General features: G+C 42.1%; 3 protein-coding genes, 2 long non-coding RNA genes and 1 other non-coding gene across 6 annotated transcripts; 4 read left to right on the top strand and 2 right to left on the bottom strand.

Annotated features, from left to right (window-relative positions):
- Nucleotides 1–3598: 3598 nt before the first annotated feature.
- On the bottom strand, nucleotides 3599–5702 carry LOC131011750 (uncharacterized). Its single transcript, XM_057939616.1, has 3 exons — nucleotides 4736–5702; nucleotides 3771–4585; nucleotides 3599–3613 (listed from the first exon to the last, which is right to left on the bottom strand). Exons 1-3 carry the CDS (start codon nucleotides 5700–5702, stop codon nucleotides 3599–3601), a joined length of 1797 nt encoding a protein of 598 aa, XP_057795599.1.
- Nucleotides 5703–6165: 463 nt separating this feature from the next.
- LOC131007396 (small nucleolar RNA R71) lies at nucleotides 6166–6271 on the top strand. The gene has a single exon (XR_009096098.1). It is a non-coding gene; the product is annotated as a small nucleolar RNA R71 (small nucleolar RNA).
- A 26298-nt stretch (nucleotides 6272–32569) lies between these two features.
- Nucleotides 32570–34656, bottom strand: LOC131007155 (putative UDP-glucose flavonoid 3-O-glucosyltransferase 3). Its single transcript, XM_057934315.1, has 2 exons — nucleotides 34036–34656; nucleotides 32570–33759 (listed from the first exon to the last, which is right to left on the bottom strand). Exons 1-2 carry the CDS (start codon nucleotides 34454–34456, stop codon nucleotides 32750–32752), a joined length of 1431 nt encoding a protein of 476 aa, XP_057790298.1. The 5' UTR covers nucleotides 34457–34656; the 3' UTR covers nucleotides 32570–32749.
- Nucleotides 34657–36765: 2109 nt separating this feature from the next.
- LOC131006456 (uncharacterized) lies at nucleotides 36766–39840 on the top strand. Its single transcript, XR_009095531.1, has 3 exons — nucleotides 36766–37563; nucleotides 38939–38999; nucleotides 39577–39840. It is a non-coding gene; the product is annotated as an uncharacterized LOC131006456 (long non-coding RNA).
- A 2302-nt stretch (nucleotides 39841–42142) lies between these two features.
- Nucleotides 42143–42838, top strand: LOC131011605 (uncharacterized). Its single transcript, XM_057939403.1, has one exon. The coding sequence runs from the start codon at nucleotides 42143–42145 to the stop codon at nucleotides 42836–42838; it is 696 nt and encodes a 231-aa protein (XP_057795386.1).
- Nucleotides 42839–47030: 4192 nt separating this feature from the next.
- LOC131007144 (uncharacterized) lies at nucleotides 47031–49686 on the top strand. The gene is made up of 3 exons (XR_009095928.1): nucleotides 47031–47407; nucleotides 48783–48843; nucleotides 49423–49686. It is a non-coding gene; the product is annotated as an uncharacterized LOC131007144 (long non-coding RNA).
- The last annotated feature ends 22403 nt before the right edge of the window (nucleotides 49687–72089 follow it).

Here is a 72089-nt window from a genome sequence, read left to right as displayed (position 1 = left end):
GATGGGTCGACCGAGAAGGCGACAATGGAGTTGTGATCTATCGGCAGTGAAGTTCAAAGTGCAAAGGAACTCTAGAGTTAGCGGCTCGAGACCGGGATGAGACGTTTTAGCATACTTGAGGAGGCCAAGCTGCTGAAGATATGTCTCAATTTGCTTATCCACCTTCAAAGTTCGCAACAAGGGCCACTGCAAGAAGCGGGGTTGGCTAATTATCTTGTTCTTGAGTTCCTTATACCTCGTACCTTCCCATGCTTCAAAGATAGCGAAGGGGGCGCCATACAGATGCCGACTATCCTCCCGTGGTGTAGGAGGACGAGGAATGGGCGAAGAGTTGCCCCGCGCTTCGGTGTCGGGGTCAGAGGTGCCAATTGCCCGGCGCTTAGCACGGCGAGACATAACGTCGGCTGGCAGAGCCGTAGAATGCTACAGGCGGCGGTGGCAGGCAGGCGGCGGCGGCCGTAGCAGGGCGGCGGTGGCCGTTGGGCAGCGGTGGAGGGCTCAGCAGCGGCGGCTGCGGAGGTGCGAGGAGGATGGTGGCTGTTGACGCTAGAAGGCGGTCGGTGGTGGTGAATAATAGTGGGAGGGTGGTGGTTGGGGTGGGGTGGCGGTGGTGGGCTGCGGTGGTTGGCTCAGCAGCGGCGGTTGCGGAGGTGCGAGGAGGATGGTGGCTGGTGGTGGGCTGAGGTGGGGAGTGAGGGTTGTAGTGATGGTGGCGGCGGTTGTGGCGGTGGCCGGAGTGGTGGTGACGGCGGTGGGCTGAAAGGTGGATGCGAGTGGGTATGGTGGGGAGTGAGGGGAGGTGCGGCTGGGGGGGTGGGGAGGGAAAAAGTGGGCTAGGGTTTAAAAGGGGCTGGGCTGACGGGCCGGGCCGAGTCGGGCTGATTGGGCTGGGAGATGGCGGCGGCCGCCTACGAGGCGGCGGTGGCCGTGTGCGGCGATGGCCGGGTAGGCGGTGACGCCCACTAGGGTGATCGCAGGAGGTAGCGGGCGGGCGCCGTAGGTGGGCGGGCGCCGTATACGGCGGGCGCCGGCAGGCGGCGGTGGCCGCCCCTGTGCGTTCAGAATTTCGCCCAACTTCTTAGTATCCCAACAAAAACCTGTACCACAATAAAAACAAGTCACAAACGCAGTAGAGCTCCCACAAAACGCGAATTACACAATTCCTAAAAAGATAACAAAAAGAAAAGAAAACAAAGGAAGGGGAAAGAAGTGGGTTGCCTCCCACAAAAGCGCTCTAGTTATGGTCGAGAGCTCGACAAAAGGTAGGTCGGTTAAGAATCCGGATCATGAAGCACTTGTCTTTCTACCACAACGGAAGAATGATCATGCTCCAAGTAGGGCTTCACCCTATGTCCATTGACCGTAAATTGCTCATCTGTGCCTTCCTTGGTTAACACCACAACTCCGTGATTGAGCACTTCTTTGATGATGAACGGGCCAGTCCAACGGGACTTGAGTTTTCCGGGAAAGAGTTTCAACCGAGAGTTGAACAACAGTACTTTCATGCCCGGGTGGAAATCCTTTTGCACGATACGACGGTCATGTATTTTCTTCACTTTGTCTTTGTAGATGCGCGCATTCTCATATGCTTCATTGCGCAACTCGTCAAGTTCTTCCATTTGTAAGGCTCGGTGCTTCCCTGCGGATCGAAGGTCCAAGTTCGCGGCCTTGATAGCCCAATAAGCGCGATGCTCGATCTCGACCGGCAAATGGCAGGCTTTGCCATACACAAGACGGTAGGGACTCATCCCAAGAACTCCTTTGAATGCGGTCCGATATGCCCATAGGGCATCCGAGAGCTTGATGGACCAATCTTTGCGCGATGGTTGCACGGTCTTTTCAAGTATGCCCTTGATTTGCCGGTTGCTAGTTTCTGCTTGCCCCGAAGTCTGCGGATGATAAGGAGTTGCAACCTTATGGGTGATGCCATTTTTTCTCATAAGCTTCTCAAACAATTTGTTGCAGAAGTGTTTTCCCCCATCACTAATGATAGCACGGGGGAAACCAAAACGGCACAAAATGTTCTCCTGCACAAACTTGAGGACAACATTAGCATCACAGGTCCTCGTGGGGATTGCCTCAACCCACTTGGACACATAATCAACCGCCAATAAAATATATTCAAATCCATAAGAAACGGGAAATGGCCCCATGAAATCGATGCCCCATACGTCGAAAATTTCCACAACTAAAATGTTGGTTAGGGGCATCTCATTCCTACGACCAATGTTTCCCACCCGTTGACAACGGTCACAAGCAAGATAAAATGAATGAGCATCCTTAAAGAGGGTTGGCCAATACAAACCAGATTGGAGAACTTTGTGGGCTGTCTTTTGTCCGCCGAAATGGCCTCCACAATGAGCGTCATGACACCACTGTAAAACTCGTTGTTGCTCTTCATTGGGCACACACCTTCGTATCACTTCATCCTTTCCCAACTTGAACAAGTAGGGGTCTTCCCAATAGTATTGCCTGCAAAGAGATAGAAAACGCTTCCTCTCTTGGGAAGTGAGGTTAGGTCGGAGTTCTCCACAATCAAGATAATTGACAATATCTGCAAACCACGGGACTGAAGCCAATGCGTATGCATGCTCAAATGGGAAAGACTCATGAATAGCGGCATCGTGTGACTCTACCTCATTTTGTTCAAGTCTAGACAAGTGATCGGCCACAGAGTTTTCACTTCCTTTCCTATCCTTAATCTCAACATCAAATTCTTGCAACAATAAAATCCAGCGGATAAGACGTGGCTTAGCTTGGGATTTAGTCAACAAATATCTAAGAGCGGCATGATCACTATGTACAATTACTTTAGACCCGATAATATAAGCACGAAACTTATCTAAAGCAAAAACCACAGCAAGCAACTCTTTTTCAGTGGTGGTGTAATTCACTTGTGCACTATTGAGAGTCAAACTAGCATAGTAAATCACACGCAACATCTTATCAACACGTTGACCAAGAACCGCACCCACGGCGGAATTAGAAGCATCACACATGATTTCAAAAGGCATTGCCCAATCGGGTGCAACCACGACTGGAGCTGTGCTCAACTTGGACTTTAGCAACTCAAAAGCATGCATACAAGAATCATTGAAATCAAAAGGCACATCTTGGGCAAGTAAACGGCATAAAGGCTGACTAATCTTAGAAAAATCCTTAATGAAACGCCGGTAAAACCCGGCATGACCTAGGAAACTTCTAATCCCTTTTACATCAATAGGTGGAGGCAACTTTTGAATGACCTCTACCTTGGCTTTATCAACCTCTATGCCATTTTTAGACACGACGTGGCCAAGAACAATGCCACTAGTCACCATGAAGTGACTCTTCTCCCAACTTAAAGTCAACCCACTCATTATGCACCTTTGCAACACCAAATCGATTTTCGCCAAGCAATCATTAAAAGAGCAACCAAACACGGAAAAATCATCCATAAAGATCTCAACAAAATCACCTATCATTTCCGCGAAGATCGACATCATGCACCGTTGGAAAGTTCCCGGTGCATTGCACAAGCCGAACGGCATCCTCTTCCACGCAAAGGTGCCGAAGGGAGTGGTAAACGCCGTCTTGTCTTGGTCCTCTGGTGCAATGGCTATTTGGTAATACCCTGAAAGTCCATCAAGAAAACAATAAAAATTATGACCCGCTAAATGATCAAGCATTTGATCAATAAAGGGGAGGGGAAAGTGGTCCTTTTTGGTGGCTGCATTCAATTTCCTGTAGTCGATGCACATGCGCCATCCCGTCACGGGGCGGGTTGGCACCAACTCTTGATCGTCGTTAAGGATGACAGTGATCCCTTCCGCCAATAGTTTAAGGATTTCCTTGCGAACCACCTCCATGAGGACCGGATTCAATCTCCTTTGGCCATCTCTCTTGGGCCTCGCCCCTTCCTCAAGGTGGATCCTGTGCATGCAAGTAGCAGGGCTAATGCCTTTGATATCAGCAAGGCCCCATCCGAAAGCTGCTTTGTTCTTCCGCAAAACCTCCATCAATGCCAACTCTTGCTCATGCGTAAGCTCGGCAGATATGATTACGGGCTTCTCCGCCTCTCCTTCCAAGTATACATACTTGAGATTCTTGGGGAGCTCCTTGAGCTCCAAGGTTGACTTCATCTTCGTGGCATAGTCCATCACCACGGCCTCATCAATGGGGAGCTTAGCTCTGCGGGCCCGCTCTCTTTCTTCGTCCTCACGGGCAAACTCCTCCATGTCCGCAGACCCTGCAAAAACCTCAACAACCTCTTGCTCCTGCACAAAGAACATCTCGGCCAAGCCATCAATAGCATCAATGTAAGAACATTCATTAGTGAGTGAGGAAGATGGCATAGCACGATTATGATGCACAGAGAAAGACACTGACTCTCCTAACACAGTCATTTTAATTGTGCCATTTTTAACATCTATCAGTGTGTTAGTAGTTGCCATGAATGGTCTTCCTAGCAAAAGGGTATGTTCTTTGCCATTTTCGTGTACCTCTCCTATTTCCAAGACAACAAAATCCACAGGTACAATCAACCCACCCACTCGAACAAGGATATCCTCAACTACCCCATGAGGATACCTTACCGACCTATCGGCTAATTGCAAGCACATACGAGTGGGTTTCAAATTTCCTAACTCTAATTGCTTGAAAATAGAGTAAGGCATTAGATTTATTCCAGCCCCCAAATCTAGCATCCCCGAGGCCTCCTTACCATTCCCCAAAGCAATATTAATCACAAAGCTACCTGGATCTCGTTGCTTGGTCGGTAAGGGCTGTTGCATTATGGAGTTTGCAACCTCGGACACCAAAATCTTCTCGTTGTCCTCGAACCTCCTCTTCTTGGAGGCCAACTCTTTAAAGAACTTCAAGTAAGCTGGGACATTCCTGATCACGTCTAGCAATGGCAAGTTCACGTTGACCTTTGCCAACATGTTGTAGAAATCGGTGAACTGTTGGTCCAGCTTTTCATTCTTCAACCGGCTTGGGTAGGGGACCGGTGGCTTATATGGCTTGACAGCCTTGTGGAGCTTCACTTCGGGCTCCTTCTCTTTCTCCTTGTCCTCCTCTCTTGGCTGCAGCGGCTCCTTTACTTGTTTTTCCATGCGGGCTTCCTTGGGTGGTTCTTCCACGGGGGCTTCCACCTTGTTGTTCACCACTTTCCCACTGCGTAAAACAGTCACTGCTTGAGCTTGGTGAGGCTGCAATCCTTGTCCATGGAGCTTCCCTGGTTGTTGCTGCTGCTGCATCTGGTTCAATGTCCCGGAGAGCTGCCCAACGGTTGTCTCGAGACGCTTGATTGTAGCCGACTGGGACTCCATGCTCTGCTTGGTCATCTCCATAAAAGATTGCATGGTGTCCTCGAGAGTCGGCTTCTGCGGTTGGGCTTGCTTCTGAAACTGTTGGGGAGCAGTCTGAAATTGCTGCTGCTGCTGCTGAAAATTCCCCTGCTGCATAGGGAGTTGTTGGTACTGCTGATACTGCGGGGGCTGCTGCTGGTAAGCTTGAGGGTAGTTCTGCTGCTGAGGAAAGGGGAACTGCTGCTGAGGTGGGTAAAACTGCTGCTGATTCTGATACCCAAATTGCTGAGGAGGGCGGCGGAATTGATTGCCTTGATTTGGTCCCGACCCTTGGCCAGGCGCTTGGTTCCTCCATCCAGAATTCTGCTGAGTTCTCCACCCCGAGTTGGGATTCTGTTGCCCTTGATTAAACATGGGCCTCTGTTCAAATTGAGGTCTCCCCTGGTATCCCTGGGCAGCATAGACCTCTGCTTCCCCTTCAGGTGTGAATTCCCCCATTCGGTGGCACTCGTTGGTTCCGTGGCTAAAATCGCCACATATGCCACATCCTTCTGCTGGCGGTGCCTGAGCTGGCGGTGCTTGAACTGGCGGTGATTGAACGGGTGGAGGCTCCACCTGGTTCATTCTTAGATGTTGCACTTGCCTCATCAAGTCCGCTACTTGCTTCTGCAGTTCATTGTTTGGGGCTACAGCATGGGCTTCGACCCTCCTTCCTCTGACTGATTTTTGTTGAGAACTCGCGGCAAGAGTGTTGAAGATCTCCTTGAGCTCATCAGCTGTCTTTCGGGCAATGTTGCCCCCTGCTGTGCTGTCCACCATGAACTGTGCCGTCTGAATCAATCCGTCATAGAAGAACTGCATCAACATGACGGGTGCTAACTGGTGCTGTGGGCACTGGCGGAGGAGCTCTTGGAATCTCTCCCAAGCCTCGTGGAGGGGCTCGTCAGCTCCTTGCAGGAAGTTCATTATCTGACTCCTAATCTCCTGAGTCTTGTGGTTGGGGTAGTACTTGAGCATGAACTTCTCGCACGCCTCTCCCCATGTAGTGATGGAGTTCGGCGGCAAGGACAATAACCACGTTCTCGCCCGGTCCTTGAGTGCATAGGGTAGGCACTTGAGTCTCAACTGATCTTCGGTGAGGTCCAACAGAGGGAAGGTCTGCACTTGAGTGCAGAAATCACGGACGAACTGTAGGGCGTCCTCGCTCGGCATCCCATAAAAGAGCGGCAGCAGGTTTGAATCGTTGGGCTTCAGATTATAATTCCGGACCGCCGTGGGAAGCACTATAGCTGAAGTGCTAGTAGTCCCAATAATTGGCCTGGAAAAATCTCCCATGTACTGGACATTCTGTTCCGCCATGACTTCTCGGTCAGGATTGGGCCGAGCTTCTTCTTCTCCTTCAGAGTGCAAGGACAGCGTATCTTCAACGGCCTCCAGGATGGGGTTGGAAGCAGTTCTCTGTGATTCCACAAGGTTTCTCGAACTGGACTCGGACTCCTCCTCCAGGCTTGAAAGGACCTCACGAGGTCGGTGAATGTTGTCAAAGTAAGGCACTAGCTTTCTCTTCAAGCTACGACGACCTTGCATACACAACACTAGCAAACCAAATCAAACGCACCGGAGGGAGAAAATAACCAAGTCAAAAGAAAGAAACAAAATAACACGAAAAATAATGCAACACAATCAAATGCCTAAAGCCTTCCCCGGCAACGGCGCCAAAATTTGACTCAACCCAAAACACCTAAGAGATTGACTCGCAATCGTACGAGGTCGTCCTAGTGTAATAAGCTCACCCAAGTCGTCTCTCAAGGAAGGCTAAGCAGGGCTTTAATTGTATTACTCACAAGAAACGGAAAGGAAACCTAAACACTCTAATCGGGTAGTTGGGTCTAGCTCTATCTCGCACTCTAATCACCAAGACATAAACGGAAGAAAGCAATAAACATTAACTAATGCAGTAGACATGTAACAACTAAGAACATAGAGATTAAACATTAAGCCTATCAACTAGGGTTTAAATCTAGTACTCTAAACAAAACGATCATAAACTCATAACAACAATTAATTGCTTCCTAGGCATGAAAACTAAAGCAAGCATCAGATTCAAATTCAAAGATAGCTTTAATCACCATAAGAGAGATTCCTAAGCATTCACAATTAAGAGAAATCTGTAGGCAACACAACGAACCAACGAAGCTCATAAATTATCAAGATTCAACCACATCAAGGGAAATAATCTAAGATCATCACATTCTTCAAAAGCATAAGCGAATAAAGAGACAACCAAAAGATTAAAATAAACTTAAGAGAATCAAGCGAGTTCTTACAAAACGTAGCGATCAAGTAAACTAATCTGATGGAAAGTTGATTGACATAAACGGTGATCCAATGAATCCCAAAAGCATATGTTAATGTTTGAATCTCTAAAAACCAAGGAGAAAGTGTGGAAATCGCCCTAGAGGCTGCTGGAATCAGAATACTCGCCAAAAACCCTAAAAATGGATTTTAAACCCATTGAAACGTAACTGCCGAAAAACGTGGGCGGCGGCCGCCTGGGAGGCGGCGGCCGCCGCCCTACGGCGCCGCCGCCTACCCCCTTCGCAGCTCTTTTCCAATCAGCAACAGGCGGGCGCCGCCAGGCGGCGGGCGGCGCCGAGGCGGCGGCCGCCGTGAGGCGGCGGTGGCTGCTCCAATGCTCTTCAAAACGGCCTCCAAAACTTCTAAAACTCGCCCGAGAACCAGATAACCTGCAAGTGACACCCAAGAGCACAAAAGATGAACGAGCAAGTAAAAGAAGATACTTTAAGGCACAGAGCATGCTCGAAAAAGTGCTGAAACATACAAAACGAACACTCAGAAATGAGGTAAACAGGCACCCAATCAAGCTTTGGGTCCTTCGATGTTAGCTCGAGTTCCCTTTGGAACCCATATCTGCTTCAGAATTGGTCTGGCTGATCTCTTGCGCTTTGTTGAATGTCTAATTGACGTCGTTGGTGCTTCAGGTGGCACATGAGCATTCTTCTGTTGAGAAATCCTTTTGAAGGCCTCACTCTTGTAGCAGTTCTGTCTGATGAGTGGTTGAGGTCTTCTTTGCTCGGCGAAGTATCTTCCCTGAGATACTCGAGTCTTTGCAGACTTTTGGAGACTTGGCTGATGTCCAGTAGCTTGTTGTCGTGGATGGCTCTTGGTTCGTCTGGACTCAGCATTGCTTGGTCTCCATGGATGTTGTTCCTTTTGAAATTGAACTGATGTCAGTCTCTGACTGATGTGGCCTTTCTTCCCCCTGGATTGATGAGGAAGATTCTTCTTGACTCCTGGTGTTCCTTCCCGGATCTTTGACTGAAATTTGCTTTCCAGTCTTCTCAGTTGAATGATCTGGTTGGGGGCCTCCTTAGCTCGCCTGTAGCTTCGTGGAGGTGGAACATTTGATCTAGCCATCAGTCTGCGCTTGCGAACTTCATGATATCCTTTCCTTTGTCAGTTGCAACCTTTCCTCCGATGTTGTTGACCAGGCCTTTCGATGGAAAGTTGCTCATCATGGGAGACTGCATCATGCAGTTCTTGACCGTTTCTTCCAGCTTGTGATTGAGCCTCTTGATCTCATGAGATGCTCTCTCAGATTCTGAATTGGAGATTCTGAGCTCTTCTTCCAGTCGGCTGTTCTCCATGATTAGCTGATCAAGACAAGTTTCATCCGGAAAGTAGATGATTGTCTGATTCTTAGCTCATTCATCATTGATCTCCTTGTCCATTTTCTGATTCTGCTTGAGGAGATCTTCGAACATTTTCCTCAGCTGACAGTGATCAGTCATGAGCTGATCAAACTCGTCAGTTTCATCGGATGAGCTACCTCCAGATTCTGAGTGGTCTCCTGAAAGCATCAGGAAGTTATCAATATAAGGAGTTTTTGAGTGAGAGTTTACCTCTGAGCCATTCATTCCATTGTCGTAGCTGTTGTCAGCCACGCTTTCTGATTCATTGGCCATCAGGGCTCGGCTCTCATCGTCTGAGCTGGAACTGTCGAAATCAGATGATTCTGATGTGTCTTTGGAAGAGTCAGCATCGTCAGCAATCATCGCTTTCTTCTTCGAAAAGCTACGATCTTTCTTAGCTTTCAGTTCTCTGCGCTCAGCTGGAGTCAGATCAGGGCATTCATGTCGAAAGTGCCCTTTCTTTCTACATCCAAAACATTCCATATCTTTGATGTCGTAAGCGGCTGACTTCCTTTCTCCGCTTCGATCTGTGGAATGTCTGGAGTTGCCTTCTCTTTCTTTTTCTTTGTAGTGCTCCTTGTGGAACCTTCTGTACTTCCGGAACTTGGACTCCATCTTGTTGAATCTTTCAGTCAACAAAGCATATTGACTGAAGAAGTCCTCTGGGTTGAGTTCCGTTGGCTCATTGATCTGCTTCTTGCCTTCTCTTGTTGAGGCCTTCAGTGCAACTCCTCTTGAGGTTGATGGACCATCTTCGTCTGATCCTCCAGCCTTCTTGTTACCAAGATTTCTCAGAAGGTCGAACTCATTTGCCATGAGACCGGAGAAAAGCTTGTTTGTCGGGAGCTGACTGAATCCTGGCTTATGCTGATGAGCGACTGAGTAGATCTGCCATTCTCCACGTGGCAGTGCTCGAAGAATCTTCAGGTTGATTTCTCGTTGAGTGTATTTGTCATTGGAAATGGATTGAACTTCATTCAAGATAAGATTGAATCTTTGTTCCATTTCCTCGACAGATTCATTCTTGAGCATGTGGAAGGAGTCGAACTTCTGGCAAGCTATTGATAGCTTATTCTCCTTGATTTCCTCGGAACCTACGCACATTCTTTCCAGAATGTCCCACATCTCCTTTGCAGTTCCGCACTTGATGATCTTCATGACATGCTTGTCGAGAACGGTGCCGGAGATGATGCTTTTGACGAGGTTGTCTAACTCATCTTGCTTCCTTTCTTCTGTGGTGAAGTCTGCCTTTGACTTGGGCTGGACCTCATCATAAGGATCCTGATGGAGATCAGCAGGAACCCTTTTGATAACTTCGGTGATGGTGATCGGTCCGCTGGTGATGACTTCCCACATTCGGCAATGTTGGGCGGTGAGGAAGCTTTCAAGCCGAAACTTCCATATGTCGTGTTTTTCAATACTAAACATAGGTAGAGAAGATAATCTGCTGTGGTTAGTCTCCATCAAAAAAGAGAGAACAGATAACAGCAGATAGAGCAGATAGCAAGCACAAAAAGAAAGAGTAAAACTTTTTCGAGACCTTTAAGAAAAAGGATCTAGTTCAAATAGAACCTAGTCATATACAGATAGTTCTTGCGAACAACCTGCTCTGATACCAATTGTTAGGTCCTGTGGGTCTCGAATAGGTGTATGGGGGGGAATACACCTATAGGCTATTTTTGCACAATCTACTGACCTCAATCAGAGTGATCTCAGTCATAGATCAAAACGAAACTTTGCACGCAAACAAGGACTCCTGTTTTACTGAAATCAGTTTTGACCAACAGGGTTGACGACTGATACTGAAAGCTCTTCAGTAATGAGTTATCAGTTAAGTTGCTGGAACTTAACTGATGCAAGTAAGGGCTTCAGTCGTGTTTGCTAGGATAGAGATGATATCACTCTTCCTGACTATCAGAGGATAGTTCAGTTAGATCGATATCATACGCAGCGAAAATTAAACTTAGTTTCGTAATAGCCTCGGTGGAGCAGGTTGTTGGTTTAAGGTTTCTCTTTGCTGTTAGTCAGTGTTCAGTTTTATCAAATGAAATAACACAATTAAGAATGTAAAACTGAAAGCTGTAAACAACACAAAGACTTTTACGTGGTTCGGAAAAACCCTTTCCTACATCCACGGTTGGTTGATCAGACCAACAATCCACTCCGCAAGTGCTTCACTGGTGCACTGCAAACCGTACCCGTGTGCTTGCCTGGTGCACACAACCGTGAACTGAAGAAAACCCTTCTTCAGCACCCACACAACCTCGCGTAGGATTTCCCTGCTAAGCACACCTCGTGCTCAGACTTTTCACTCAGAGTTCAGAGTACCTTCCTGAACTCCGAACCACTCAAACACTCTTATGGGGGGGAAGTTTGAACGAGTGCCAACTATACTTACAAAGAACAAGTTCTTTGAAGCAAGTTTGACCTTTGGCTTCTGGGTAAACAGATATATGCCTAGGATCTAAGAGAATGTATGTAATCAGCAGTGACTGATTTTGTCTTTGGAATTCTCTTCTTCGATTCAAGCTTTGGGGCGGTTAACCTTTAGACTGAGTAGCAATTTTGGCAGAGCTTCAGCTTATGTCGTTGAATCGGTGAAGGTTGAAGTGATCCTCGAGCGCTATTTGTAGGAGAACTCTTGAATAGATCCGTTGGCGTAAATCGTCCTCAAGATTTCTTCCGTTGGAGAGCAATTCGAATTTGGGCTGAGGCTTCAATCTTCGAAGTTCCCTGTCTGTGTGGAAACGGCTCTCTTTGATGGACAGGAGATGTGACGTCTCTGAAAAGTAACCACCAGATAGGAATGACCTCTGCAAGATAAGATATTCTCAGATCTCTGCATTTAATGTGGCTGTACTTGTGCGTATGTGGCTTCCTCAGAACGTTGGAAGATCAGTCCTAGGAAGAATGTTCAACTGATACTTGACTTTAGTATCAGTCCTTTGCGCGCATTAAATAATCATTCTTCAACTGATTCTTCAACTGATACTTCAGTTTGAAGGAATATTAAATTGAATTAATGCTCCGTTTGCCCGATGATCGTTTCTTGGTTATCATTAATTTATCATACAACGATTAATCCTAACATGCTCCTATGTAATTAACATCTGCACATAGATGTTAGAAATACTTACTTGTGAAGCGGATGCAGAGATCGTTGATGATCGTGTCGAAAGACTCCAGTTCTGATCTTCTCGACTGTATCCCGCTCAACTTTCACCGTTGGATGGACAACGAGCTATGAAAGTTCCCAAGCTAGAAATCTCTACACGTTTTCCTGCGCTCCACACAGCTCTCAAAACCCTAATTTTATCAGTGTATTTTTCCTGAGAGCTGATAGTTGTATTTATAAAATACAGAAGAAGAGAGGAGGCGCCAGTTTCTGTGTGTAGGCGATTTCTAGCCCTACATGGGCTAGGAGACAGTGGGCCAGTCCAGGGACCAGATACAAGGAATAAAGATGGGCCTCAAATAAATTAATTTATCTATGGTCAGCCCAGACCATAATTAATTTATAAATATCAGTTCATTCCACTAGAGAACCGATATTGACTTACCCCTTTATTGCCGGCATTTGAGTCGGGACTTGTATTTAGACTTATTAAATCCTCGTATTTAAAATATCCGACATCCATTAATTAATTAGAGCTCTGACAGCCTTAATTAATTAATTTCTTATAATCCTTAAGCAGTACCACTCAAACCTTATTATTGCGCCTGAACTTAATCAACCTGCAGGGTTTAACGCAATAAACATTATTGAGCTCCTTAAGGGGATGTCATTATCCTATACCGGATACGAGTACCAATACAGATAATCAAATATCATATATTAACCGCTATCACCCAAGATACAGAGTACTCAAGTTACTATATAACTCTCGCTCATAGTAAGTCAAAGTGATAGGCAAATCAACATATATATCTGACATCTTATTAGTATTAAGATCTTATAAGTCACCGAGATCTCTAATTCTTCACTTAAGTCAGATAGAAGAATATATCTCACTGTGGTCCTATCAATATGTATTACGTACCAGTATAGATAAGTAGTCAAGACAAACTACTTCCATCTATATCGCAACCTAAACCAATAACTTGTCCTAGAGTTATTTCGGTTGTGATCATATTATATCTCTTAAGGTTAATCCAATTATATGGTCTTCTGTGATCTACAACACACCATATAATCTACTTATATAGAGATAAAGAACATACATATGCAATCATGAACCCAATCAGATAGAAGATTAAATAGTGAAAACAGGAATCATTGCATACAAGCATAAAACGATCTTGCTTTCAGTATACAAATCCAACAATCTCCCACTTATACTAAAGCAAAACTTTTAGTATACAATGTGTCTAAATACTAGCTATTACAACATCCACTTCACTCTTTACTTCTTTTCCCACTTATACTGAAAGTTTTTCTCTAAGTGGGTGGCATCAACCGCAGCCCCATCCCTCGAGCATGCTTCTCGTAGGCCTTTTGCGGTAAGCTCTTCGTGAAAGGATCAGCTAAGTTCTCCAAAGTATCAATTTTCTCAACTAGCACATCTCCTCTGCTTACGATTTCTCGTATGATGTGGTACTTTATCTCTATGTGTTTGGTCGCCTTGTGGCTCCTGGGTTCCTTAGAATTTGCCACTGCACCCGAGTTATCACAATAAATTATGATACTCTTAGGAAAATTAGGTACCACTCCTAGATCTAAGAGGTAGTTCCGGAACCATACAGCCTCTTTAGCAGCTTCGGAAGCAGCTACATACTCGGCTTCCATGGTAGAGTCTGCAATGCATTTCTGCTTTGCACTCCGCCATGATACGGCTCCACCTCCCAAGGTAAACACATAGCCAGAGGTAGATCTCTTCTCATCCCGGTCAGCCTGGAAATCCGAATCGGTGTAACCCAAAGGAATTAGACTGTCTGACTGGTAAACTAGCCTATAATCTCGAGTTCGTTTCAGGTACTTGAGAATGTGCTTTACCGCAGTCCAGTGTCCTGGTCCAGGGTTCGACTGATATCTAGCAACCATGCCAACGACATAGCAAATATCAGGTCTCGTGCAAAGCATTGCATACATGAGGCTACCTACAGCGGAAGCATATGGTACCTTCCTCATTTCCTCAACCTCACTAGGTGCCTTAGGACACATGTCCTTAGACAGAGGAATGCCATGTCTGAAAGGTAGCAAGCCTTTCTTGGCAGTTTGCATGCTAAAACGAGCAATCACAGTATCAATGTAGGACGCTTGAGATAAGCTCAACATCCTTTTCTGGCGATCACGAACAACTTTGATCCCCAGGATGTACGCTTGCATCTCCTAAGTCCTTCATTTGAAACTGTTCGGATAACCACCTCTTTATGTCCGATAATAGCTCGACATTGTTGCCAATGAGGAGGATATCATCTACATAAAGTGCAAGGAAAACCACGTCACCATCGGCATCTAAACGGTACACGCAACTCTCGTTTTCACAACGAGTAAATCCATAAGACTTAATGACCTCGTCAAAACGCTTGTTCCATGACCTCGAAGCTTGCTTAAGTCCATAAATGGACTTCTTCAGCTTCCAAACAAGATGCTCTTCGCCCTTCTTCACAAAACCTTCGGGTTGCTGCATATAGATGTCCCTTCCTTCTTCAAGGGAACCGTTTAGAAAAGCGGTTTTGACATCCATTTGCCAAACCTCAAGGTTCATGTGAGCTGCTATGGCAAGGAGTATTCGGATAGACTTAAGCATGGCAACCGGCGAAAAAGTCTCATCATAATCTATACCCTGTTCCTGGGTATAACCTTTCGCCACCAGTCTAGCTTTAAAAGCTGCAACTTCGCCATCCGAATCTCGCTTTCTCTTGTATACCCACCTACTTCCTATAGCTAAGAAGCCATCTGGTAGTTCGGTTTTTTCGTATAACCATGGAGAAGGAGCTTTTAGCCATCGTTTTTGCTTGTGAAAAATTTAGATCTTATTTGATTGGCTCTAAAGTTGTTGTTTATTCTGACCATGCTGCTCTTAAGTATTTGCTCTCTAAAAAAGAATCTAAGCCTCGCTTGATCCGTTGGATTATGCTTTTGCAGGAATTTGACTTGGAGATTAAAGATAAAAAGGGAGCCGAGAACTTGGTAGCTGACCATTTGAGCAGACTGCAGACAGTGTCGGATGGTATGCCCATACCAGACGATTTTCCAGACGAACAGCTGCTGCACATCGACGGTAACACTCCTTGGTATGCTGATTTGGTTAATTTTCTAACTGCTGGAGTTTTTCCTAAGGGAATGGAGACAGCCCGTAAGAATAAGTTGAGGAGCCAAGCAAAATACTTCATATGGGATGATCCTTATTTGTGGAAGACCTGTGCGGATCAAGTGATACGACGTTGCATCCCTGATGAGGAGATTCATTCCATTTTGAATTTTTGCCATGCTCATGCTTGTGGAGGTCACTTTGGTCCCAAACGAACAGCACGTAAGATTCTTGATTGTGGTTTTTATTGGGAAACTATTTTTAAGGATTCTTACAATTTCTGCAAAAATTGTGACAAGTGCCAAAGAACAGGTAATATCTCTTCTCGCAATGAAATGCCTCAAGTCCCTATTTTGGTTTGTGAAATCTTTGACGTTTGGGGAATGGATTTTATGGGACCGTTTCCTAGTTCTTTTGGAAATTCTTACATTCTTTTGGCTGTTGATTATGTTTCGAAGTGGGTGGAAGTGAAGGCCACCCGCACTAATGACTCTAAAGTTGTTGCAGGGTTCCTTAAAGCTAATATTTTTAACAGATTTGGAGTGCCCCGTGCCATCATTAGCGATCAAGGAACTCATTTTTGCAACCGCACTTTGGAAGCACTTTTCAAGAAATATGGAGTCCATCATCGAGTTGCCACAGCATATCATCCACAATCCAACGGTCAAGCTGAAGTTTCTAACCGAGAAATCAAGAGCATCCTTGAGAAAACAGTCAACCCGAGACGAAAGGATTGGAGTTTGAGACTGGACGATGCGGTATGGGCATACCGCACTGCATTCAAGTCACCGATTGGTATGTCTCCGTACAGGCTGATTTTTGGGAAGCAATGTCATCTACCTGTTGAGATGGAGCATAAAGCTTTTTGGGCCGTGAAGGAATTCTGTTTAGATGAGAAAGTTGTTGGCAAAGAGCGGAAATTTCAACTGCAAGAATTAGAGGAGATTCGATTGGAGGCGTATGATCATGCAAGTCGTTACAAAGAACGAACTAAATTTCTACATGACAAATACATTCGAAGGAAATCCTTTGAAGTTGGGCAAAAGGTTCTCTTGTTTAACGCACGCTTAAGGATTATGCCAGGAAAATTGAAATCTCGTTGGTTGGGCCCGTTTGAAGTTGTTAGTGTGAGTCCTCATGGAGCTGTGGAAATCCAAAGCCTCGAAACACGAAAGTGTTTTAAGGTTAATGGACAATTACTCAAGCCATACTATGCTGGAGTCGAGATGGAGTCGTTCAATGCGCTCAGCCTGACGTCTCCAACCATTGTCTAAGGATTTTGAACTTCTTTTCTGTCCAGCTAAGGACGTTAAATAAAGGCGCTCATCGGGAGGCAACCCGATTTTTCTTGCCCTTGTTTTGTTTATTTTCGTTTTTTCTTAAAAAAAAAAAAAAAAAAAAACTTGGGGTGTGTTTTGGTCAATTTCGCAGGTTTGGGGGTTGCCCTCCAGTTTCTGAAAAGTTGGGGGCCAAGGTGCAAATTCTAGAACTAGGGTTTTTGACTAAAGTCAAAATTCCCTCAATTTGGTTTCCCCCAACGCCACCCCCTCCATTCCGCCGCTGCTCCGTCCGTCCACCCCTGCCCCAACCACCAGCGAACCGCCCAACCACCATTCCTCATCGCCGGAAGCTTCAGCCCCTCATCCACCTACATGATTCCATTTCAGGGAAGTTTCTTTCTTTTTGCTTTTCGTTTTTGAAGCTTTTGATTTCTTTTAGTTGTCTGTTGTTGTTTCTGTTTTGGTCTGTCATACTCTCACACAATGAGGACATTGTGTTGTCCAAGTGTGGGGGGGTGTCTTTGTTTTGTGTGTCTTTGCTTTGTTGCTATGTTGGTTTTCTTGTCAGTTTCGAGTTCTTTGGCAATGTTATGATGGATGATGTGAAGAGTTGAAATTAGGATATTGGATTTGGTATGATAGGCTATTGCTCTTGTGATGGAATTATGCATATGTTTGTAGGTGTTCTTGTATGAGAAAAACGTGCAAAATTTGATCAAAATACTTGAAACCTACTAAATTGTGAGCACACATGACTAGCTCCAATTGTTTCTTTGATGAGTGATTGATTCGAACTTCTATGCTGAATTTCTGGTTTGCCCTGTTGCCATAGTCAAGACTGAGTTTGAGAATTTAATGCATGAAAATGATTAAGGCATTTAGGAATAACCATTATTTTGGCCTGAACATATTATCCGAACCTTCACTATTCCCTTAGTGAGCCCGTTTGTTCCTAATTTGCTCCTGTTTTGTTTGATTAAAAGCCACATATATTGAGCCTTAGCCTATTTTAGCCTGCTTTTGTCCCTTGAAAACATGTGAATGCATTAGGTTATGACGAGATGGGAGATGAGTACTCCTATCATTTTAGTGTGTTGAGTGATGGTTCATTGATTCTATGGGATATATATGCTGTTAAAAAAAAAAAATAGAGTTCTATAATAAAATGCATACTTTTTGAGGATTGTGGATATTTTGAGGAGCTACTCTAGAGTTTTATTGATGGAAGGTCTGGTGTGTTGCATGTTTTCAGTCATATATTGAGCCTTTTTGATCCCTTTTCCTTGTTTATCCCACCTATGCGCACCCGAGCCCCATTTCAACCAAAATGCAAGACCTTTTGATTTGTGCATTGGTTCCATATTTTGGTAGAGATAGTGACATAAGGGCAAGCTGTGTTTGAAGGCATAAAGTTGTGAATTGTGTGAATCTATTCTGTCCATATTTGTCTTTTGAGAGAAATTGAGTGAACTTGGTGAGGCAGGATTGAATTTGCACAATTTTGACTTGAATAAAGAACATGGCATAATTTTCTGAGCAAGAGCATGGTTAGTGGTTTGTGGATGATTGTATCTTGATCAAGATTTTGAGTATTATCTATCATATTGTTGCCAAAGCTTTGTTTTTGCTGTTTTGAGTCTTCTTTTGTTCATTTCCTGTCGTTTTGTTCTTTTTGGTGCTCGAGGGCGAGCTTTGTTTAAGTATGGGGGGATTTGATTGGGCGTATTTATACGCATTTATTTGAAAGTTTTTGATATGATTTTTGTACTTAATTCGTGTTAAATATCATCTTTAGGATATGATTATGATTTTATATGTATTTTGATGGTATTTGATAGGTTTTGGAGAAAATGATTGATTTTGAGAAGAGTTTTGAAGTGGTGAAGCCGTGTGAAGAGGAAGTTGTGCCCATTTTACTTGGACGTGGTCTAAATCCATGAAATTATGATGAAAATGCCATGTTTGACTAAAATGAATCAATGAAGGCTGCCATATTTTGATGAAAGTGGTTAAAAGGCCCCATGCGCCATTTTATTTTGATTTAAAGGCCACATACGCCACTTTAAGTTGTTTTAATTAGACTAGTTTGTTTTTTTGGACTTTATGTCATTTTTTTAGTTGCCTAATTAGACTAGGTTAGTATTATTTTAATTTCCTTAGTCATATATATATGTGAAGTCAGCTGCAACTGGATACATATATCATAATTCACGCCAATCTTGAGAGAGCAGATTGGACGCAAGTTTGGAGACTTCAATTCAAGTTTTATTTCTTTCATCATTCTTTGCAATTTATTCTTTTTATTTATTTGTTTTATTTGATTATGTTTTCTAGCTAAATTCGTTTATTCCGGCAACGATTAGGGAAGCACTAGCAAAATTATTCTGTGAGATCTAATTGTTCTTATACTTTATTTTATGCTTGCATCTGCGATTCTCCATGTTTAATGATATTAATTATTTTAATCCATTAGATAGTTGCAAATATTTATTGGGTTAGAATTAATTATATAGCCAATTGAACCGGCCATCCGTAATTGTGGTTTAGGTTTGATTAGTGGTAAATTGACACATCAGGGTCAAGGGAAAAGCATTCTTAATTCAATAATCCTGCGTCAGAGTTTATTGGTTTTGAATCAGGTTTCTCTAGATATTAATGCTGTCGGCTCATTAAACCTATAGAGCGTCTCTTACGGTTGTCAGTCGATTAGGGTAGTAATTAGTGAAGCGTCTTCCTGGTTACCGAATAATTAAGGAGAAATAAGATCACGTCAGAAGCGTCTTCGGTGATTATAACTGGTTTGTTTGCATGATTTAAAGTTATTTTTGCATCCATGATCGGAATAATTGAGCTAGGGTGGACTTAATTGATTGCTGGAATTCTTTTATTAATTGTTGGAATTTTTATTCATCTTTTGGTTGATTAGAAAAATTGGTTTTTGAATTTTTATTTATTTAATTTTAAGTTTAGTATTTACTATATTTTCTTCTCAAAATTTCGTAGGTTACTTGCAGGCTTTAATTAGAGAAATTCTCGCCAGTCCCTTGGGAGACGATTTTGCTTACTGCTGTCTGTGCAGTGTGGGCATACCGACCGACTGCCGGATATTTTTGGTGTAAAACGACGCACCAGCGACCTTCGACGCATTGCCCATGGAGATGGTGATCTCATCACTTCCCAGCTCCCTTGTCGGCTTGAAGCCCTGCAAGGTGTAACAAACATGATCAATTGCCCCCGTATCCACTACCCACGAATGAGTAGAAAACGAAGCTAAACATGTCTCAGTTACTAGAACTTGTGACGTACCTTGTCCCTTTGCCTTGAGCATTGGACAATCTTTCTTCCAATGCCCAGTCTTGCCGCACTTGAAGCACTTCCCTTTTCCCGTCGGCTTCTTCACGCTGCCGCTAGGGCCATTCACTTTGGCTTTGCCACTCCCACTAGCTTCGTTGTCATTCTTGCCCTTTGGACCCTTCCACTTCTTTTTCCCGCCTTTCGACGAAGAAGTAGATCCCTTAGCAGCGACAAGAACCTCTTTCCCTTTTCGCGTGCCCATGACTCCCTCCGCCGTAACTAGAGCATTCAACAACTTATTAAGAGTATAGTTGGCCTTGCTCATAACGACGTTGAGACGGAAGTTCTCATAGGATTTGGGGAGAGTGTTGAGGATGATATCGACTTTGGCTTCGCCTTCGATACCCCCTCCTAACAGATCAAGCCTGTCAAACAAATTTATCATATGAATGACATGATCGTGCACAGAACTGCCCTCGCTCATAACACATGCTAAGATTTCTCTCATGATGTTAAAACGGGCAGATCTTTCGGACTCTCCATAAACCTCAGAGAGATTTAACATGATCGTAGTCGCATCGTCCATGCCCTGATGCTGGAGTTGCAAAGTTTGCGACATAGTCATCATAATATAGCACTTGGCCATATTATTTGACTTGTGCCACCTCCTATGCGCCTCACGTTCTGCATCAGTTGACTGATCAGTTAAGGCCGCGGGACGTGGAGTAGTAAGCACAAAACTGTGCTCATCAGCGTCAAGAATATACATTATGTGGCGTTTCCATTCGGTATAGTTAGGACCGGTGAGAGGATTGTTGGCGAGAATAGAGATTATCGGAGACATAGACATATCTGAATGTAAACAAAATAAATATGTAAGAACATGAGCGCATATAATTCGTAACAATAATATTGTAACCTTTTGATAAAATAATATTAATGAAACCTCCAACGGCTCAAAGAATTCCATGTGCAAGCCACGTGGGGTGGACAGTTACACACGAACTCCTCAACCAGACTATTCACTAGTCATTTAATTTCCATGTCAACTTAACCTTTTGACAAAAGAAATTAATAGTTGGCACCTTGACTAGACCATATCATCATCAAGAAAGGACTCCGTGGGGGAGTTGTACATTGTACTTGATATGATATCTAAACAATGGCCACATTTTAACCTTGAAAATTAAATTCTCGAAATTGACATACTCACTCGGACCATGCCGCTTTCAATTTAATTTTCTTGGTTATCTTATTTAATTTCATTCTCCAAAGTACTTGTGAAAATTACACAAGTAAGCCACGTGTGGTGGACCGTTACTGCATAACTCCCACTACTTTAATGGTTTAAATATTTTTTATAGAAACCTCTTCTGACAAACTTATGAGAAAACAAATACGAAGTAAGCCACGTGGGGTGGACCGTTACTCATATTGCTAAACACTTTGTCTAGAGACCGCATGTGGAAATCTAAATAATTTTTAATCATCCATAAAATTATTAAGCTTAGTCTTTTTTCTTTCAAAAGGTTTGTACATGCTCAAACACATAATCCTAATCATGGTTTTCTAGAACGCAACATGTAAAACATGCTTACAGAATTCAAAAACATGCTTAAGAAAACGATAAACCTACTATCATGCTTGTCTAAGCGCAGTTAATAAAGCATATTAACAAGCAGAGACGAACAAAAGCAGGTAAAGAGCATAAGGGATAAACACCACGACATGCAAAGAACATAATAAAAGAATTAAATTCTTCGTGACCCATTCGTGGAATCCCAAAAACTAATCTATTACATTTAAAATGGAAAAGAAAGCCCAAAAAATAAACTTGGCCCGAACACATTAGGCCCGTCGTTGGAATTAGGGTTTGGGCCCCCTAGGGTTTGAGACACGCAGCTAGGGTTTGGAAACCTTAGCTGCCGCCGCCCTTCTTCTCGGCAACACGGCGCGGACTGTCACAGCCCGCCTTAACTAAGGATAGTTAAGCCGAGTGATCTACGACTAGGGATGGGGTTAAAGAATAAGGGAAAGAAAGGGGCGTCATTTGAAACCGTAAATCTTACTCAACCTAAGAAAAATCGTCGTATTTACTCATTAATACTCTTTTGAACAGTCTATGAAAGACAACATAAAACTTAATTAATATCATTAATCAAGTTATACATCATATGAAACCATTCTCTTAAGACTCAAAGTATGACATAACATACTATAACATCAACAACATCTTGCAGCGGAAAGTAGCTAGACATATGTATGAAGACATATTCTAGACAGGTTAACTATTTATTAACAACCCTGGAGACTCCGCTCATTGCAGCACCATCATCACATCAGCTCAACCTGCACATTTAGAAAACATATGCAGGGCTGAGTACAAAAGCACTCAGTGGGCACGTATGCCTAGGTATAAAAATACATGCTTCAAAACTGTAAATTGTCATGCCATCATAAACAGTACAGCAAGGGAGTTTTTCGCTAAAAAGGCCCAAGCTTACTAAATTCATTTGTGATTCTTAAAGTTCGTCTGCAGACTAAGTTCTCTTGTAATCTATCATATCTGGAACTTTGTGCCGGAGAGGTGGCAACCTCTCACGGTCACTTGACCGGCCAACCCGCTAGATGACTCACGGTCACTGGTGTACACTAGCCCTGGCAGGATAGCTATCAACTGCTCAGGACCCGAATTCGATTGCATCATTGGCAAAGCCAAAGCAGATAGATATCATACTAAAATTTAAACATTTTATGGCAAGACAACAGTTGTAATATTTTCCAGTTCAAAAATTTGTAACGAAATAACTTGTTCAAAGGTAACATTAAACTCGTTTGATAGATATATAAAACTGAAATTAACAGTTAATTCATCTCATGCATTCATTCGTATAAGAGGCCTACGACACGTAGGGGATCTCTACATACGTATAGTAAAAGTAATGCCCACCTCGTTGTGTCTCTGTATCAATGAGTAACGTCACTCTCTCCCTCAAGTCGTTACTTCCCAAAAGGACCTTCATCGTTATGAAGAATTGGTGAGAAGTTATAAAAGAAACCTCGATTAATAATCTAATCTCTTTTATGAAACATTAGTATCTCTAATGTTCATCTCTCTTGATTGTTAATCAATATAACAATTATTATCTCTCGTCATTACTCATTAATTATAACATCCTTATGTTATAATTAACAGCATTTCAATTAAAAGAAATATTTAACACATCGAAAAGTCCACTTTCTTAGCAGATCTATTCGCTCTCATCTCGTCTAATTAACCAATTAGAAAGTTAAACTTTCCATTAGGCATGTATTTGAGTCACGGGTCAACAAGAATTGACTATGCTCAAATCCTAATTTCACTAAAAATTTCGGCATGACCCATTCATATATAATGTCAGCCACGAGATTTCATCGCGTGAATCTCACTACGTGAACTCGTCTCTCGACTCAAAACTTAACATCTTGACATCTTTTCAACGCAAACCAAACAATTCAAAATCATCAAAACTCTTTATCAGTAAACTATCATTTATACTCGACACCAATTGTTCGAGTGTCAGATACCAATATTTATGTGCGTTAATCATAACTCTCACAACTCACACCATTTAGTCATATCGTATCATCCATCAAAACAAATATAATCAAGTTGTTTTCTAGAAAGTTTTGCTGTTTTTGTGTCATCTTTAAAAATTCATAACAACCAACTCAATCATCATAAACTCTCATACCAATTGATCTCAAAACCTTCATGAAGTGTAGTTCACTCTAAAAATGGTAGTTAACCAAAAAGGTTAAAGGTTTTTGGAGATATTGCTCTTTTAGTGCAGGCTGTCAAAGATTGACAGTTTCTGCAAATTTTGTTTAGGCCATTAGAAACCAAGGCAAACCTTAATAAAATTCCATCAAATTTAATCATCCAAAACTAAAGGTATCCTTGAAGATTTGGTTAAAATTTCACAAGAGAAAACGTTCATATGATCTGCCAAATAAACAATGAAACTCATACACTTTTACTGTTGGAAAAATATGACAGCAGAACAGGGCATTTTTGAAATAATAAACTGCTCTATTTCAGAGGTCATAAAAATCGAAATCTTATGTTTTCAGAAACGTATTGAAGTCTAGTTTCGTTTAAAAAAAACGGTGATGCAAAATCCTTCATGGATTAATAGATATAAACGTTTTTGTGAAGTCTACCAACAGTTGACAGATTCTGTCAAGGGTTTTTCAAAATATCTTTAAAATAGCAAACATCATCCAAAAGACATGAAATTTTGCAGAGACGAAATACACATATCATAGATAAACATACTAAAATTTCAGAGCCATCAAGCAATGAAAACTCATCGAAACATAAGCTTGAAACTGCTGTAAAATTTTGACAGAATTCCAGTTTTAATTTCGTTCAACAATTATCATCCATAAATTGTAAATCAATTAGCATGCTCATGTGATATCGTAGAACACATATACGCAATAATATTCATTATGCAACGTCCCAAACTTCACGAATTTAAATAATCATACTCTAAAAACTTATACAATTTTCATGCTTGGAAAAATACGAATTTAATATATATCGATTCTAGCATACCCCTAAGCACAAATATCAAGTCAAAACGATCAAACAAAAATCGAAAGACAAGCTAATATGTGAAAAACGGGGCTGCCCTCATGGGTTTCATAGCTACGGTTCGTTCCGTTCTTACTCCCTTCATTAAACATGCTCAACATCTACCCAAGAACAACATACTAAAATTTCACGACGATCCGACGTCGTTTCAAAATAAAGTCGAGAATCGACGTTTTTCGACGTCGACGAAAATCGAAAAGAAAACCATCAAAACGTAGGTAGAGATCTTACCTTCTTAGATACGTGATCGAAAAAATGATCGGTGCTCGTCTCGGTGCTCAAATCGGAGCTTGAAACCTCCGTCCAAGCTAAAAATGGTGTTTGGCGTGATAAGTAGGTGTTTTGGGTGTTGTGTGTGAGAGAGAGCAAAGATGATTGGAGTGTGTTGGCTGAATTCAGCCGTGAGTGAGGTAGATAAAGGGGTGTTGGGTGGTTTGGGGGGTGGTTTTGGTGGGGTAGCCTTAGATATTTAAGATATTAACCCGTTAGTCGTTAAATATCCCGTTTCGTCTCGTTTTAACGACTAATTACCCACATTCTTCGTTACTCACCCTCTTAACTCCTACTCACTTTCATTACACTCGTAATTCTATATAAATATAGAAAACGCAAGCTCGTTCTCGAAATTCTGTTAAACGAGCTCGGTTCGTTTATCGAGAAATCCCGATTTACTATTCACTCATCGTCCAAAAATAAAAACTTTCATTATTGGACTCGTATCGAAAAATTAAGAATATTTCTCGACGACGTGCACGTAAGATTTTGAAAGTCGACAAAAAGACGAAATAGCAGTATTTTACTATTCATCGTCAAAAAGTCAAAAATTTCAAAAACGTCTTAACGGACTCAGATCTCACTTCCGAGTTCACCGTTCTCATTCAAATAATTATCTCGAATTATTCAAATACTCAAACTCAATTACGGATATAAAATCCCACATCATCAAAAGAACATCTCAACATCTTTTTAAAAACAAGAAAACTTCATATAACTCCTCATCTTTGTACAAGTAATCAAACAAGGGATCTATACCCTAATTACTCAAACTCAAGCAATTAAACACGTCATCAAAAGCCCGGGTATTACACGGACACAGCCGCAGCCCAGCGCACGGCAGCAACTGCCTCCCGGCAGCAGCAGCCTTGGCGTGCAGCAGCAGGCCTCGGCGCGGGCGCAGCAGCAGCATCAACGCACGGCGACAGCAGCGGCCCTCCAGCGTCTCCATCGGCGGCGGCACCTCCAGCAGCTCCAGCGCACAGCGACTGTATCGGCAAGAGCTCCAGCAAGCGACAACAGCAGCGGCAGCGCGCCGCCCGCTGGGCGCGCAGGCACAGCCCCGAGCGCGCACCGCCCCCGCCGGCTGCTTCCCGTCATTCGCCCAGCCCCAGCCCACAGCAGCCTCCAGCGCACACGGCGCGCCAGCGCCTAACCAGGCGCGCGCAGCACACGGCGCGCAAGTGCCCGTGCGCGCGCTGCCCTCGGCACCGGCAGCCCTGCCGCACGGCACCCTGCACGTCTCCTCCTTACACCGACGTCGTTCTTTCGTTGTTGATTCGTCGTCATCTTCGTCTCGTTCCTCAGATTTTACAGATTTACAACGGAAAAACAAATACAATTGAAATCCTAATCTAACCGCGGATTTTCTCGCGGTGAAAAACGATTACAACGTCAAACGACGTATTCCACGAATCAACAGACCACGAAGAACAACAGCAGTAAAAACAACGCACATTATTAATCGTACATAAATTAATAATAGAGCCAAGAAATTGATCCTGGGCTCTAATACCAATTGAAGGAATATTAAATTGAATTAATGCTCCGTTTGCCCGATGATCGTTTCTTGGTTATCATTAATTTATCATACAACGAGTAATCCTAACATGCTCCTATGTAATTAACAGCTGCACATAGATGTTAGAAATACTTACTTGTGAAGCGGATGCAGAGATCGTTGATGATCGTGTCGAAAGACTCCAGTTCTGATCTTCTCGACTGTATCCCTAATTTTATCAGTGTATTTTTCCTGAGAGCTGATAGTTGTATTTATAAAATACAGAAGAAGAAAGGAGGCGCCAGTTTCTGTGTGTAGGCGATTTCTAGCCCTACATGGGCTAGGAGACAGTGGGCCAGTCCAGGGACCAGATACAAGGAATAAAGATGGGCCTCAAATAAATTAATTTATCTATGGTCAGCCCAGACCATAATTAATTTATAAATATCAGTTCATTCCACTAGAGAACCGATATTGACTTACCCCTTTATTGCCGGCATTTAAGTCGGGACTTGTATTTAGACTTATTAAATCCTCGTATTTAAAATATCCGACATCCATTAATTAATTAGAGCTCCGACAGCCTTAATTAATTAATTTCTTATAATCCTTAAGCAGTACCACTCAAACCTTATTATTGCGCCTGAACTTAATCAACCTGCAGGGTTTAACGCAATAAACATTATTGAGCTCCTTAAGGGGATGTCATTATCCTATACCGGATACGAGTACCAATACAGATAATCAAATATCATATATTAACCGCTATCACCCAAGATACAGAGTACTCAAGTTACTATATAACTCTCGCTCATAGTAAGTCAAAGTGATAGGCAAATCAACATATATATCTGACATCTTATTAGTATTAAGATCTTATAAGTCACCGAGATCTCTAATTCTTCACTTAAGTCAGATAGAATAATATATCTCACTGTGGTCCTATCAATACGTATTACGTACCAGTATAGATAAGTAGTCAAGACAAACTACTTCCATCTATACCGCAACCTAAACCAATAACTTGTCCTAGAGTTATTTCGGTTGTGATCATATTATATCTCTTAAGGTTAATCCAATTATATGGTCTTCTGTGATCTACAACACACCATATAATCTACTTATATAGAGATAAAGAACATACATATGCAATCATGAACCCAATCAGATAGAAGATTAAATAGTGAAAACAGGAATCATTGCATACAAGCATAAAACGTTCTTGCTTTCAGTATACAAATCCAACACAGTTGGTATCTGCAGTCTTCAGTCTTCAGTCTTCGACACCGCAAGCTAAACTAGAAACGAACTCTAACACTTGAGTTCAAAACGATTCTAGTCTATTACAGTTAAGTCCTATGAATTTTGGTATCATCAAAACAAGGGTTAGGATATTCCACAAGGTTCCCAACATAACCACCGAAAACGCTTCTGACGTGATCTTATTTCTCCTTAATTATTCGGTAACCAGGAAGACGCTTCACTAATTACTACCCTAATCGACTGACAACCGTAAGAGACGCTCTATAGATTTAATGAGTCGACAACATTAATTTCTAGAGAAATCTGATTCAAAACCAATAAACTTTAATGCAGGATTATTGAATTAAGACTGCTTTTCCCTTGACCCTGACGTGTCAATTTACCACTAATTAAACCTAAACCACGATTATGTATGGCCGATTTAATTGGCTGTATAATTAATTTTAACCCACTAAATATTGCGCACTACCAAATGGATTAAAACAATTAATAACGTTAAACACAGAGAATCACAGATGCAAGCATAAAATAAAGTATAAGAACAAATTAGATCTCACAGAATAATCTTGCTAGTGCTTCCCTAATCGTTGCTGGAATAAATGAAATTAGCTAGAACTCATAAATAAAATAAAACAAATAAAATAAATAAATTTCGAGTGAATGAAAGAAAAGAAAAACTTGAATAATGAGAAAACAAGTCTCGTCCAGCTGCTTCCCAGAATTCGGCGTCTGATCCTCGTTATGAATGTCATCTCCCTAATATATATGTTAAGGAAATAAAAAACTACTCTAATTATGGAGTAAAGAAGTTGGCGCATAGGCCCTAATCAACAAAAAACATAATAAAGCCCACTAATAATAAAATAATGGGGCCCACAAAATAAAGTAAATGGCAGCCCAAAATCTCGCCAAGTCAGCAAAAATAAGCAGTTCGGACGTTCAGACAGTATGGGCACACCGCTCAGCATACGCGCACAACTTTCTCTTTATAATTTTACGACTTCAAAAAACTCTTCCCAAAACTTGAAGCTTTTCTCCAAAACCTGTCAAAAATCATTAAGAATCACTTAAGATCTGAAATTATACCGAAAAATGATTATATATATAAATAATGAAGCATATAAATCATACTAAAACACCCAAAATATGCGTATAAAATACGCCCAATCAGATAGTAGTTGATAATAGTGGCATTGTTGGGAATGAAGTTTTGGTCCCACTTATTGTAAGTGGAGTTTGTAGAGCCGACTACTATAAATAGAAGTGTAAATGATATTGTGGACGGACCAAAATGGCAAAAGTGAAAACAATATCATAGAGCAAGGAGTAGTTTTTTATTGTCCAACATATCCTAAGGTAATATGTATATCTGTTGGGTCTCAGAGGGTCACTGAACTGGTGTGTGGGGGGGGAGGAATACATCAGTAGGCTATTTTTGAAAATAAAACTGAAACTTCTTTCATTGATTGAAGTCAGTAGTGTGATATGATCAGTGAGAAGCAAGCTCAGTTGAAAGAAGGTGTAGACTAATACTGATAATGTTTTAGTGAATAACTTCAGTATGAAGAACAAGTCGACAAACTGATAGTTCAGTTAAGGCTTCAGTCTAATCAGTTGTAAAACTGAGTGAGTGTTATTAATCTTACTGACTACCCAAAGGTTTGTCAGTTAGACTGATAACACTTGGTGAGCGGAAACGATTTAAAGTAAATAACCTTTAGTGAATCAGATTGGCAATTTTAGGTTTTTCTTTTAAGTTAATAGTTTCAGTAGATGCTTTGTGCACATATAGAATATGAAATACTGAAAGCAATAAGTGACACAGAGACTTTTAACGTGGTTCGGAAAATCCTTTCCTACGTCCACAGTCAGTAGATCATATTGACAATCGATTAAGCTTGTGCTTATGGGTGCACAACAAACCTTACAACTGAAACAATTGTTTCAGTACCAACACGCTGGGTTGGTTTTCTCTTCTCTTTTCTTAATCTTGCAGATTTGCTAAAACTTCACTCATCTTGCTTGCGGGGGCTGAGAACTCTTCAAGTTCAGACAACTGTCTAGAACTCTAACACTCAAACGCTCTTTTCACTCGGTTGAAAAGTGATTTGAAAATTTTCCAACTATGATTACTAAGAACAGACTCTCGAGTAATCAAAGGACTAGGCTAAGGATGTATGAATATGATTACCTAGACACTTCTAAGAGAGTGTTTATAAATTAGGTGGACTGATTTTTACAACAGTGTTTACTCTCTTCTTTGATTCAAGTTTGATTGCTAAGTGGCTGACTCAATATTTTAGCAGAACTTCAGCGTAAGTTTTTGAAACGGTGAGGTTGAAGGTTGTTCCTTGAGCTCTATTTATAGGCGGAGGATGTAGAATAGATCCATTGGAGGAGATCTTTTTTCAAATTCTGCCGTTGACACATGATTTGATCTGTGCTTAGGGTCTTCGTCCTCTATCTCCCTTTTCGTCGAAACGGGTATGGTCTTCAGGCATGGGGAGATGGTGTTACAGTAAAAAGTAACACGGATGAAGTAACTCTTCTCGGTGAAGGACGATTTGCCATATCCCAGCATGTAATGCACTGTTCTTTGCATTTAATGCAGCGTGTACTAGAATATATCCTTTGTCTTTATTCGTCTAAGTGATATGTACTTTAATGCATCTTCAGTCTGTCTTTTTGAAGCTTCAGTCCGCTGTATTCTTCTGATCCTTAAACAAGTCTTCAGAGAATGTTACGACTAAAGATTGCTTCTTCACTCTAGTACAAGTCCTTCATTTATTGTAGCAATAACTTCAGGTGAACTTCAGTTGGTCAGTCTTTAAGGCTTCAGTTCACCTATTTCAGTCGGCTCTTCATCAGTCTTCAGTCTTCAAGCTTTGCCGCTTCAGTCTAACTAGAGAAAGAACTCTAACTAGAGTCTAAGCCTATAAAATAAAAACTAAGGGTTTTGGTATCATCAAAACAAGGTTAGGATATTTCATCTATTTTCCAACAATATTAATTTCTCATTTGAGCTTTGTCGACTATTATGGTTCTCTTGTATTTAATCATTGTTTATTGTGGTATATTATGAAGTAAAAATATAATTTAGTTTATAACTAAAGTTCAAATTCAATGAAGCTGTGTTCATAGTTCTATCCATCCGATAAAGAAGATATAAATTTAGGCCAAAGGTAATTTTCTTAGAATCAAGGAATAACAAACTTCTCACATGTCTATTCAATTTTTGAAAACCACTGTTGAGTCTAATTCAAGATTCTGTTGAAAAGGGATTTACTTGATAAGCAACAGTTACGGGAGAGAATCATGAGCGGCGTAATCTATATTGTGCTTGTCTAAGAAGTCTTGATCAATCACCCATGGGGCATCAGGAATAACCTCAATCAACTTCATCTTATAGCCACGACGAAATGAAATAAACTTGCAATGGGCCAATGGTGAAGGGATTATTCAGTCATAAGCATACAACTACCAAGTAAAACCTACAAAGATACATACCATCACTTACCACAAATCAAGCCTATTCAACTACCCAAACTGCACATCAACACAATCCTTAGGCCAAAAATTCACAACCAAAATCAGAGAGTCATAGCCACCCACACCAGCAACACCACAACACTTACCTAAAATAATTTCCCAATCGACACCATACTATTCTTTTGCATTGAAACTTGAAATACGATAATACTTTTAGGGAGCGTTTATGTCTTTGCATGATTGATAAAATGTATGATTGAGTATTTTTATCTCCAAGAGTAGGATTGCTTGAATTCCACCTTTTTAATCGAGTAAGAATAAAACAAAACTATCTTGAATGATAAAAATAATCAAGTGACTTGGGATATCTCCAAATTCTAATCCAACAAAGTAAACAAATGATTAACCTTACTATTTTTATCTATCAAGGCTAATCCATAAAAGTAAACACCCCTTAATCTAAGATCGCTTATTATAGATACTACTATTCTATATATTTTTGGAAGGAGTTATTGCAGGAAAATACCTAAACTTTGCTAATTTTCTTATTTATATCATTACCTTTATTTTTTGCCACAAAATACATGAATTTAAGATTGATTCTAAATCGTCCCACGGCGGGCAATTTCATCCAAATCCAATAAGATGTCGTAGTGAGAAGTAGCAAGTCGTGGGACTATTCAAACTGGATTTAGACAAAATTATCATATTCCACTTTATTATTAGTCTGCAACTTTGCTTAATTAATCCTCTAATCAGTAGATTATTCAACTTAGATTTGGGTGAAATTGCCCGCCACGTAACGATTTACAATCAATATTAAATTCATGTGTTTTTTAATAAAAAAGTTAAGATCATTATATAGATTAAAAAATTGACAAACTTTGGATATTTTCCCCAATAGCCCCTTTCTAGAAAGCGGTTAGAAAAGAATTGGTTGATTTTTAAAAAGTTTGATAACTATCTGCGCACAAACTTAATTGTTGTTTCAAGTTGCAAGTTTTTTTCAATGACCTATATTCATGCAACACAAAATCTCCTGTATATCCGAGTGTACGGTACATTCGGGTTGTACCCGACTCGAATCTTAATTCGGATCTAACCCAATTGGACTATCCTACCTGAATTTCAAGTGTTAGTGTCATTTCGCTATAATGTTAGTGTCATTTATATGTAGTGTTAGTGTCATTTCAATATAGCATTAATGTCATTTTCGAAAATAATGTCATTTGTAAAAAAAAAATAGTGTTAATTATTTTCGAAACAATGTCATTTGTAAAATTAAATAGTGTTAGTGTTAGTGTCATTTCGTGTTGGTGTTAGTGTCATTTCAAGAAAAAATGAGTTAGAATAATCTGACTGGGTCAATATCCGGGTCGGGTACAATCCGGATGTACGGTACACCCGAGTATACAGGAGATCACCTCTTCATGTAATAGTCACGTTTATTATCTGCTGGACATTGACTAAAAAAAATTGAGATTTTATTAATAATCACAATTGATCGTATTATAATATTATAATCTTAATTCCTAATCTTGTGATATAGCTATATTTTCAGAACATATTTATGAATTGAGATGTCAAACGAATCAATTCACACACTATCTAATTAGTCGAGCTATTTTTCACGTCATACAACTTATTTATCTAGTAACACACAAGTATCATTTCCAAAATACACACGACGTAGTAATAATTCCCAAAAACGAATAAAACACAAACCAAAATTGAATAAACTAACTAACTAACTAACTAACCATTAATGTTTCTAATCACGTCCTCAATAAATAAAGCTTGAGCTTTATAAGAAGATCCACCTTCCTCCAAAGCCGCCCTCCCCTTCCTCCCCATCTCCTCCACCTTCCTCCTCACCCTGCCCCCCTCCGCCCCCATCAACCGCCGTATCGCCCCCTCAATCTCCCCGGCCCCTACGATTTCCAGCGCCTCCTTCCCCGAAAAATCCCCACTATAATCCAACCTAATCGCCTCCGCCAACCCCGCCTCCCTCACGAGATAAAATGCATTTATTTGCTGCTCTGCACGAAGCGGGAAAGTCGCTATGGGCACCCCGAACCACACGCTCTCCAGAGTCGAGTTCCACCCACAATGCGAAACAAAACTCCCAACCGCCGGGTGGGCCAGCACAGCCACCTGCGCCGCCCACCCGATCACCCTCCCAAACCCCTTTGTCCTCTCCAAGAACCCCTCCGGCAAAACCTCGTCGAAATCGTCGTACTCCACCATGAGCTTCCCCGCTCCCTTCACCCCAGGCTTTCTCAGGGACCATAGGAACTTGCAGCCGCTAGTTTCGAGAGCCAGAGCGATTTCTCTCACTTGAGCTCCGGGGAAGCTCCCCTTTGTTCCAAAACAGAGGAAAATCACAGAATTTTCTGGTTGATCGTCGAGCCATTTCTTCACATCATCATCTTCATTGAATTGGCTGCTCAAGTTCAAAATCGGGCCGACCGGATAAACTCTCGGGCCTCGGCCAGACGTCATTGAATCCACGGCATAGGGCTCGAATTCGTAGAATGTGTTCACTAAGACGCCGTTTGTCTCTGATACTCTTTTGAGGTAGCTCAAAAAAACATCGGCGATCGATCCGTCGTTGACTAACATCGCCGGCAGCACCTTCGCCGGAACAGGGAGGGAGAAGCACGGCACCGCAAGTTCGGCGTCGGAGCCTTTGAATTCCGATAGCTCCTTATTATCCTCGAATCTCAATTTGACTAAGTATTCAAATAAACCTAGCGCACCCACACCTGAGGCGACAACAAAACGCTACTTAGTTGGTAAAAGGTTTTCACTTTAACCGTTAAATTTAGAGTCGGACTCATAAAATTAGTTTTATGGAGTTCAAATCGAAAATTTCCAACGGTATGATGTGCTAAAATATATATATATTTTTTTTTCGATTGGGGGTGCCTCAACTAACCCTAGCACTCTCTGTGTCTATCGCCCCTAATTAGATTGAAAGTTCGAGTCAGTGGAAAAATGAGAAATCATTGCTGATCGCTTAAAGAATTATAAAAAATTACCTGAGGTGAAGTAACAGTAAGCTGGTAGATTGAATTCGCGGGCGACGTCGATGAATTTGACGCAGAACATGTCGAGCACGATTCCGGCGATCCGATGGTGATCCCCGGTCTGCTCGATTAGGTTTGAGAGGATTTGCCTTACGTTTGTGATCTGGCTGTCGATGAACTCGATGATGGAGGTTGTGGACTGCGGGGCCCAGTAGGAGAGGCCGGGGAGGGCGGCGAAGGCGAGACGGGGCGGTGAGGAGGCGGAGAACTTGGCGGTGTAGCTGTCGACGGCGGTGTCGCTGGGGAGCTGCATGGTGAGGACGGTGATGAAGAGGCGGCCGTCGCGGGCGAGGAGGACCTTGGCCGCCTCCACGGTGGCGGTGAGGTGGCTCAGCCCCGGAGATGGGATGAATACTAGCTCGAATTTCTCCATTTTCCGGCTATGATTTTGCTTAGCTGTGGGTGGAGTATATTTTATTAAAGAGCTTTTCTCTAAAATAACTTAATTACGTTTTCTGAAAAAACTATTTTGTCTAAGAATTAAGTATGTAATGTATCTATGCATGAGCAATCCATTTGTTAACGAAAAAAATTCTCTACGGTGTGCGTGTGTGGGCCAAACGATAAGAGATTAATGCCTAAGGATGGTGGCATTGGTCCATTTAAAAAAGCAACTCCTTAGTGAAGGAACCATATTTTGCATATGATTCGCGTGCCCGTGATCCATTTCGGATATCAAACGAATACATACAAAAACCATGTGCCTATAGCAAGAGGATAGAATCTTACTTGCAAATCCGACAATGATCAACTCCAGTGTTGATCTTCCAACTTGTTCTCACGGCAAGACTTGACGTTGGATGTCAACGATCTTCAAGTCCTCTCCTTTTCCTAAGGAAACGCACTGCCTCTCTTTCTGTGTTCTCACAGATTTCTCTCTATTTTACCTCACGTAATGTCACAAGTAATTAGAATTAGGGTTGTACCTATTATTTATACTGGGCATTAAAACCCTAAATAATAAGCTCATCATCTAATTAAGCTAAAACAAAGCCCTAAGGCGTAGTCGTCGTTTCTGGTGTTTTAGTCACCTTTCAATGGCTCTCTTAATTATATTATGTGCGAGAGAGTTCACGTTCAGAGAATTCCTTGAAATCTCAGATGGATACTTTCGAGCTCTTTTGATTATTTGAACGAACCAACTAGTTATGAAAATGCACTGACAGCCTCGACTCTTGTCCTAGCTCGTCGGAGTCACCTCCGGCTCCGGGGATGGGGACGGGCGTAGGGAAGAGGATTTAGCTTGGGCATTTTTCGTGACTGATTATAAGGTGGCTTTCCTGTTGTTCCAGTCACTGTGGCTCTTGCAGAAGGCACAGAGGTGAGAAGTTTATATATTATAGATACGAAGGTGAGGGTTGTGCCGATGCCGATTCCATGAATGAGTGTGTGGCAATTCATTGGGATGACCGCCGGGGCATCATGCCATGGGTCCCGTCCGGTCACGGCTTCAAAGTAGGGGGTTTTTGAACAGAACTTCGATAGGCGAGAGGTGTAAGCACCGCGAGGTGTGAAGCAGGAAAGAAGACTGGAAATCCCGATCTTCTATCTAGCTGTTTTGGCTTGCTTCTTGGGACTTCTAACCCAAATCTAGGATTAAGCATGTTGAATCTCTTTAAGAACTGTGGTAACTGCACCAAAGGAGTCTATCGTCAGTAATCCCTTTATCAATAAGAATGAGGAAAGAAAATTGGATCTTGAGACAGACATGATCTTGAATACTTGATTTCCTCTACCTTCTTTCCTTCTTTTTCAACTGCCGATGGGCTCACTTCTCTTCTTCTTTCATAGGCACAACGACTTTTTTTTTTCTATCTAATAGTCAGTAAGGGTAGACACGAATTAGAAGAGATGTCAACCGGCAACCGTATCTGGCCCGAGCTTCGTATAAGCACTGGGGAAAAAGTCTTGTTTTTATTTTGCTTCTTTTTCTTCACTTTGATTCTTTCTTAGTTCCGGGGCGGATGGAATGGGCAGACGAGTTGGTTCGGTCTGCCGATTCCTGCTTTGAGCTTCACTCGTACGATAGGGCTTCGCTCTTTGCACACGGAGCCTTCATTCTCAAACATGAAGTCAATAAAGGTTCACCTTTAGCTGGAATTCGCCGGCAGTGAGTAAGTCAACCGAGTCTGATCTTCTTTCCCCTCACAAGCCATCCTTCATGCCCACTATTGGTGGATCGAGAGGTTCCACTTTTTAACTCTTTTAGGAGAACCGATAAAAGAGAAAGAGCCCTCGCCAAAGACCGGAGAAAACACCGGAAAACAAGGCAAAAGACCGGGAGGGACTGCCAGGGTAGCTACGAAATACACGGGACTCAGAACACAGAGAACAAAGGGAAGCTACGGACGAGAAAGCAGAGCTACCGATTAGTTGTAGAGGCGGGCTAAAAGCCCAAATAAAGGCCTAGTACGCTCGGGAATCTCGGGTGAGGTTCCCGAACTCTATAGAGTAGCTTCATGTTGTTAACTTTCTCATAGCAGGGATCGAACCGGGTTGTCTCCACGGCCAGTTTGATATATCCTTTTTTGAAATTCTAGACGAATACTTTATAGATCGGTGGCTTTTGGAAAAAGTATCTTTTTGTCGAGAGGCACCCATCCTCGTAAAGGCGCTGTGGTATCTATCGAACTATCTTTCTCACTGTAACACCCCGTGTTTTGAGAAGCTATTTGTGCCCTAGCTTGAATTTAAATTGAGTTTTAAATAGTAGCTAGAGGAATTATGCACGTGGGCGAATAAATGAGATAAGAAATTTTTAGAGTTTAATAGGAGGCGATATTATTTTCTCGAGTCTTATAAATTCTCTTATTGAGAAACCTATCTTCGCCCTATATTTTTATTAAAATGTCTATGTGATATAAATATTTTACTTGGTAGAATATTCACATATGATTTATTGATGCATTGTTATTATGATATTAGTTATATCATAATTGAGAAAAAATTTCCTCACATGAATAAATATATTTTCCCACATACTAAATAAGGTTATAATTATTCAAGTATATATATATATATAGATAGATAGATATATATATATATATATATATATATATATATATAGAGATAGATGCATCTCTCTTTCTCTCTCACTCTCTCACCCTCACGCAACACTCCCTCCCCACTCTCCCACATTATTCTTCTCTTTCCCATAATCAACACTCCCTCCCCACTCTCCCACATTATTCTTCTCTTTCCCATAATTGAAGATCACATGCACCTAAAAGGCTAATCTACTAGCCAACACATTCCTACACACTTTAAGCTCACAAGCACATGCACACCTCTCTCTCATTTCCCTCCCTCTCTTCTTCTTCTTTATTTTCGCAGCCCCTCCCCTCTTCACTTCACCTTACTTTCTTTTTTTTGTTCCACCAAATATAGTAAGAACTAAGGTTTCTTAAAGTGTTCATCTTCAAGCTCAAGCTCCAAGCATACTACGCATCATCCTCTACTCCACCTCCATTGATCTTGTTGGTAGCAACCTCAATCCTCCTCTTATGTTATATATATATATATATTTTCATGATATATAGGCATGTATATTGAAGCATATTGAAGCATGATAGTCCCCTCTCTACTCTTGTGATTTTCGAAAATGTTGGTGAAAGAAAGTGTTATGAACTCCTTCAAAACTTTCACTACTTTTCATATGCTCATACCCTTCTTCATGTAGATGCATGAGAATGGAAGATAGTTCTTGAAAACTCTTGAGAGAGTTATATGTTATGATAATTGAAGCATGATGAGTTATTAGTGTGAAAATGCATGAGAATGGTGATGAAAGTATAGATCTATGATGATATGTGTATATGTTGTTGTTTCAACCATTTTGAGAAGTTTTCTTACGTTATGGACTGATCAGTCGACGAGTTTTCCCTCGTCCAAAAATCTTCAAAATTGTACAGTGTGTAGATACATGTATCTTGAGAACGCTGGTAAAATTTCAAGTCATTTGGACTTCGTTTACTACCGTTTTAAAATATATAGGTTTTACTGCGCATTTCCGCCGGAAATTTAGAAAGGCAGTCTCTAGAGTCACACTTTTCAGTAACTTTCAAAAACATTCAGCCTCCAAAAGTTTCATGATAGAAAGATACATGTGTTATACAGATGCGTGTAAAATTTCAAACCCTTTGACCAACGTTTACTATTTTTCAAAAATCCTAGCTTCCAGTCGTGCAAAACTGCCGAATCTGGTAGACTGTGGGAAAACACCCATATCTCTTAAACCACTTGGAGTTTTTTCACTCTACTTTTTTTTAAACGAAACTAGACTCAAAGAGGTGTTCATCGGTATAAGTCTTGAATCCAGGAGATTCCTGAGTTGAAGCAGTTTATTCGTTAAAGTTGAGACAGAACAGAATGTTAAACTGGTAGTGTCCGAAAATTTTACCTTGATTTTGTGTTAAGAATTTTTAAAGAGCTTTGGTGGAATTATACACCATGATTTGGCATGAAAATGCTACTAGAAAATTTTATATATTTTCCAAAGCTTACATGAATATTTGAGTATTTATTTACAAGGAAAAAGATTTCAAGTTCATAGAGTGACTTTTAAGTCACTTGAGTATTGAGATAATTCATATATATATATTATATGGATTAATTGAGTAATTTGAAGCATGAATGACTATGTGATTTATATGAATGCTATTTACCTAGGATTGAGAGTCTTTTAATTGGATAAGATATCCAATTAGATTGGGAGGTCCAATTGGGTAAATAGTGGAGAAGTTATAAGATGAGATTAAGCATTGATGCAAGTATAAGTATTAGATATTAGTTAGATTAAATTCTAACTAGAGTTTATTTTGTCACATGGCAATCTAAACCACGTGCGCCACCAAAGGTTCGAGTGACGGCTGGCGTTAGTACGACTCTGAGCGTTACGTCATCGACCCCGGAGACAGGTGGGCTTTATTCTAACTCTATTATGGCTAGCTACCATGATAATAAGTTCAAATGCAAATTCTTATGAAAATGAAGCATGTTGAAGCATTATTGATGAGTATTATGAAAATTGTCAACTTGCCATATTTATTATTGATGAGAATGAGATATGGTATGTTGCCTCTATGAAAGACATGATTATGATCATGATGCAAGATATCGGCCTTTGACTGATTTATATGACAGTAAAGGTTTTGTGCGCAGAGGTGATCGTGAGCCGTCTCTAGTCGGCCGGTCACGGTGATTTGAAGGAGGCCTCCTTCTCTTCACCTTATATATATATTATATGAGTTCTCATAGTTGGCACATACCGTGAATATTTAATGTCTGCAGACTAATGATATTATTATGATGATGCAAATGAGTTTATGACAGAAAAACATGAACAGGTATTTTTAATCTCAGTTAAATCCTGTTGATGCATTGAAAAGGGCAAGATTGACATATAGCTCTAAGAGCAACATTTCAATTATTTCCGGCATGAGTCCACTGAGTGCTTTTTGGTACTCAGCCCTGCATGTATTTCTAAATATGCAGGTCTGGCTTGGCGCGAGGATGGGTGAAAGCTGTTGGAATTGTCAGTTGGCTGTGTCTTTCCTATGTCTCATATTTATCTTTATAAGCTTTGACTCTATAAGAATTTGAACTCCCTGCTATATGTCTTCACACATATAGTAACGCATCTCGCTGCATAACTCTGATGAAACTCTTTATTTAATTTGCTTATGTCTGTAATATCCCTTAAGGGAAATACTTCTCAGACCCTTGCTAAGTTTCAATGGCTTAATCATGTTTACCCAAGCTAGTAATTATTTTGGTCTTGAAATCCTTCTTTAAAATGAGTAAAGTTTGCAATTGCTTCCGCTAAAACAAGATGTATTCCTATTTCTTTCACTATTTCTTTTATTAGTCGTACGATACTTGGTATACGCTATCACTGGCTATATCGGGCTGCGACAGAGTGGTATCAGAGCAGCTCGTCTGCTCTAAGTATAATCTCTTATAGAGTCTTTTTTTTGATTGAGTCTAAGCTAGAGTCTTAGACTAAAAGAGCTATGTCACTGACAAGAGCCAACACCCCATCTCCGCCAGCTTGACGAGGTATGCAAGTTAAAGTTTAAAGTTACTTATGAGTATGAGATATGCAATTGATAAGTTGATGATATTTATAAGTTGAGAAAGAAGCATGATTAGTACATGATGCAATATTATTGATATCTGGTTTTGATTGACTGGATAAGTAAGATGGTGGAAAATTTTTATTGGAATCAATATTGATACCGATGCACTACGAGAATCCTAGAGGAACACCGACAAACGAGTATGTTATTGAGTAATAAACGAGTAAGTCATTCTTGACTTAGTAACACGAGTTGTTATTCTAGCATGGCAGACGGATTCGACATAGTACAGGCTTTCTATGACTGTACTTTGGAGCACCACGAGACTATTGGAGAGTTCTTAGCACGCTTCCACCACAGGTGGATTGACGCCGTAGAGCATGGAGTCACGGCTCAGCTGGCCATGCAGATACTGCCATATAGGATGCCACCCCACTGGCAGGCTTGGTGTCTTTTCATCGCCCCAGACTTCTATAGCCCGTTGGCACCGGGAGGTTTTGAGGCGCGATTCCCGGAGTACCTAACCATTCTGTTGAGCCGGTTCGTGATGTATGCGAACCCATCCTACTTTTACCTGACGGAGAGTGACACCCGAGAGGGTGAGGCAGAGAGTCAGCCTCAGGGTCTTCTTGAGACTGAGGATCCTTTTATGGCATTGGGACTAGACCTCCTTAGCTTCCAGCTGATTGATGACCCTATTCCTTCACTTCCTCAGGGCACTCTGCCCGAGGAGGAGATTTCTCCTATTGATATCTTGGTTACCCCTATGACCATAGACACCACTGAGGCCATCGATACCATCGAGCAGCTGATGAGCCCCATCCGTGAGACCCTCCCTGTTCCTCCCCTCCCTACGGTTGGAGAGGGCGAGATTGCTATGGCTGATGTTGATCCATTCGCACCAGGACCTTCATGACCCCAGGGGACAGCTAGAGACACGGAGGACGACACAGGATCAGTCCCGGTTGTTGGGACTCTCATCTCACAGCCCTTGGATCTTCCTAACATGGGCCAGGCCTTCGAGACGGACGTCCCTCGAGGAGATCCGATTCGAGAGAGAGCCGTCTTCGACCCTTTTCACCGTGCCGACTCTGATAGTGAGGACGGTGTGCCGTATGTGCCCCGATTGGGTGACGCTCGAGCAGATGTCGGTGATGATGCTACGGAGGATGGGAGTGACGATGGTAGCCGGGGTGATGGTAGAGGTCATTGGTGGATATGGTTTTGATATGATGGTATTTGAGTAGAGATGTATATATATGGTAGCTTTGTCTAGATAGCCCATAGATTTGGCTGGTAATGGATAGTTCCATCCCAGACCAGGGCTTGTACTTATTTTAGGTCCCTATAGTACACGGGTAACGGATAGTATCTGTACCCAATTGTAGGGCTGCTTGTACATAGACGCAGTATTGATGCAGTAGCTAGGTCTTTAACAGAGTAGTACTTTGTACTGACCTATAGCAGTTTATAGATCATTTTGTACAAAAGAAGTCCTCGCTGAGGCAATTTTCACGGTATATACATGATGGGCCAAAGTGGCCATTTTTGACTAAATGAGAAATGTGATTACTTGTTTTGATGCATTGTTATGATGTAGTTGTCAATTTGTATACATTGATTGAGAACCGAGTACTTGATGCATTGAGTATACTCTATGTGATAATGTATGTATATACATATATATATATATATATATATATGAGACGCATAGTATGTTGTGAATTACTCAGCTATAAGACTAGAGTAAGATGATCCTTGTCACATAGAGGAACTTATCTTTTAACCCAAACTTGTAGATTGTCATAATGCCTCCACGAAGAGTGAACAGAGATACACCCGAGAATGAGGAAGAACCCAGAGAATCTACACCGCCGCCTCCACCTCAAGATAGGAGAGTGGAAGAACTTTTCTTAAGACAGAACCCACCGACTTTCGCAGGCACGGGAGACCCTGCTGAAACGGAAGAATGGATTCGTGCTATGGAACGAATCTTTCGATTTTTGAGATGCAACGACGCACAACGTCTTATGTGCGTGTCTTACCAGCTGAAAGGAACCGCCGACTATTGGTGGAAAGCAAAGCAGAAAACTATGACCCCGGAGCAGTTAGATGAACTCACTTGGGAGCTTTTTAAGACTGCTCTGTGTGAGAAGTTCATACCCAGAAGCTATAGGAAAAAGAAGGAAATGGAGTTTACCACCTTGAAGCAAGGGAATAAAACTGTAGTGGAGTACGATCGACTATTCTGCGATCTGGCCCGATATGCACCGTATAGAGTGGATACGGATGAGAAGATGTCCGAGTTGTTTTGCGCCGGACTGCGACAAGAGATAAGAGTTGTATTGGCAAGTCAAACGGCACTTTCCTACGCCGAGGCCTTGAACAGAGCTCTAGATATGGAGCTAGCAATGCAACCAGAGAAAACAACACACACACCAACGCCTCCATCAGCTCAATATACGCAAGTATCAAACACTCCCTACTCTAACCAAGGACAGAAAGGAAAACGCAAATGGGAAAATCGTGGAAATGAGGGTAAAAAGCCATGGCAAGGTCAGAATGTCCAGGCTCCATTCGTGAAAGGCGATAAATTATTTTATGGTGGACCAGCGACCTCACACCCCGGACACCAAGGGATACCCCCTTGTCCTAAGTGCAAAAAGTTACACACATGAGTGTGCAGAGCTGGAAACCCAAATTGTTTCACTTGTGGAAAACCAGGGCATTACTCGAGCCAGTGCCCCAACCGACAGCAGGGGATGAGTGGAGGAAGACCCAATCAGTTTCCAACCCCACAGCTCAGAGCAATGGAAGGAATTCTTCCTCTACCTCAACCACTACAGCAACAACCTTTTCGCCGTCCAAACCAGCCTCATAAGCAGCTACCTGCACCGCAAGCAGGAATACCACCACAATATCAAAGGATGTATGCTATCAATCAGAAGAATCAGGATAAGAACCAAGGAAACTTAACAGGTATTGGGGAACTGAAAGGTGTACCCATTGTTATTCTCTTTGATACTGGAGCATCACATTCTTTCATCTCATATACTTGTGTGGATACGTTAGAGCTGAATGTAGAACCAGCCCAGCTACACTTAAGGGTAGCCACTCCCTTAGGGAAGATCACCACCGTGACACATGTGTGTCCTAACTTAGAATTCGAATTAGGACCTCTTAAGCTTAAGGCTAAGACGTTGAGACTTCTGCGCATGTGGACCACAGACATCATTTTGGGAATGGACTGGTTAGCAGAACACCATGCGGTGATACAATGCGAGCAGAGACGGATATCATTCCAGCCACCTGGCCTGGAACCTACATGTTTTTATGCCATCAATAGGAAATGGAAGAAGACACCTATCATCTCTGCAGTGCAAGCGAACAAGATACTAAAAGAAAAGGGCGCGACAGCATATTTAGTATACTTGAGCCAAGAAGAGGAAGCACAAATAAAGATTGAAGATGTACCTATAGTGCGGGAGTATCAAGACGTTTTCCCTGATATTCTACCAGGTCTACCCCCGAACCGACAATTGGAATTCACAATCGACTTGGAACCTGGAGCAGCACCAATATCCAAAGCACCATATAGGATGGCACCAGCAGAATTGCAAGAACTGAAGTTGCAACTACAAGAATTGTTGGACATGGGATTCATTCGACCCAGTGTTTCGCCTTGGGGAGCACCGGTCCTGTTTGTTAAAAAGAAAGACGGAAGTTTAAGATTGTGTATCGATTACCGGGAATTAAACAAGGTGACCCTAAAGAACAAGTATCCTTTGCCACGTATAGACGATTTGTTTGATCAACTTCGAGGAGCACGCGCTTTCTCAAAGATAGATTTAAGGACAGGGTATCACCAATTGAGGATACGACCTGAGGATATTCCAAAGACAGCATTCCGCACGAGATACGGACACTATGAGTTCATAGTGATGCCTTTTGGATTAACAAATGCCCCCGCCGTATTCATGGATCTCATGAATCGAGTGTTTCACGAATATTTGGATCAATTCGTGTTGGTATTCATAGACGACATCTTGATTTACTCGAAGAATGAGAAGGATCATGAAGAGCACCTTAGAACTGTGCTAGAGAAGCTAAGAGCTGAAAAGCTTTATGCTAAGTATAGCAAATGTGAGTTTTGGCTACGAGAAGTCAATTTCTTAGGCCACATCATTTCAGCTGCAGGAATCAAAATGGACCCTGCCAAGGTTCAAGCAGTGCAAGAATGGAGATCACCAACGACACCTCACGAGATTCGTAGCTTCCTAGGATTAGCAGGCTACTACCGTCGTTTTATACAAGATTTCTCCAAAATAGCCAAGTAACTCATATGCTCAAGAAAGAAGTCAAATTCTTATGGACAGACGAATGCGAACAAAGTTTTCAAGAATTGAAGAAGAGGTTGACCACTGCCCCAGTACTAGCCGTTCCAGAAGCAAACAAGGAATATACTATCTATACGGACGCATCAAAGAAAGGACTAGGTTGTGTACTGATGCAAGAGGGAAAGGTAATAGCTTATGCCTCGCGACAGCTTAGGCCACACGAAGCAAATTACCCGACACATGACCTAGAGCTAGCAGCAGTAGTGCACGCATTGAAAATTTGGAGACATCACCTTTATGGAGTAAGGTGTGAAATTTACACCGACCATAAGAGTCTCAAATATTTCTTTGAACAGAAGGATCTGAATATGAGACAAAGAAGATGGCTAGAATTGGTCAAGGACTATGATTGTGGAATCAATTATAATCCAGGCAAGGCCAACGTAGTGGCAGATGCCTTGAGCAGAATGGAACGAGCCCAGTTAGGATGTATCCTAACCAAGGAGAATGACTTGGTCAGGGAATTTGAAAGGTTAAGGTTGGAAGTGGTATTTCCACCGCAAACCACAGAATCGATCATGGCAACACTCAGTGTTACCCCCGATCTAAGATCAAGAATTGTTAAAATGCAAAGAAAGGATGAGAAATTGGAAAGATTGCGAGTGAAAATCCGTACCGAGAAGCTTGAGTCATACCAAGAAGCAGCAGATAATGCATTGATGTTTGAGGGAAGAATCTGTGTACCCAATGATGAGAAATTAAGAAATGAAATCATGAGCGAAGCTCATGACACGCCTTACGCAGCACATCCGGGAGGTACGAAGATGTACCAAGATTTAAAAGCAAGATTTTGGTGGGAAGGCATGAAGCGAGACATAGCTTCGTTTGTAGAACGATGTTTAGCTTGTCAGCAAGTGAAGGCATTACACCAACGACCTTATGGCAAATTACAACCGTTAGAAATCCCAGAGTGGAAATGGGACCACATTGCCATGGACTTTGTCACTGCCTTGCCAAAGTCGAATAGAGGGAATACCGCCGTTTGGGTGATCATAGATAGATTGACGAAAAGTGCTCACTTCATACCGATTCCTGTCACAAGTGGTTCTGAAAAGTTAGCTCAAATATACATTCGTGAGATAGTACGTTTACACGGCGTTCCAATGACGATTACCTCCGATAGAGATACAAAATTCACCTCACGTTTTTGGATGAGCTTACACAGGGAATTGGGTACTAAGTTGAATTTTAGCACAGCTTTTCATCCACAGACGGATGGACAATGTGAAAGAACTATACAAGTTTTGGAAGATATGATTCGGACTGTAGTGTTAGATAGAGGAGCTCAATGGGAACAAGTGTTACCCCTGATTGAATTTGCCTACAATAATAGTTTCCAAACGACTATTAACATGGCACCATATGAAGCCCTCTATGGAAGAAAATGTAGATCTCCGCTTTATTGGGATGAAGTAGGAGAAAGAAAAGTGTTAGGTCCTGACGCAGTGGAAGAAATGATCACAACTGTGAGACAAATTCGGCAACGAATTAAAGAAGCTCAAGATCGCCAAAAATCTTATGCCGACACTAGACGCACAGAGATTCAGTTTGAAGTGGGAAGTTAAATCTTTTTGAAAGTTTCCCCTTCTCGAGGGATTCACCGATTTGGTATAAAAGGAAAGCTCAAGCCTAGATTTATAGGCCCATACGACATATTGGAAAAAGTAGGCCCTGTTGCCTATAGACTCGCGTTACCTCCAAATTTCGCGAATGTTCACAATGTCTTTCACGTGTCGCAGTTGAGAAAATACGTGTTTGACCCGAAGCATGTTATTCATCGAGAGGATATATCTCTTGAACCAGACCTGAAATATGAAGAAATACCCGAAGCTGTGTTGGATAGAAAGATCCAACAATTGAGAAATAAGTCACTTGTCTTGGTCAAAATACAATGGAGACATCACGGGCAAGAAGAAGCAACTTGGGAATTGGAGGATAAAATGAAGGAAAAATATCCAGAATTGTTTCCCGAATGTGAGATTTCAAATTTCGGGACGAAATTTTTTTAAGGGGGTAAGGATGTAACACCCCGTGTTTTGAGAAGCTATTTGTGCCCTAGCTTGAATTTAAATTGAGTTTTAAATAGTAGCTAGAGGAATTATGCACGTGGGCGAATAAATGAGATAAGAAATTTTTAGAGTTTAATAGGAGGCGATATTATTTTCTCGAGTCTTATAAATTCTCTTATTGAGAAACCTATCTTCGCCCTATATTTTTATTAAAATGTCTATGTGATATAAATATTTTACTTGGTAGAATATTCACATATGATTTATTGATGCATTGTTATTATGATATTAGTTATATCATAATTGAGAAAAAATTTCCTCACATGAATAAATATATTTTCCCACATACTAAATAAGGTTATAATTATTCAAGTATATATATATATATAGATAGATAGATATATATATATATATATATATATATATAGAGATAGATGCATCTCTCTTTCTCTCTCACTCTCTCACCCTCACGCAACACTCCCTCCCCACTCTCCCACATTATTCTTCTCTTTCCCATAATCAACACTCCCTCCCCACTCTCCCACATTATTCTTCTCTTTCCCATAATTGAAGATCACATGCACCTAAAAGGCTAATCTACTAGCCAACACATTCCTACACACTTTAAGCTCACAAGCACATGCACACCTCTCTCTCATTTCCCTCCCTCTCTTCTTCTTCTTTATTTTCGCAGCCCCTCCCCTCTTCACTTCACCTTACTTTCTTTTTTTTGTTCCACCAAATATAGTAAGAACTAAGGTTTCTTAAAGTGTTCATCTTCAAGCTCAAGCTCCAAGCATACTACGCATCATCCTCTACTCCACCTCCATTGATCTTGTTGGTAGCAACCTCAATCCTCCTCTTATGTTATATATATATATATATTTTCATGATATATAGGCATGTATATTGAAGCATATTGAAGCATGATAGTCCCCTCTCTACTCTTGTGATTTTCGAAAATGTTGGTGAAAGAAAGTGTTATGAACTCCTTCAAAACTTTCACTACTTTTCATATGCTCATACCCTTCTTCATGTAGATGCATGAGAATGGAAGATAGTTCTTGAAAACTCTTGAGAGAGTTATATGTTATGATAATTGAAGCATGATGAGTTATTAGTGTGAAAATGCATGAGAATGGTGATGAAAGTATAGATCTATGATGATATGTGTATATGTTGTTGTTTCAACCATTTTGAGAAGTTTTCTTACGTTATGGACTGATCAGTCGACGAGTTTTCCCTCGTCCAAAAATCTTCAAAATTGTACAGTGTGTAGATACATGTATCTTGAGAACGCTGGTAAAATTTCAAGTCATTTGGACTTCGTTTACTACCGTTTTAAAATATATAGGTTTTACTGCGCATTTCCGCCGGAAATTTAGAAAGGCAGTCTCTAGAGTCACACTTTTCAGTAACTTTCAAAAACATTCAGCCTCCAAAAGTTTCATGATAGAAAGATACATGTGTTATACAGATGCGTGTAAAATTTCAAACCCTTTGACCAACGTTTACTATTTTTCAAAAATCCTAGCTTCCAGTCGTGCAAAACTGCCGAATCTGGTAGACTGTGGGAAAACACCCATATCTCTTAAACCACTTGGAGTTTTTTCACTCTACTTTTTTTTAAACGAAACTAGACTCAAAGAGGTGTTCATCGGTATAAGTCTTGAATCCAGGAGATTCCTGAGTTGAAGCAGTTTATTCGTTAAAGTTGAGACAGAACAGAATGTTAAACTGGTAGTGTCCGAAAATTTTACCTTGATTTTGTGTTAAGAATTTTTAAAGAGCTTTGGTGGAATTATACACCATGATTTGGCATGAAAATGCTACTAGAAAATTTTATATATTTTCCAAAGCTTACATGAATATTTGAGTATTTATTTACAAGGAAAAAGATTTCAAGTTCATAGAGTGACTTTTAAGTCACTTGAGTATTGAGATAATTCATATATATATATTATATGGATTAATTGAGTAATTTGAAGCATGAATGACTATGTGATTTATATGAATGCTATTTACCTAGGATTGAGAGTCTTTTAATTGGATAAGATATCCAATTAGATTGGGAGGTCCAATTGGGTAAATAGTGGAGAAGTTATAAGATGAGATTAAGCATTGATGCAAGTATAAGTATTAGATATTAGTTAGATTAAATTCTAACTAGAGTTTATTTTGTCACATGGCAATCTAAACCACGTGCGCCACCAAAGGTTCGAGTGACGGCTGGCGTTAGTACGACTCTGAGCGTTACGTCATCGACCCCGGAGACAGGTGGGCTTTATTCTAACTCTATTATGGCTAGCTACCATGATAATAAGTTCAAATGCAAATTCTTATGAAAATGAAGCATGTTGAAGCATTATTGATGAGTATTATGAAAATTGTCAACTTGCCATATTTATTATTGATGAGAATGAGATATGGTATGTTGCCTCTATGAAAGACATGATTATGATCATGATGCAAGATATCGGCCTTTGACTGATTTATATGACAGTAAAGGTTTTGTGCGCAGAGGTGATCGTGAGCCGTCTCTAGTCGGCCGGTCACGGTGATTTGAAGGAGGCCTCCTTCTCTTCACCTTATATATATATATTATATGAGTTCTCATAGTTGGCACATACCGTGAATATTTAATGTCTGCAGACTAATGATATTATTATGATGATGCAAATGAGTTTATGACAGAAAAACATGAACAGGTATTTTTAATCTCAGTTAAATCCCGTTGATGCATTGAAAAGGGCAAGATTGACATATAGCTCTAAGAGCAACATTTCAATTATTTCCGGCATGAGTCCACTGAGTGCTTTTTGGTACTCAGCCCTGCATGTATTTCTAAATATGCAGGTCTGGCTTGGCGCGAGGATGGGTGAAAGCTGTTGGAATTGTCAGTTGGCTGTGTCTTTCCTATGTCTCATATTTATCTTTATAAGCTTTGACTCTATAAGAATTTGAACTCCCTGCTATATGTCTTCACACATATAGTAACGCATCTCGCTGCATAACTCTGATGAAACTCTTTATTTAATTTGCTTATGTCTGTAATATCCCTTAAGGGAAATACTTCTCAGACCCTTGCTAAGTTTCAATGGCTTAATCATGTTTACCCAAGCTAGTAATTATTTTGGTCTTGAAATCCTTCTTTAAAATGAGTAAAGTTTGCAATTGCTTCCGCTAAAACAAGATGTATTCCTATTTCTTTCACTATTTCTTTTATTAGTCGTACGATACTTGGTATACGCTATCACTGGCTATATCGGGCTGCGATACTTACCACGGCTCGAGCAATCCGATTCCAGGAAAAGAAAGGCTATTTTCCGTTACGGGCTTATTATTCTAGTGGATCGTCCCTGGAAAGTACTACTAACTACTTAGTTCTCGTCACTGGCTGCAGATCTGGCTCATCTGTAAGGACCCTCTACTTCGGTGCGGTACACGGAACACGAACCCAATCTCGACAAAGAAAATGAAAGTACAAGCAACTCCATCCTTAACGGCCTCTATTCCTGACGTGAATGGCCGCTTGATATTAGTTAGGCTTCACACACTATATAAAATAAACAAATATAACAAGCGTGCGAGACAAAGCATCAACCTACGGAAAAACGATGACTATTGAGTGCAAGCCCCGCCGGTTGTTGGAACGACGCGAGCCGGGCCGGGTCTCGATTCAGAAAGATGAAGGGCCCGAAAGTCTAAATAGGGGGTTAGAAATTCCCCATCTCATTGGGGGCGAAAAATCCAAAGTCGAGAGGGAAACAGCCTAGATCGTACGCTAAGGTCCCTAAGCAATCACTTAGTGGAAAATGAAGTGATCGAGCGATGACAACCAGGAGGTGGGCTCGCCATGATATGCAGGGGAAAAGATCACTCATTCTTCCATTGGGGACAGGTGCACGAACGACAACTCCAAACGTCACACATCCGCCGCCTACCTACCGTTTAGGTGGCACCAGCGAGATCCAGCTAAGGTAAGGTCGTGTCGGGGCTGCTCGTCCGTTGCTTGTTGTATCATGAGCATAGCTAGAGTGTCTTTACTCATCATTAGTAGCTATTGCTTGCGGTCTATCGAACAGAGGATAATATTTCACTTTTCTCACAATTTGCAAGAAATCCAAAAATTTCTGGGGGCACTAGCACAAGCAAAAATAGTTGAAAAGTCTACTGTTTGAAAGAGAGTAAAACAACCCAAAAGTCTAGTTTTCTTTCTTGACTTATATCTTCATTCAAGCTCTTAAGCTAAGGAATTGACTTCATACATCCTACTCTTTCGGAGATGAGGAACCTTAGAAAGACGATTCGGACGGATACAGGCTCGGCCTGGCATTGAGATCACCCGCCTCCACCACCTAGCACACCATCCCTATAACCTTGACCTATATGAAGACTATGGCACTTGCGGGAACGAATATGGCTTCACGCCCTTGAATTCTTATTCACGGATGAATTGGGAAAGCCAACAGAAAGATTCGATAATTGCAATCTCTGGAATTTTTTTCCGCCAAAAGGTCGACTTCCACGCGCCTGGGAAAGAATCTCGTGTCGTTGTTTTCTGCCTTCATTTGAGGCTGAAAGAGGCAATGTATCGCAACTTAATTTGAGATTCCATAAGTAACTCAGTGCCTAACAAGAGTTTGTCTTGGAAGAAGAAAATGAAATACGAACAACCGCGCCGAACAACAAGAGCTCATTGTGAGGGCCGCTACCCTCGGTGACCAGGGAGACTAGAATAGAAGAGTCCGTCGACTCTTTCGAGAAGATTTAAATAAGTGTCTGTAGACGGCCCGCCCGCTTCCATAGAACAATATCGTGGCAACGTAGACCTAAGTGGTCATATTGAATCTAAGAAGAAGTCGGGCTTTATGAAAGAAAGGTCGGGTGGTCCATATCGGTATTCAAGAGAAAAGCCCGGGTATTCAATCGCGGAAAGCAAACACTACATATTTGAAAGAAAGAAGCTACCTTTTTTTTTCTAAGGGATGGGGTTGGGGTGTATAATAACCTTTTTTTTGAGAATGCCCGGGAACAACTCCTAGGTCAATGTTGGAACCTCATGGCTAAGGATAAGGTAATGGAATTGATAGATAAATTCATAGACCTAGGTCTTGTTTTTCCTGTTGTTAGGAGTTACTTTGTTATTGCAGCTCTTCCTCATGAAGAGAGTGAATTCCACCTAAAACAGAACATTCTCTTCTAGATCGCTTGCTAGAAGTAAGGAGTACGGAATTGAGACCGATTTCGTAGGAAAACCTTTACGAGACCTTTTTACTGGTCTTCCCGCGCCTATGCCACTCGGAGTTCAGAGTGTTGTTAGCTGGTTTAACTGAGTCGGGCATAATGCATTCGCACTGGGAACAGAGCTTCTAGATTCTTTGATTCCCTTTATTTCATGTACCACAAGTAGACCCGGTCAGAATAAAGACACCTTCTGAAACTACTAGCCGGGGAACGGAATGGTTTTTCTCAGAGTCAGACCACGCCTTATGACGAAAGGACGGATCACCTGTCGAGCTGTGATCAAAGAAAACTATACCTGAAGAATGGGATAGAGATTGACAAACACAAAAGCTATATCTCATATCTATTAATTAATCCTCTTTTCCTTTTAGTCTGGCCACACGTCTGTACTATATAAGATAAGGCTTTCCGCGACTTTCCACTTTCCTTTCGTTTCCCCTCTGGCTGTGTTAACTCTCTTGTTGTTCCCAGCCCTAATCTCTAATATAGAGCAAAGAACGTATTCGTGCACGTAGGCACTTGAAATTAGAAATCAAAATGAAAAGGTAGAACCAGTTCTCACTTATTCTTTATCTACTGATTCTTGGTTTCGTCATCGCCTTTAGATCCACTACAAACCTGGGGCTCGTCTACACCACATCGACCTAGAGCTTACCTCGGAAACAAGTAATCAACCCGCGCCAACACCGCCTGTCGGCATTTGGCTCAGAAATTCACGGGACGAAAACACAAGCAGCTTTTAGCTCAAGGATCGGCCGGGCGACGTACGGTGTGACAGACAAAGAAGAGAGTGGCCGAGTGGTCAAAAGCGACAGACTGTAAATCTGTTGAAGCCTAGCAACAGGAACTCAGAGGTTAGCTCGTAGATGGGTCAACCATGGATCTTCAATACAATACGCAATCAAAGGATTTATCTTATCACCCAAAAGAATTCCCCCTTGGTTCCAAACCTGCGCTTATTCGGCATCTTAAAGCGAGTGAGTAGGCTTTTCTTTTTCTTTTTTGCCATAACGCCCATTCTGGGACGAGTTGGAATAGGCTTTTCGTTTTAGCAGTGATCAAGCCGAGAAAAAAGCCCTTTTTATCTTCTTAGTGGGTTCGCTGGGGACCTCGTCTTCGACTTCCGATTGGTATCTGTTAAACCAATTAGGGACGGGGCCGCCCTCTTCCCCGCAAAGTGAGGGCGTATACGTTCTCGCATCGCTTTTTTTGTAGAAAGCTCGACCAGCGATTTGGCCGAAGCCAATACATGAGCCAACACCTTTTCAAAACGAGAAAAAATGAAATTAGCTCGCCGGCCACAAAGGCGTGCTGATCAATTGATCGAAGACTAAACAGAGGAAGGGAAGGCCTCTCCTAATCGAGCTTTACCGCCCGCTTCATTGATGAACCTGAGAATGAAGCATACTTATAAGTATTGCTGTACTTATGGCGATTACTAAAGGTATTCCTCCGATCGGGGGAATCATGAGTTCCTGCCATGGAAAGTATATGTGAACCCACTTTAACGTGGATGAGCCCTTTTCTCACCGACTTGGGTTTCGATTTGTTTGGCCATGGCATTGATCAACTGTCTAGATCATCCCAAGTGGTAGTCCCGCTGCGGCCTCTGACCGTCCGTCCCGTCTCATCGTGATTTGGCTGCTCGTCGCTGGCGCACCTCTCCTAACTATTTATAATATATTCTGGAATAATCTTTTTAGGAGGGACCCGCCGGTTGTTGGAACGACGCGAGCCGGGCCGGGTCTCGATTCAGAAAGATGAAGGGCCCAGGGAGGATCCAGAGCTAAGCCCCCTCCCATTCGAGGCCGGGTGGCCTCGCCCCACAAGCACCCAACCTTCCTTTTGCTCTTCCTTCGGTTTGCTCAAATCTGAACTGAACCTTGTCGCTCTTCTTTCCTTGCGAGCAGGAAGCACACCAGCGAGGAGTTTAGGGTCGTGGACGTGTGACTCTCCTTCAAAAGAGTTGAAACTGTTACTTTAACATTGGGGTAGACAAGAAGCAAGAAAGAGTGTAGTTGTTCTTCGGATCTGTATCTAGTTTTTGCTGCTATCGACGTGTAGCGCCTTCTGGCTCCCCTTTCCTGACTTCTAATAACTGAGTCACTTCGGCTTCGCTCCAATTGAGGCTTTTGCCCGAGAGGAAGAATATGAGCTCTGCGAGTATACCATGGTGCGTGAGTGGCTCACATTATTGCGCTGGAAGTGCGAGAAAGTGCCTTAAATCTTGAGAATGAGAATGTAGGGTTGCCCGCCCTTCGCAATGGTCTATTGATCACCCCGGCAACTTCGCCTTCTGGTATGGCTCCCATTCCCGTAGATGGCACAGGGGTCCCATCGCATTTTACCCGCAAGACCGAGGTCATTAAATAACGAATCCATTTCATGCTCGAAGTTCATAGCTAGTAGTAGATGTGAATTAATCAGAAGACAGAAGGACAAACCTTTAGCCATTGAGCTTCGGTACTCTAAAATAGTAGTAGGAGTTCGCTTCTGAGTGAGCTTCCTTCCTTATGCTCTGGCCTGACCTTCACGAAACCGTACGTGCGATTCTCACCGCATACGGCTCGCACAAAGACTCCTAAATCCATCCCGAGCCTTTTCTTCCACCTCTCCTCCCTCCAATCCTCGATCAAACTTGCGTTCCCCAGGCGCTATGAATTCGACCTATTGCTCCGCATCCCCCCATCAGTTTACTATGAAGAGAATAAAAACTCAGAAGAAGAAGAGAATAAAAATTAATCGAAAAATCAAAAGAATAGAACTACCTACTCATTATTCGGAGGGCCCGGTGTCGTCTAAGCTCTCGGAGAATACCAGGGGAGATCACACTCCCTCGAGCCTCCTTTGCGCCGCCTTCCTCATAGAAGCCGTCGAGTTGACCCCGAAGGCCGAATTCTATGGTAGAGAACGCTGTAATAATAATTGGGCCATGAGAGACTTTTTTAAGTCTTGCAAAAGAAAGCTGATAGAGCTGGGCGGGGAGGCGATACTAGTTATCAGGTCAGAGAGAGGCATGGCCCGTAAGCTGGCCCCCTTAAAAATACACACAACTTGCACCATACTTTTTTGGATCAGTTTACAACCCTTTTTATGAGGGACTACTTTTTGCACACTTTTCAACAACAAGCTGCATTCAAAAGCGCAACGTTACAGTAGAAGTTTTCGTATGCCATCAACAATCTATCAACAAAATAGCAAGGGGCCGCTAGGCGTCAACCGAGTCTACTCAAAGAATGAACTTCTTCAGAGGAGACCTGGTATGTCATCTTGCTTAGTTAGGTTGGTCGAGAAGGGAGCTACCCCTAATCCCTACTTTCAGCGGAGTTTATTCTATATTTTATTTTTATTTTTTTCCGGGCCTCGCGCCACTTCAAAAGTAAAAAGAGAGGATTTTCAGTTACCTCCGTCATAGGCGGGGTTATCCCTCAGAAAGGCAGAAACGGAAGAGAGAGAGGAAGCTGAAACTGCTGAAACTTTTCTCTCGCCCTCATAAATACCGTGAGAAGAACGTCCGGCTACTACGTTTGGCCTCGTCGCACAAGCACCCAACCTTCCTTTTGCTCTTCCTTCGGTTTGCCTCCACGAACGCGCCACCTAGGAGCCCTACACCCTTGGGACAGCGAAAAGTTTATCTTTCTTCCTCTTCTTAGGGACAGGGAAGCTGCGATTTACTTTCCTCACAACGGCGACCAATCGTGAATTGAATATGGTAAAAAAAAGAATGACCTTGCTCAACATGAGGAAGCTTCGTACATCTCGAATTACATTGAGTTTGAGTATGGATAAGACAGATTATTACAATAAGAGCAATATGTCATACTGTATGACTTTTCTTAACATGGGGAACCGAGCTAAAGCCCAATTATAGACCAACTGTGGACAAGTCCGCTGAGCTCTCTCTCCTTTAAGTTTACCTACTACGGTACCAGCGTGAATATGATCTCCACCGGACAGACGTAACGCTTTAGCTAGTACACGGAAGTGCATACCGTGACGATCATGGAACCTATAAAGTAGATCGGCTGTGCGGACTCGATCGAAAAGCAGGTGTCAGATTAGAGTTCTTTTGTTGACGCACTATAAGGAGTCATCGGTGTAGCTTTCCTCGCACGCAGTGAGACTCAATCCTAATTGGCTCTTAACAGATGGGATCCACTTTAGCTCTCATCTCACCAGGAAGACCGGTTATTGACGCTCACCCATCAGTTTTCTCTTTCTTTACAGTTCCGTTCGGATTGGACCAGGGTGAATGGGATTATTGGTCTGACCTCTCGCTCGGATGGTTGACTCCCGCCGCCGACAGATGCCTGTTCTGCTAAATCACCCTACTCCACTTACTCCCATTACCTCAGTTCCATTCTTGGATACCTACATACCAACCTGGGGGCCCGGGCAAAGCCCTATTTCTTCTTTCATTCTCGGGTAGGAAGGCGCTCGGGGAAGAACCAGCATTTAGTCATGACGGGATTCAAACCAAAACCAACACAGAGGGCGACTTCCGCGTCTTAGGCACGATTGGAAGATTTGACGGCGGTTAGGCATCCTTAGACGAAAGAGTGGTCTTTCAGGATTGGTCGCTGTGTGTCACCACCTCCCATGCCGAAGCAATTTATAAAGCACAGGCTGAAACAGGTGAAATCAAAGGGCATTACTTGAATGAGATTCTTAGCCGGATTGAGGACCCCATTCTACTCTTAGATTGAACCCATCTGGAGGCTCTAGCGGATCAGTGACAGGTGCTCTATCTTTCACCGGCTAGTCAGTCTAGTCATTCATGGACCTCTCTCCCACTTCCCGATACCACAAACGTGGAAACATAACTACACGGGCAAGGAGGTGGATGTTAAGCCGGTTGCAATCAGTCTTATTCTAACCCGTCGCATTGTGAGAGGGCACGCCCAACAATCCCACTAACCCACTAAGGGCGGTTGGCATAAATAAGATTATCGCCACTCGCTGCTTGATGCTCTGATCGAAAACAAATCAGTGGGGCCATGCCGGTACGACTGAATGAAGAACGGACATAGTCGTTTAGCTCGTTAATCGCTTTAGTGCAATGAATTAAGAGCTGAGGCCCAATTACACTATTAAAGAAAAGGCCAAAATTAAATGAAACGACTGGCCCAATTCGAATTTAAATGGGAAAGCCCAAGCATTTATAATAATCAGCAGGCCCAATTTCAAATAAAAGAATGAGCCCCAAAATGAAATAAGAGAGAAATGCCCAAACTCTCTTTCTTTCTAACTTTCGTTCTCTCTCTCTAATCTCAAAACTCAAGAGCCGCTCGTCCTGCTTCTTCAAAGCCTACGCTCGGCCACCTCTCAAATCCGGCCAGCTTCCTCTTCCTCTTCCTCGGCCGTTCAGCGGCCGTCGGCTCCGGTCGACCTTGATTGTCGAAGCATTTATCCCCCGTCGCCTTCTTCTCTCTTCTCCGTAGAGCCTCAAAGGAATCATCGTTGCTGTTGCTGCTGCTGCTCCTTCGCCCGGAATCCGGCGATTCAGTCGGCGCTGGTCGCACCCGTCTCTCTCTCTCCTCGTCTCTATCGTGAAAGGGAAACAAAAGCCCTAACCCACCCCCTGAAGTTTCGAACTCAGATCTCTCTTTAAAAAAAAAACGATCGGCTTTTCCTCTCAATGCCGGTCGGCTTCTCCGTTAATGGTCGTTGTTGCTGTTTTTCTGATGCAGGCAAGACGACGGGAGTTCGCCGCCTTCTTTCTCCGTTCCGGCAGTTGAGGTTCGGCAGTTGCCTTGGGTAGTCGGCCCTTCCTCTTCTAAAGCTAAGTTCTACTTCCTTATCTCGGTTGATGTTCAAGTTGGTAAGGTTTGGGAAAAACTCTTATAGCTTGTTGTTCTCGAGTGCAGCCGGTTTGTGAAGTTTATAATCTATCTAGGCGTGAGTTTTTATGTAGCCCTTTGAATAAAATAAATAAGTTAACTATCACACCCCATAAATAAATAAGTTTTGTAGCACATTCTTAATGGTCCCCACCAAATCTTTGACTTATTTAAAAAAATTGTTTTCTTTAAACAATAAAAAACGTGTCCACAGAATCTTCTCAACATATTATTTTTTGTCTTATTATGTCTCTCTCTCTCTCTCTCCAAAATCGTGATTTGATATATCTTTTAGGGTTTAGGGTTTCTTTTCTTGCATGAATCGTGAGGATCGGCTGATTCAGCCCAAAAGTGGTCAAAAGTTGGGAATCTTGTTTCAAATCATTCCCAAAAAAAAAAAAGAATCTCATGCACGCCTTGAGAATACCGTGCACTATACACGCCTCTCTCTCTCTTCTATTATTATTTGATTTTGCATCTTCCAAATTCAAAAAACAAAGAGACAAAAACCCTAAAAAACTCACCATACACGCCTCTCTCTTTCTCTAACAAACTCACGCCCACCGTGCACTCCATACACGCCTATCTCTCTAAGAAACTCCAGCCACTATGAGTTCAACGGAATCAGATTACGATGGGAAGAGGCACAACGAGAAAGTCGCCCGAGTACATCAAGGAGGAGCGAAAAATACCCGACGCCGAATCCGGTAAGTAACCGTGGCCTATATTTGTCAAAATTTGAGTTTCTGTGTTTTGTATTGTTAAATTTGTTTATTAGGTACACGATTTTAGCATTTTTTAGACAATTATGTTGGTAATTTGCGAAATTTGGAATCTGAAAATTATTTTGAACAACCGTGTACGGTTCTTCAGTACACGGTTGTACACGGTTAGACAATTAAGTTACACGGTTAGGATTAATTGATGTAATATGCCTTAATTGTGTATTTTTAACGTATAAAGGTATTTTTCGTACACGATTTAACCGTGTACAGCCGTACACGGTTTGTTCATCCATACACGGTTTATCTAAAATCGTACACGGTTGATTTTAAATCATGTAATATGCCCTAATTGTGTATTTTAGACGTATAGAGGTATTTTTTGTACACGATTTAACCGTGTCCGTACACGGTTATACACGGTTGTACACGGTTGGTCTAGAATCTGTACACGGTTGATATTTTTTGATACTGATCATCATTTTGAATTAATTGCAGCCTCCGAGGCATGTTTGGTTACGTCCGTGCATGCAAGGTTATGCCGGACGAATCAATCACTATGTAAAGGACACGACACTGAAGGAAGTGGAGACCTGTCTGACGCATTACCGGTGTCTTGAACAGTTTAAGAAAGGTCCGTTTGGGCATTTACTTCAGTTGAAGAGGCAGGATAGTGCGAATGCCGCACTGCACCATCTTCTTGCACGGGAGTTGTATGACGAAGCATTCGGTCCGTGGGAGAAGTGGTTCCACGTTGGTGGACACGACATTCGATTCGGCGCAGTGGAGTATTGTCTGGTGACGGGGTTGTGTTTCGGGCCATCCCCGCAGCGTTTTGATCCTAATGTGGATCACCGTGTTGGGAAGCAGAGTCTATGGCACGGAGTTTTGAAAGGCAAGAAGGTGGAAGTGAAGGATCTGCGGAAGCGGTTCGTTAACCGCAGTCTGGGCAACAGTGCCCAGGATTATTTGAAGGCGACCAATATTCTCGTGGCGTATGATCTCCTCTTCTGTCGGGATTATAAATACGTGCACGATTGGGTGTGGGCACTGGTAGAGGAAGATCAGAAATGGTCCGACTTCCCGTGGGGCTCTTACTCATTCCAGATTTTGTGTCATGGGATGAGTGTGTTGAAGAAGCATCCCAACGAGATTACCGGTAATAGGAAGACGTACCACTTCTATGGGCTCATATGGGCATTACAGATTTGGTCGTACGAGGCCATTCCGAGGTTGGGCCGCGCGTGTGGGATGCGTGACACGAGGTTGCAGATGCCACGATTGGTGAACTGGACGACTTGGAAGTCGGCTTCTGACTTCACCCACTTTTTTGATGCGCATGAGGTAATTATTGTTGTTTTTTACAGTTTCAATCCTTTTATTATGTTATGATTAACGAATAATGAGAAATGATCGATTCATCTTTGTGCAGGCCGAGTGTCACCGGACACTCGAACCGGTCGAGGAGGAGAATGATTCATGGTATTTGCAGACCCTGAGGCACCCAGAGCCTTTTTCTGTACGATACCATCCTGGAGGGAAATATGCTGGCTTGACAGAGCCACTTGTACCGGAGCCGCCTCCTCCTGTTAGGCCTCCCTCTGTGCCGAGGAGTAGCTCACGAGCAGAGAGGGCTCGTGAGAAGCAGCCTGTCCCTGTCCCGAGGAGTAGCTCACGAGTAGAGAGGGCTCGTGAGAAGCAGCCTGTCCCTGTCCATGTCGAGCGACATAGACAGACGTATGAGGAGCCGGTTGGCAGCCCGTCGAAGCGGCGCAGGTCAGAGGAGTTTGATGATCGCGAGCCTCAGGCAGACCGAGATGAGGATTATTGGAGGCGACGCGATGATGACCTGATTGCCCGTATCACACAGGAGCAGATCCGGACCGTGGTCCCTGAGATGCGGCGCGAGATACGGCGCGAGCTTGTAGATGACGACTCTGAGCATGGACTGGTCGCCAAGATTACGAAGAAGGTCATAGCCGCTGTGAAGGACATCTTTGGGAGACGCTCTTCTTCGAGGAGGTATAGATCATCATCCAGCCATGCCAGTCGTCATAGACATGTGAGTGAGGAGTTCAACCAGCCGAGACCCAGTCAGAGACGGTCTACATCTCACATTCCTAGTCCTAGGCGATCAGAGCGTGAGGATCCGCCTCATCTGAGCCATAGGCACTCAGTTGGAGACATGGATCCTCCTCGTGGCAGTCAGAGACGCTCAGAGCGTGGAGAGGATCCACCCCCTGCGAGTCAGCGGCGATCTGCCTCACGTCACAGTGAGAGGGAGGCATCTATGAGGCGATCAGCCTCACATCATGGTGAGAGGCAGACATCTTTGAGGCGATCCGCCTCACGTCACAGTGATCGCCCAGGGCCATCGGCTGGACACCATAGTCCAGAGACCCCTGCGCCTAAGGCGGGGGATGTAGATGATGATCTGAATTTTTCCTGGACTTCGTCAGAGGAGGAGGCGGGTGCTAGAGAGAGGCCTCAATTGGTTGTTGACCCGGCCTTGCCGTATGGTAAGGGGCTGCTGAAGGCGAAGAAGCGGGGCTTCAAGGCGTTTATGAGATCGCCGCCGGGTACTTATGTCACAGTGATGGAGACGGGTTGGGTGATGTCCCAGGAGCTATTCCACAAGATTATGAATCCTCGCGAGGAGTTGGACGGGGAGGTATAATAATTTAATTTTACTGTGTTTCTTAAGATTTGCATTGTACATAATTAATCATGAATTTTTTAAGCAGATATTAGACCTCTGGAATCTGAAGGCTCTCCGACGGCTCCGTCATAATCAGCAGTGGATAGATCGGGGGCATACGAGGCTCGTTGCAGGCGTGACACGGGCTAGAACGCCGATAGCTTTTTTGGATTTTTATGTAAGTTTTTGATAGAATAATTTATGTTTATGTATATACAACTACCTATAATCATGAATCTGTGATTGTAGGAGACCCTTTGGAGAGAGTTCAAGTCGTTGCATCCGAATGAGCCAGATTGGGACAACATTCGGGGTCGACACGGATACGAGGAGTGGGTGGTGCCCGACAAGCTGATCGCCATGTTTCATGGAACTGATTCAGGCCATACATGGCCTTGGTTTGAAGCGAAAGAGGTAAGTATAATATAAACATATTTTGGAATTTTCTAACTGAAATACGTAACGTTTCATATTGTGTTATAGATTTTTGCTATTTGCAATGTCGATAAGAGTCATTGGTGTACTGTGGTTATATCTATCTCTGCATGGGAGGTGAGAGTGTATGACTCACTGTCACATGTGGAAGGTGCACGAAAGCGTCGACCAAGTGCATTGAAGCCAATCACTCGCCTGATGCCTAAATTGCTGCACACTGTGGGTTATTATGCACACAATGACGTGAAGTTTGTGCACGCTCCAGATGTGGCTATGAAGATCGTCATGATGCCAATCAAAGAGCAATTCCTCCAAGAAGATAGTGTAAGTTGTGGTGTGTTTGCATGTGCTTATCTGGATCGTTTGATTTGTGGCGCACCAACACGTGAGCAGCTGAGGACACCCGCACAGATACAAAAGTATCGACAGATTATAGCTGTTAGGATATGGGAGTTGTGTATGGATCCTCCCCCTATTCAGTTCAGCTGATGAACATTTTTTTTGTGTTTAAAACGAATGTCTGTTAAAATACACTTGATTTGCTGTTGTTTTGTGGTTTGATTTGTGCTTATGTTTGGTGGTTTGCTGTTTTTGTGTTTGGCATGGTTGTTGGTTGTTAAAATACGGTTGATTTTATGACTTGTTGGTGTTTTTGGGGTGAACGAGGGCTGAATGGCCTTTGTACACGGTTAGACCCTAACCGTGTACAGTTTCTCGAAACCGTGTACGCAACCGTGCACGGAAGAACTCGAAACCGTGTACAGCACACGGCCAAACACTGAATCGTGTCACCGTGCACGGCTGCGTGTTCATCGGTACACGGTTGCGTACATGATTGGTCCCAAGGTGTACACGGTTAGGGTCTAACCGTGTACAGAGGGCAGGCCACCGATTTTCAGCCCAAAAACACCTGTTTTTTGAATTTTAAAGTGAAATCAACATGTAGCAACAACAAATTCAATGTTCAAACAACAATCAAACAACCAAATTCATTTTCAAGATCAAATCGAGGACATGCATTCCTAGTGTGAGTTCCACTTAATCAGAACCAAATCTCTGACTGTATCCAGAATCACTCACAACCCAACATTTTGAGGACATGCATTCCTAGTGTGTGTTCCACTCCTACAAATTCCGCATTTCTTCTTTCGTCGCCTTCGTGCATCGGGTGGTTGCTCGACACCCTCCACCGGCACGTTCAAGTCCAATGGTCCCACTTGCGCTTTGCATCTCCGGGCATTGTGACCTCCACCCTTGCAACGTGAGCATACTTGAGGTCGAGAATTAGGAGTACCTGAATTAGGAGGACCCGAATTAGGAGGACCCTCAACTGCTGAACGAGCCCTACTCAACTTCGGTCGTCCCGCATGGACCGTGATATCCGGGGGTTTCACAACATAGGCTGATATCTCATCGGGCACATTCCAATACGTAGGATGTGGAACGGGAACAATACGCTCCATATATGTGGCCAACAGCACGGATTGTTTGAAATATCCTCCAACAAAATCCGTGACTTGCAGTCCTGCACGCCTAATAAAATGCAAAGATAAAAAGATAAATTTACAAAAAATTACTTCAATATGCAAAATTTGTAATAAATGAGATACCTAATAGCGGCACAAGCATGACGACACGGAATGTCATCCAGGTCGAACTGAGCACAACTACAAGTCCGATTCTCGAGATCGACAATGTAGAATGCATGATCATCCTCAACACTAAACATGTGCGTCGTCGTCCCTCGAACAGCCAATTGCCGACCCGCTTCGACAGCCACATGCAACTTTCCCTCTACTACCTCAGTCAACTCATGTGACCTCGATGCAGCCGAGATGCGTCGCCTATCGAACCATTTCTCCATAATGGCTCGATAGGTCTCGATCAATGAAGCAACCGGGAGTCGTCGTGCCCACAAAAGTCTACTGTTCATCGTCTCGGCAGCATTCGACGTCATGAAGCTCGTGCGTCGTACAGGGCACTTGGACCTGGCCCATCTCTCCACACCAATAGTGTCGAGGCGTGTGTGCGCATTGACTTTCAGTAATTGAAGCGCAGAAAAATTCCTTTGAAAATCGTCTGATCGATAGGAATATGCCGCTGCTTTGAAGACTGCAGCTACATGATGCCCATAATGCGCGAGATTCTTCTGGATATGGTAATAGCACAACCCGTGAGGGACGTTCGGGTAGACACACTCCACAGCATTTCTGATGCTCTTGTGCTGATCAGACACAATCAAGAGATCATCCGGCTGACCAAAGCAAGTCCGCAGTCGGTGGAAAAACCAAGTCCAAGACTCGTCGTTCTCGATAGGACCAAGCCCAACTGCGAGAGGAAATATTGCTTCGTTCCCATCCTTTGTAACAGCGATGAACAAAATGTCGCCGTTCCTTCCCTTCAGATGGGTCCCGTCTACGACGATGACCGGCCTCAAGTAACCCTTCTCAAAGGCAGCCACGCTCTGTCCAAGTGCAACAAACATATGATGGAACTTGCCATCATCCTTCATCTCAAGGTCGTATAATGTGCCGGGATTACTCATTCTCAGCATATATAAATACGATGGGAGCATCTGATACGAGTTCCCAAAATCACCATACGTCATCTCAATCGCGATGTTTCTTGCACGGAGAGCGAAGCTGAAATTGATCTCAATACCGAATAAGCGCTGCATCTCTGACATCATCTCCTTCGGCTTCAAAACGACCCCCTCGCCTACCAATTTCCGTGCAAAATATCTTCCAACAACCCTCGCCGGAATCTGTCTCGGGGCAGTGCGATTCAAATCCGTGTGGCAGGTATGATCCATCACCACCTTGATCACTCTCCAGATCGATGCACTCTGAACGGCTCGCAGCATGAACGGACAACCGTTGCCATGCTTGCAGACAAACCACAAACGGGTCGTACTGGAAAGATGCACGGCGTACTCCACGTGATTCTCCATATGGTACAGGCCAACAGCGATTGCCAAATCATCCTTCGACCGGAATAGAGCCCCCACTGATAATATCCTGCTCTCCAATACGTTAGAATCCTCCCAACCTAATGCCGGCGCATCGTCAAAATCGAGGACTGGAATCCCCCAGTCACGTGCCTCAAGCTGCTGAACTCCAACACGAGGCTCGACATCGGGCTGATCATCCGATGTGAAATTCTGAGGCCCTGTCTGTCTCCACGCTTCCTGTTCAGTCGACACTGAATCCAATATCTCTCTGCGTCGTATCGCCTCTTCTTCCTCATCCGAAGACTCGGACTCGTCTTCCTCCTCCTGCGACGATGAATCGTCCCTACTTCTTCCAACGTCCGTCTCGATAGGAAACAGAGTAGAACGCTGTCCCTCATAATATACCCGCTCCTGATTCTGAGAAACCGGAGCCGCAGATTGTTTGCCCTTCTCGATCACGTAAACAACGGGATATTTCTTCTGCTCGGAAATCAGCCGGTTCAAATCTGAATCGGCCTTCAAAGCCACTTTTATTTTTCGCCCTTCGTCCGTGGTCGATATGTAGAAAAGCATATAAGTGGATCGTCCATCCTCGTTTAATTGATCGTGCAACTCTTGCATCAACTTCGCATGACAAAGCTCTTCCTTAGACACGTACACGACAACCTCATCGCCGCCTTCATACTCGGTTAATTTCCACTGACCACTGTGCCGTATAACGATTGCTTGAAACGACATCTGCTTCAAAACGACAAAAATACAACATTTAAATACACAAACAGTAAACCGTGTACCCCAATACATGAACTGAATATACAATCATGCTAAAAATAACATCAAAATCACATTAAACCCAACCGTGTACAGCAAAATCGACCTCCGTGTACGGAAAACCCTAATCGTGTACGGCAGAACACTAAGGGTTAAAAAATAAGGTAATTTACGTACAGAGTGTTTTTTGAGGCCGTTTTTTAGTCCAAAACATGTAATAAGTCATATATATAACATAATTATCGAAATAAACAACAAAAATTCACTAAAAATCAAACCGTGTACAACCGTGTACTCAAGAACACTAACCGTGTACAGTCGAAATTTAAAAAAAAATATATATTTCACATACCTTATGTAATATAAGCCTTTCGATGAATTTTTTTGAATTTATGAGCAACCGTGTACCAGCCGTGTATGTGTATTGAGAGGATTTTCTTCTTCTTTCTTGTTCAAATGTCTGATGAATGAACATTTGGTTGGTATCCTTCATTAACTACCCACAGCAACCGTGTACGGAGCATTTAATTTCGTGAATTTAAGGTTGTTTCCTTAACAAGTCGTGTATGACTTTGAGTTGGTGTAAATGCACCCAACAACCATAAGATCACATAAAATCACGCCATAAACGTGAATAGAGAGAGAAAATCAGATTTTGGTTATTTTTAAATCAGATTTTAACGTGATTTTTGTTATTTTTAAATGAGAGAGAGAGAGAATCAGATTTTTATCACATAAAATCACGAAATTAATTTTAACGTGAATAAAGAGAGAGAGAATCCGATTTGGTTTTAATAGTTGGTAATTTTAACGTGAATAGAGAGAGAGAGAATCAGATTTTGGTTTTATTTGGTTATTTTTAAATAAAAAATAAGTAATATGTCATTATCATTCACTTTATTGACTTGTACTTATGTACTTTAGGTCAAATGTGCTACAAAATTTATTTTTTTATGAACATTGATACTTAACTTATTTATTTTATCAAAAATGCTACTACTATGTATTGTCACATCTATCTATTGTTATACGTATCTAGGCCATTTGATGCAGTGGTGAAACATGATCGTGCCTCTGATATGAATGTGGATTGAATTGAATATTCGAGATAGTAGAATACCTTGAATGTTTTCGAGCTGATTGGTGGCTGTTGGAGTTGAATAGATTGTGAAATGACTGAAATGAATTCAAGGTGCCATAGTTTAAGCGAATGTGGGAGACTTTGGCAGAAATGATAGAGTTAAAATATAAACTCACCTTGAAGTTGCTTGGTTTAGTTACTGTACTGCTTGTTGTAATTGGATGGTTTTAATTGGGGAATAACCTGAATATCAATGGCGGTTCTTGTTTTAATGCAGGTGATCTTTGATGAAAAGAAATGAATATTGATGTCAAGCCTTACCTTGAGAGCTTCGCCAGAACTCGCGGCTGCTCTTTGATAATTTTTGGTGAAATAAAGTGAGTGAAAGTTTGCATTTGTTGGCTGGGTCGATACTAATAGAAAAGTTTGCTGCCGCATACTCGAGTATGCTAGTTAAATGAGCAGAGATAGGGTGGCTGGAGGTAGAAACTCGAGGGAACCGGGCAGCCATGGAAGGCGGCTGAAAGACTGCCAATGGCTGATGAGATGGGAGTGCAGAGGGGGTGGTCGGCTGGTGCTCCAGCACTCTACTTTTACCTTTTTCTCTCTCTTTGACTTTTGTGCTCAACTTGAGCTAGTAATAGTAAGTGGGCCATGTAAATCCCAACCTTTGTGATATACTAGACTTTGTGATATACTAGACAAATTTTCCCCAAGCTGGGGATTAAATTATAATCATGAATTGTAAATGAAATACTGGCTACGAATTCTAAACATCGCATTTCTGTATCTGCTTGATATATGCTTCCTCGCCTGCTAATAGCGATAAACTGTAATATGTCTTAAATTAAATCCGTGGATTTAATCTGCTTTACAGTCGGAATAATTCCACGACTTCTAGTAGCACTAATAAAATATAACTGCAGCTATTTCTCGATTAATAAATAACATGACTTCGCTAAGTCAGTTATAACTTGGAAATAATAATTATTGAATGATTCAATAATTCTCATCGCGATTTACTCATATGATACAAAAGCATAAAGCTAAAATAATGACTCTATGTCTAATAATAAATCAAAAGCATAAAGCTAAAATAATGACTCTATGTCTAATAATAAATCGGGATCATAAGCTGAATTCATATAAAACTGGCAATTGGGTTCCATTTACTGAAAGACGTGACCTTAACTATTGCGCTACTGGATTTAAATAATATAAAAAGAGCGGGTCATTACATTTTTATGGAATCAAGGGCTCCAATCCCCCCAAACGTTGACATCCCTATCGCCTTAAACACCCTAACTTTAGGGTTGACGCTGTTTACAATCTCAAGGTGTCAAAAAATGAAGTAAATCCCCCCCCCCCTCCCAAACCGTTTACATACTTTTTATAAATATGATAACTTTTTTATTTTTCTTAATGCATGTATTGTTTTTGTATCAATATAATTATATTTGATAGGTACAAAATTAAGTTTAGATATCTTTACTTGTCTATTAATATTTTAAAAATATGTGTTGAAATATTTTTTTGTCAGAGATCAATATGTTTAATAGCAACTATTTTCATCTCTATGAATATCTATGGTGAATCATAGATTTGCTAAATGAATTTTTGGTCCAAGGTTAGAATTTCATAGGTTCCAATTTTTTTTTAATATGTAATGTTACATCGTGAATTCAAAGTCAACTTATTTTATATGATAAATCTTATTTACATAATTATAGCAACTCCCTATGTAATTAACATACACACACATTTATATATAGAGTGAAAATTTAAAATGCCCATTTCCTTATCTTTTTTTGTAAAAATGCCCTCTCATATTATACAAAGCATTTCATGCCCTATTCTTTAAGTACCCCTTGATTTGATGGGTTTGCTTGGTTTTATGTGAAAGTCTTACACATTTGACCGATTTGACAGCCATCGGTCATAAAAGTCAACGATTTGACAACTATCGGTCAAGAGTATATGTGTCCTGCCGGTGGCTAGATCATGTGTCCGGCCGGGCGGACACATGTTTTCACCGGCCGGACACTTGATTTTATCGGTCGGACACATGTCTAACCGATAAAATCATGTGTCCGACCGGCTAGATCATGTGTCCGGCCGGTGAAAACATGTGTCCGGCCGGGCGGACACATGATCTAGCCGGTCGGACACATGATTTTATCGGTTAGACATGTGTCCGACCGATAAAATCAAGTGTCCGGCCGGTGAAAACATGTGTCCGCCCGGCCGGACACATGATCTAGCCACCGGCAGGACACATATACTCTTGACCGATAGCTGTCAAATCGTTGACTTTTATGACCGATGGCTGTCAAATCGGTCAAATGTGTAAGACTTTCACAAAAAACCAAGCAAACCCATCAACATCAAAGGGTAAATTAGGCACTTCACATATTTAGGGCATAGAATGCTTTCTATGATAAGAGAGGGCATTTTTCAAAAAACACATAAGGGATAGGGCATTTTTGCCCATTAACACTTATATATATGTATGTATATTATGGAAGAGTTCAATGGAAACCACTCAATATTCAAGGAACAGAGACCAAATTTCAGCCGTTGATCTTATCTAATCAAACGGTCACCATTTATTCACGTCATGTTTAAAGGATTTTTTTTTGTTGAAGATATATAGGGTCGAATCCCACAACCCCTAAAAAATCAATATTTATTCACGCCATGTTCAACGGATTTGATAAATGTTCATCAAATCCGTTGAACATATCAATATTTCTATTGAATGTTCATCAAATTCGTTGAACATGGCGTAAATAAATGCTGATTTTTTGGGGGTTGTGAGATTCGACCCTGTATATGTTCAACAAAAAAAATTCGTTGAATATGGCGTGAATAAATGGTGACCGTTAGATTAGATAAGATCAACGACTGAGATTTGGTCTCCATTAAATGCGACCCTATATATATAGGGGGCCGCTCCAATGAGACCCCCTAATTTTAGTGAGATCTAGGACACGATCTGGTGCGTTTATTTTATTAATCATATGGCTGATATTGTACCTGGAAGGAGAATTTTTTTCGCAGGGTTCGAATCCTGGAGGGAGCAGAATATTTTAAATTTCGTTATTCATCAGTATATACTGTATTGTTCATCAGTATATACTGCCTTATTCATCAGTATATATGTCTTGTTCATTACCAATTTTTTAAATTTTATTTTTCATCAGTATATACATCTTGTTCGTTAGATATACGTCTTGTTCATTAGTATTATATGTCTTATTCATTGTCCACACTATTACACGAAAAATAGGGGGTCTTAATGGAGCGTGCCCCTATGTGTGTGTGTGTGTGTGTGTTATATTTTTATATAAATTACATTGGTTATATGAAAAGATTACATCACTTTGCAAATAATAAATTTTGTATCAATTAAATTTAAATTTATTAGTTTATATTAATAATTATAAAGTATATGGATAATTTAAGTGAGTCTAAAATAACAATCGCGGCTCATCACGCGGGAGGTACACTAGTTAAATTAATTACAAAATAATTTGTATAAAAATTATTTCATATGCTATAACAATAAAAACAATGTAAAGCATTCATAAATCACGATTTAAAATAATTCCCATCAAATTTCGATGGATCACATGGTGTTTTTGGGTTAATACATATCAGAATTAATTAGTAAGCATGTTTGCCATAATTTTGGACCCATCATTTTAGTCCCCCGACTTCACCAATTAAATCTTATATAATTATATAATTTCTTTTATGATCTTTTCCTTAGCAGCATTTTTTAGTACCAAAATAATTAAAGCCCTATGTCATTATTTTTTCTTCCTGGAAATTTTTGAAAGGATGCTTGAAGTTTTTGGAATTTTCTATTGAAAATAACCATTTGCATAAGTCAAAGATTATTATTCAAAGATCATGAATAATAATTCAACGATAAAATCTTTAGCTTTTGATTTTAAGAGATTGTATTTGATTTTAAGAGATTGTAGTTTGACATTTGATTCACCCTTACACTATAAAAGGGTGCATTGTAATCTAAAGAAACATATCAGAGACATTATCAATTCTCTCTACATTTTCTATCATGTTGTTCTTTCTCAACCTAGCTTCTCTCGATTACCATATTTAAGATGGTATCAGAGCAGGTTAACCACCAAAAGAACCCTACAAATTTACTACACACCAAACCAACGCAAAAAAAAAAAAAAAAAAAAATCTGCAATCTAGAGAGAGAGGAGCAGGTGAAGGGTTGGGAGAGAAGGTGACGTAGAAGTACTGTTCAAGGTGACGTGACAGTTACTGTTCAAATTACTGTTCAAGTTACTGTGACGTGGCAGTTACTGTTCAAGTTACTGTTCAGCACTGTATATTTTTTCCTCCCCTACAAATTTGCTCAACATCAAACCAAACCATGTCAGAACAAGAAACTTCAGACACAGAAAAAACTAGCCACACCCCACCAAATTTCCCGATGGAATTTGCTGCACAATTTGCAGAATTCCTCAAACAAAGCCTCAGAATTCCAGATTCATCGGCCCATAAACCACCAAACCACGACCAACTTGAATCTTTTGGAGAGATTTCCATCAAGGCGAAACTCAATAGGGAGAATTACCCATTATGGGTTAACCTCATGAAACGGGCAATTGCGGGAAAAGGTTTGACATCTCACATTAATGGAGTTTCAAAACCACCCGCAATTGACGATCCCAGCTACACGAGATGGGAGCAACGGGATAACTGCGTTTTCAATTGGGTGATCAACAATATCGAAACCGGACTTGTGAATGAGGTATCACAGTACGCAACCGCCGCTGATCTATGGGAAGGATTGGCGATCACTTATGGAAGTGGATCTGATCCATTCCAAATCTATGATCTGCACCGACAAGCCATGACAATCAAACAAGAATCTATGACACTAGAAGGGTTGTGGATCAAAATGCAGGACTTATGGATCTCGATTGATACCAGAGATCCGAGTCCGACAGACATAGAGGGATATCAGAAGAGGGAGGAGCGCCATCGCCTCTATCAATTTCTAAGTGCATTGGATGACAAATATGCTAATATCAAGAGGGAGATTATGGACAGGGATCCATTACCAACTGTTCGAAGAGCCTACGGACTGGTACGAAGGCAGGCCACAAACGAGGATATCCTCAAATCCTCTGAATCGCCGACCGTAGGAATCGGGTCCGGACTCGCCGCGGTCAACCACAGCCGACCACCACCGCTCTCCAATCGACCACAGCAAGGAAATCAAACCTGGAACAACAGGAAAGGGGAAATCGACAAGAGCAAACTCGTTTGCACACACTGTGGAGGTAAAAAACATACCAAGGAGGGATGTTTCTTACTCATCGGATTTCCCGAATGGTGGGACGAAATGAAGAAATCAAGAGCTGCGTCCAAAAATCGGAATCAACCGTGGAGTCCGAATGGACAAGCGACGGTGGCGGTCAGCGGCACAAGACCGACGTCAATCGTGTCTGCTGCAACGACTGGCGGGGCGTGGTCAGGAGGTGATACACGAGCCGCCAATGCCGGAACTCCGGCAGGCAATGTCGGACCACCACCGCCACAGACGCGCATTAACGAGGAGAGAGGAGGTGCCCTGGCGGCTAGGGTTCACGAAGGGGAAGGTAATGAGGGGTTATACCTTTTAAACCCCTCACTCATTCACAGCTCTTATTTTGTTCAGGCCTTAACATTATCTTCCTCTAATTCTGGAACACCAGATAAAGACTACCATTGGATTTTTGATTGTGGAGCCACA

Source organism: Salvia miltiorrhiza, chromosome 1 (genome assembly GCF_028751815.1).
Source record: "Salvia miltiorrhiza cultivar Shanhuang (shh) chromosome 1, IMPLAD_Smil_shh, whole genome shotgun sequence".
NCBI classification, from domain to species: Eukaryota; Viridiplantae; Streptophyta; class Magnoliopsida; order Lamiales; family Lamiaceae; genus Salvia; species Salvia miltiorrhiza.
This window is presented reverse-complemented; position numbering and strand designations above follow the sequence as displayed.

What these genes read in the sequence shown, in the direction of transcription:
- LOC131011750 (XM_057939616.1), bottom strand. Translation starts at nt 5,702, where the DNA reads ATGTTTAATCAAGGGCAACAGAATCCCAACTCGGGGTGGAGAACTCAG. An exon ending in GACCAAGCAACGAGATCCAG is followed by an intron (nt 4,586 to 4,735) that starts GTAGCTTTGTGA and finishes GCTTGCAATTAG; the next exon opens with CCGATAGGTCGGTAAGGTAT.
- LOC131007155 (XM_057934315.1), bottom strand. Translation starts at nt 34,456, where the DNA reads ATGGAGAAATTCGAGCTAGTATTCATCCCATCTCCGGGGCTGAGCCAC. An exon ending in TTACTGTTACTTCACCTCAG is followed by an intron (nt 33,760 to 34,035) that starts GTAATTTTTTAT and finishes TTGTCGCCTCAG; the next exon opens with GTGTGGGTGCGCTAGGTTTA.
- LOC131011605 (XM_057939403.1), top strand. Translation starts at nt 42,143, where the DNA reads ATGGAACGAATCTTTCGATTTTTGAGATGCAACGACGCACAACGTCTT.